Source organism: Pristiophorus japonicus, unplaced genomic scaffold (genome assembly GCF_044704955.1).
Source record: "Pristiophorus japonicus isolate sPriJap1 unplaced genomic scaffold, sPriJap1.hap1 HAP1_SCAFFOLD_56, whole genome shotgun sequence".
Lineage (NCBI taxonomy): Eukaryota > Metazoa > Chordata > Chondrichthyes > Pristiophoridae > Pristiophorus > Pristiophorus japonicus.
This window is the reverse complement of record NW_027254467.1, coordinates 2,566,622-2,638,710: the sequence shown is the minus strand read 5'-3', so window position 1 is coordinate 2,638,710 and position 72,089 is coordinate 2,566,622.

The window sequence follows — 72,089 nt, the reverse complement described above, 5'->3', positions numbered from 1 at the left end:
AGGCTCCCATTACACTGAGACACCAAATCCAGGGACCCCTTACACTGAGGCATCAAATGCAGGGACCACTTACACTGAGGCATCACATCCAGGGACCCCTTACATTGAGGCATCAAATCCACGGACCCCATACACTGAGACAGCAAATCGAGGGACCCCTTACACTGAGACACCAAATCCAGGGACCCCTGATACTGTGGCATCAAATCCAGGGACCCCTTACACTGAGACACTAAATCGAGTGACCCCCTACACTGAGACACCAAATCCAGGGACCTCTGACCCTGAGGCATCAAATCCAGGGACCACTTACACTGAGGCATCAAATCCAGGGACCACTAACAATGAGACATCAAATCCAGCGACCCCTTACACTGAGACATCAAATCCAGTGATCCCTTACACTGAGGCATCAAATCGAGCGACCCCTTACACTGAGACACCAAATCCAGGGATCCCTTACACTGAGACATCAAATCCAGGGACCCCTTACATTGAGACATCAAATCCAGGGACCCCTTACACTGAGACATCAAATCGAGGGACGACTCACACTGAGGCATCAAATCCATGGACCCCTTTCACTGAGGCATCAAATCCACGGACCCCTTACACTGAGTGATCAAATCCAGGCAGCCCTTGCACGGAGGCACCAAATCAAGCGATCTCTTACAATGAGGCATCAAATAGAGGGATGCCTTACAATGAGGCATCAAATCCAGGGACCCCTGACAGTGAGCCATCAAATCCAGGGACCACTTACACTGAGACATCAAATCCAGGGAGCCCTTACACTGAGGCATCAAGTCCAGGGACCCCTTACACTGAGACATTAAATCCAGGGACCCCTGACACTGAGGCATCAAATCCAGGGACCTCTTACACTGAGACATCAAATCCAGGGAGCACTTACACTGAGGCCTCACCTCCAGGGACCACTTACACTGAGGCATCAACTCCAGGGACCACTTACACTGAGGCATCAAGTCCAGGGACCACTGACACTGAGGCACCAAATCCAGGGACACCTTACACTGAGACATCAAATCCATGGACCCGTTACACTGAGGCATCAAATCCAGGGACCCCTTACACTAAAGCATCAAATGCAGGGACACCTAACACTGAGGCATACAATCCACGGATCCCTTACACTGAGGCATCAAATCCAGGGACCCCTTACACTGAGGCATACAATCCAGGGACCACTTACACTGAGGCACCAAATCCAGGGACCCCTTGCACTGAGACATCAAATCCAGGGAGCCCTTACACTGAGGCATCAAAGCCAGGGACCCCATACACTGAGACACCAAAACTCTGGGACCCCTTTCACTGAGGCTTCAAATCCAGGGACCCCTTACACTGAGACATCAAATCCAGGGACCCCTTACACTGAGACATCAAATCCAGGGACCCCTTACACTGAGACATCAAATCGAGGGACGACTCACACTGAGGCATCAAATCCATGGACCCCTTTCACTGAGGCATCAAATCCAGCGACCCCTTACACTGAGGCATCAAGTCCACGGACCCCTCACACTGAGTGATCAATCCAAGCAGCCCTTGCAATGAGGCACCAAATCAAGCGATCTCTTACAATGAGGCATCAAATAGAGGGATGCCTTACAATGAGGCATCAAATCCAGGGACCCCTGACAGTGAGCCATCAAATCCAGGGACCCCTTACAGTGCGCCATCAAATCCAGGGACCACTTACACTGAGACATCAAATGCAGGGACCCCTTACACTGAGGCATCAAGTCCAGGGACCCCTTACACTGAGACTTCAAATCCAGGGCCACTTACACTGATTCATCAAATCCAGGGACCACTTACACTGAGGCATCAACTCCAGGGACCACTTACACTGAGGCATCAACTCCAGGGACCACTTACACTGTGGCATCAAGTCCAGGGACCACTGACACTGAGGCACCAAATCCAGGGACCCCTTACACTGAGACATCAAATCCAGGGTCCACTTACACTGAGGCATCAAATCCAGGGACCCCATACATTGAGGCTTAAAATGCAGGGACCCCTTACACTGAGGCATCAAATCCAGGGACCCCTTACACTGAGACATCAAATCCAGGGACCTCTTGCACTGAGACATCAAATCCAGGGCCACTTACACTGAGACATCAAATCCAGGGACACCTAACACAGACATCAAATCGAGGGACCACTGACACTGAGGGATCAAATCCATGGACACCTTTCACTGAGGCATCAAATCCAGGGTCCACTTACACTGAGGCATCAAATCCAGGGACCCCATACACTGAGGCATCAACTCCAGGGACCACTTACGCTGAGGCACCAAATCCAGGGCCCCCTTACACTGAGACATCAAATCCATGGACCCCTTACACTGAGGCATCAAATCCAGGGACCCCTTACACTGAAGCATCAAATCCAGGAACCCCTTACACTGAGACATCAAATCCAGTGACCCCTGCACTGAGACTTCAAATCCAGGGACCCCTTACACTGAGACACCAAATCCAGAGACCCCTTAATCTGAGACATCAAATCCAGGGACCCCTTACACTGAGGCATCAAATTCAGGGACCACTTACACTGAGTCATCAAATCCAGGGACCCCTTGCATTGAGGCATCAAATCCAGGGACCCCATACTCTGAGACAGCAAATCGAGGGACCCCTCACACTGAGACACCAAATCCAGGGATCCCTTGCACTGTGGCATCAAATCCAAGGACCCCTTACACTGAGACACGAAATCGAGTGACCCCCTACACTGAGACATCAAATCCAGGGACCCCTTACACTGAGGCATCAAATCCAGGGACCACTTACACTGAGGCATCAAATCCAGGGACCACTTACACTGAGGCATCAAATCCAGGGACCCCTTACACTGAAGCATCAAATCCAGGGACACCTAACACTGAGACATCAAATCGAGGGACCACTTACGCTGAGGGTTCAAATCCATGGACATCTTTCACTGAAGCATCAAATCCAGGGTCACCTGACACTGAGGCATTAAATCCAGGGTCCCCATACACTGAGGCATAAAATCCAGGGACCCCTTACACTGAGGCATCAAATCCAAAGACCCCTTACACTGAGGCATCAAATCCACGGACCCCTTACACTGAGGCATCAAATCCAGGGTCCCCTTACACTGAGACACCAAATCCAGGGATCACTGACAAAGAGGCATCAAATACAGGGACCCATTACACTGAGGCATCAAATCCAGGGACCCCTTACACTGAGGCATAAAATCCAGGGACCCCTTAACTGAGGCATCAATTCCAGGGACCCGTTACAGAGAGGCATAAAATCGAGGGACCCCTGACACTGAGACATCAAATCCAGGGATCCCTTACACTGAGGCATCAAATCGAGGGATCACTTCCACTGAAGAAACAAATCCATGGACCCCTTTCACTGAGGAACCAAATCCAGGGACCCCTTCTACTGAGGCATCAAAACCATGGACTCCGGACACTGAGGCATCAAATCCAGGGACAACTTACACTGAGGCATCATATCCATGGATCCCTTACACTGAGGAATCAAATCCAGGGACCCCTTACACTGAGGCATACAATCCACGGACCCCTTACACTGAGGTATCAAATCCAGGGACCCCTTACACTGAGGCATACAATCCAGGGACCACTTACACTGAGGCACCAAATCCAGGGACCCCTTACACAGAGACATCAAATCGAGGGAGCGCTTACACTGAGACACCAAAGCCAGGGACCCCTTACACTGAGACACCAAATCCTGCGACCCCTTTCACTGAGGCTTCAAATCCAGGGACCCCTTTCACTGAGGCTTCAAATCCAGGGACCCCTTACACTGAGACATCAAATCCAGGGACCCCTTACACTGAGACATCAAATCCAGGGACCCCTTACACTGAGACATCAATTCCAGGGAGCCTTTATCAGAGGCATCAAATCGAGGGACCCCTTACACTGAGACATCAAATCCAGGGATCACTTACACTGAGCCATCAAATCCAGGGACCCCTTCTACTGAGACATCAAATCCAGGGACACCTTACACTGAAGCATCAAATCCAGGGACACCTAACACTGAGACATCACATCGAGGGACGACTTACACTATCGCATCAAATCCAGGGACCACTTAAACTGAGGCATCAAATCCAGGGTCCCCTGACAATGAGGCATCAAATCCAGGGACCCCATACACTGAGGCATCAAATCCAGGGACCTCTTATACTGAGGCATCAAATCCACGGACCCCTTTCACTGAGACATCAAATTCAGGGACCCCTTACACTGAGGCATCAAATCCGGGGACTTCTTACACTGAGACATCAAATCCAGGGTCCCCTTTCACTTAGGCAACAAATCCAGGGACCCCTTACACTGAGGCATCAAATCCAGGGACCCCTGCACTGAGACTTCAAATCCAGGGACCCCTTACACTGAGACACCAAATCCAGAGACCCCTTAATCTGAGACATCAAATCCAGGGACCCCTTACACTGTGACATCAAATCCAGGGACCCCTTACAATGAGGCACCAAATCCAGGGACGCCTTGCACTGAGGCACCAAATCCAGGGACCGTTTACACTGAGACATCAAATCCAGGGACCCCTTACACTGAGGCATCAAATCCAGGGAGTATTTTCACTGTGGCATCAAATCTAGGGACCCCTTACACTGAGACACCAAATCCAGGGTCCCCTTACACTGAGGCATCAAATCCAGTGATCCCTAACACTGAGACATCAAAATCAGGGACCCCGTACACTGAGGCATCAAATCCAGGGACCACTAACAATGAGACATCAAATCCAGGGACACCTTACACTGAGACATCAAATCCAGGGATCCCTTACACTGAGGCATCAAATCCAGGGACAACTTACACTGAGTCATCAACTCAAGGGAACCCGAGCAATGAGGCACAAAATCGAGGCTCCCATTACACTGAGACACCAAATCCAGGGACCCCTTACACTGAGGCATCAAATGCAGGGACCACTTACACTGAGGCATCACATCCAGGAACCCCTTACATTGAGGCATCAAATCCACGGACCCCATACACTGAGACAGCAAATCGAGGGACCCCTTACACTGAGACACCAAATCCAGGGACCCCTGATACTGTGGCATCAAATCCAGGGACCCCTTACACTGAGACACTAAATCGAGTGACCCCCCTACACTGAGACACCAAATCCAGGGACCTCTGACCCTGAGGCATAAAATCCAGGCACCACTTACACTGAAGCATCAAATCCATGGACACCTTTCACTGAGACATCAAAACCAGGGACCCCGTACACAGAGGCATCAAATCCAGGGACCACTAACAATGAGACATCAAATCCAGGGACCCCTTACACTGAGACATCAACTCAAGGGAACCCGAGCACTGAGGCACAAAATCGAGGCTCCCATTACATTGAGACACCAAATCCAGGGACCCCTTACACTGAGGCATCAAATGCAGGGACCACTTACACTGAGGCATCACATCCAGGGACCCCTTACATTGAGGCATCAAATCCAGGGACCCCATACACTGAGACAGCAAATCGAGGGACACCTTACACTGAGACACCAAATCCAGGGACCCCTGATACTGTGGCATCAAATATAGGGACCCCTTACACTGAGACACTAAATTGAGTGACCCCCTACACTGAGACACCAAATCCAGGGACCTCTTACACTGAGGCATCAAATCCAGGGACCACTTACACTGAGGCATCAAATCCAGGGACCACTTACACTGAAGCATCAAATCCATGGACACCTTTCAATGAGGCACCAAATCCCGGGATCCCTCACATTAAGCATTAAATCCAGGGACCACTTCCACTGAGGCATCAAATCCAGGGACCCCTTACACTGAGGCATCAAATCCAGGGACCACTTACACTGAGGCACCAAATCCAGGGACACCTCACACTGAGACATCAAATCCAGGGGGCCCTTACACTGAGACACCAAAGCCAGGGACCCCTTAGAATAAGACACCAAATCCTGGGACCCCTTTCACTGAGGCTTCAAATCCTGGCACCCCTTACACTGAGACATCAAATCCAGGGACCCCTTACACTGAGGCATCAACTCCAGGGACCACTGACACTGAGTCACCAAATCCAGGGACCCCTTACACTGAGACATCAAATCAAGGGAACCCTCACACTGAGGCATCAAGTCCAGGGTCCCCTTACACTGAGGCACGAAATCCAGGGACCCCTTACACTGACGCATCAAATCCAGGGACCCCTTACACTGAGGCATCAAATCCAGGGACCCCTTACACTGTGACATCAAATCCAGGGACCCCTTACAATGAGGCATCAAATCCAGGGACCCCTGACACTGAGGCATCAAATCCACGGACCCCTTACACTGAGGCATCAAATCCAGGGACCCCTTACACTGAGGCACCAAATCCAGGGATCACTGACAAAGAGGCATCAAATACAGGGACCCATTACACTGAGGCATCAAATCCAGAGACCCCTTACACTGAGGCATCAAATCCAGGAACCCCTTACACTGAGACATCAAATCCAGGGATCCCTTACACTGAGCCAACAAATCCATGGACCCCTTTCAATGAGGAACCAAATCCAGGGACCCCTTACACTGAGGCATCAAATCCAGGGACCACTTCCACTGAGGCAGCAAAGCCAGGGACCCGTTGCACTGAGCCATCAAATCCAGAGACCCCTTACACTGAGGCATCAAATCCAGGGACCCCTTACACTGAGACATCAAATCCAGACACCCCTTACACTGAGAAACCAAATCCAGGGACCACTAACACTGAGGCACCAAATCCATGGACCCCTTACACTGCGGCACCAAATCCAGGAACCCTTTACCCTGAGGCATCAACTCCAGGGACCACTTACACTGAGGCACCAAATCCAGGGACTCCTTACACTGAGACATCAAATCCATGGACCCCTTACACTGAGGCATCAAATCCAGGGACCCCTTACACTGAAGCATCAAATCCAGGGACACCAAACACTGAGACATCAAATCGAGGGACCACTTACACTGAGGGATCAAATCCATGGACATCTTTCACTGAGGCATCAAATCCAGGCTCCCCTGACACTGATGCACCAAATCCAGGGACCCCATAGAATGAGGCATAAAATCCAGGGACCCCTTGCACTGAGGCATCAAATCCAGGGACCTCTTACACTGAGGCATCAAATCCATGGACCCCTTACACTGAGGCATCAAATCCAGGGACCTTTACACTGAGGCACCAAATCCATGGATCACTTACAAAGAGGCATCAAATAATGGGACCCATTATACTGAGGCATCAAATCCAGGGACCCCTTACACTGAGGCATCAAATCCAGGAACCCCTTACACTGAGGCATAAAATCCAGGGACCCCTTAACTGAGGCATGAATTCCAGGGACCCGTTACACAGAGGCATCAAATCGAGGGACCCCTTACACTGAGGCATCAAATCCAGGGACCTCTTACACTCAGACATCAAATCCAGGGACCCCTTACACTGAGGCATCAAATACAGGGACCACTTACACTGAGATACCAAATCGAGGGACCCCTGACACTGAGACACCAAATCCAGGGACCCTTAAACTGTGGCATCAAATCTAAGGACCCCTTACACTGAGACATGAAATCGAGTGACCCTCTACACTGAGACACCAAATCCATGGACCCCTTTCACTGAGGAACCAAATCCAGGGACCCCTTACACTGAGACATCAAATCCAGAGTCCCCTTACACTGAGGCATCAAATCCAGGGACCCCTTACACTGAGACATCAAATCCAGGAACCCCTTACACTGAGGCATCAAATCCAGGGACCGTTTACACTGAGGGACCAAATCCACGGAGCCCTTACACTGAGAAACCAAATCCAGGGACCACGAACACTGAGGCACCAAATCCATGGACACCTTACACTGAGGCACCAAATCCAGGGACCGTTTACACTGAGGGACCAAATCCACGGAGCCCTTACACTGAGGGACCAAATCCAGGGACCCATTCAACTGAGGCATCAAATCAAGGGAACCCTTACTCTGAGATATAAAATTCAGGGACCCCTTAAACTGAGGCATCAAATCAAGGGACCACTTCCACTGAGGCAGCAAATCCAGGGACCCCTTACACTGAGGCATACAATCCAGGGACCACTTGCACTGAGGCACCAAATCCAGGGAGCCCTTACACTGAGACATCAAATCCAGGGACCCCTTACACTGAGGCATCAACTCCAGGGACCACTTACACTGAGGCACCAAATCCAGGGACCACTTACACTGAGGCATCAAATCCAGCGACCCCTTACACTGAGGCATCAAATCCAGGGACCCCTTACACTGAGGCATCAAATCCAGGGACACCTAACACGGAGGCATCAAATCTAGGGACACCTTACACTGAGCTATCAAATCCAGGGACCCCTTACAGTGAGCCATCAAATCCAGGGACCCCTTACACTGAGACATCAAATGCAGGGATCACTTGCACTGAGCCATCAAATCCAGGGACCCCTTCTACTGAGACATCAAATCCAGGGACCCCTTACACTGAGGGAGCAAATCCAGGGACCCATTCAACTGAGGCTTCAAATCAAGGGACCCCTTTCACTGAGACAACAAATCCAGGGACCCCTTACAATGAGACATCAAATCCAGGAACACCTATACACTGCGACACCAAATCCTGGGACCCCTTACACTGAGGCATCAATTCCAGGGAGCCCTTAACAGAGGCATCAAATCGATGGACCCCTTACACTGAGTCATCAAACCCAGGGACGACTTACACTGAGGCATCAAATCCAGGGACCCCTTACACTGAGGCATCAAAGACAGGGACCCCTTACACTGAGGGACCAAATCCAGGGATCACTGACAAAGAGGCATCAAATACAGGGACCCATTACACTGAGGCATCAAATCCAGAGACCCCTTACACTGAGGCATCAAATCCAGGAACCCCTTACACTGAGACATCAAATCCAGGGATCCCTTACACTGAGCCAACAAATCCATGGACCCCTTTCAATGAGGAACCAAATCCAGGGACCCCTTACACTGAGGCATCAAATCCAGGGACCACTTCCACTGAGGCAGCAAAGCCAGGGACCCGTTGCACTGAGCCATCAAATCCAGAGACCCCTTACACTGAGGCATCAAATCCAGGGACCCCTTACACTGAGACATCAAATCCAGACACCCCTTACACTGAGAAACCAAATCCAGGGACCACTAACACTGAGGCACCAAATCCATGGACCCCTTACACTGCGGCACCAAATCCAGGAACCCTTTACCCTGAGGCATCAACTCCAGGGACCACTTACACTGAGGCACCAAATCCAGGGACTCCTTACACTGAGACATCAAATCCATGGACCCCTTACACTGAGGCATCAAATCCAGGGACCCCTTACACTGAAGCATCAAATCCAGGGACACCAAACACTGAGACATCAAATCGAGGGACCACTTACACTGAGGGATCAAATCCATGGACATCTTTCACTGAGGCATCAAATCCAGGCTCCCCTGACACTGATGCACCAAATCCAGGGACCCCATAGAATGAGGCATAAAATCCAGGGACCCCTTGCACTGAGGCATCAAATCCAGGGACCTCTTACACTGAGGCATCAAATCCATGGACCCCTTACACTGAGGCATCAAATCCAGGGACCTTTACACTGAGGCACCAAATCCATGGATCACTTACAAAGAGGCATCAAATAATGGGACCCATTATACTGAGGCATCAAATCCAGGGACCCCTTACACTGAGGCATCAAATCCAGGAACCCCTTACACTGAGGCATAAAATCCAGGGACCCCTTAACTGAGGCATGAATTCCAGGGACCCGTTACACAGAGGCATCAAATCGAGGGACCCCTTACACTGAGGCATCAAATCCAGGGACCTCTTACACTCAGACATCAAATCCAGGGACCCCTTACACTGAGGCATCAAATACAGGGACCACTTACACTGAGATACCAAATCGAGGGACCCCTGACACTGAGACACCAAATCCAGGGACCCTTAAACTGTGGCATCAAATCTAAGGACCCCTTACACTGAGACATGAAATCGAGTGACCCTCTACACTGAGACACCAAATCCATGGACCCCTTTCACTGAGGAACCAAATCCAGGGACCCCTTACACTGAGACATCAAATCCAGAGTCCCCTTACACTGAGGCATCAAATCCAGGGACCCCTTACACTGAGACATCAAATCCAGGAACCCCTTACACTGAGGCATCAAATCCAGGGACCGTTTACACTGAGGGACCAAATCCACGGAGCCCTTACACTGAGAAACCAAATCCAGGGACCACGAACACTGAGGCACCAAATCCATGGACACCTTACACTGAGGCACCAAATCCAGGGACCGTTTACACTGAGGGACCAAATCCACGGAGCCCTTACACTGAGGGACCAAATCCAGGGACCCATTCAACTGAGGCATCAAATCAAGGGAACCCTTACTCTGAGATATAAAATTCAGGGACCCCTTAAACTGAGGCATCAAATCAAGGGACCACTTCCACTGAGGCAGCAAATCCAGGGACCCCTTACACTGAGGCATACAATCCAGGGACCACTTGCACTGAGGCACCAAATCCAGGGAGCCCTTACACTGAGACATCAAATCCAGGGACCCCTTACACTGAGGCATCAACTCCAGGGACCACTTACACTGAGGCACCAAATCCAGGGACCACTTACACTGAGGCATCAAATCCAGCGACCCCTTACACTGAGGCATCAAATCCAGGGACCCCTTACACTGAGGCATCAAATCCAGGGACACCTAACACGGAGGCATCAAATCTAGGGACACCTTACACTGAGCTATCAAATCCAGGGACCCCTTACAGTGAGCCATCAAATCCAGGGACCCCTTACACTGAGACATCAAATGCAGGGATCACTTGCACTGAGCCATCAAATCCAGGGACCCCTTCTACTGAGACATCAAATCCAGGGACCCCTTACACTGAGGGAGCAAATCCAGGGACCCATTCAACTGAGGCTTCAAATCAAGGGACCCCTTTCACTGAGACAACAAATCCAGGGACCCCTTACAATGAGACATCAAATCCAGGAACACCTATACACTGCGACACCAAATCCTGGGACCCCTTACACTGAGGCATCAATTCCAGGGAGCCCTTAACAGAGGCATCAAATCGATGGACCCCTTACACTGAGTCATCAAACCCAGGGACGACTTACACTGAGGCATCAAATCCAGGGACCCCTTACACTGAGGCATCAAAGACAGGGACCCCTTACACTGAGGGACCAAATGCAGGGACCCATTCAACTGAGGCATCAAATCAAGGGAACCCTTACTCTGAGACATCAAATCCATGGATCCCTTACGCTGAGGCATCAAATCCAGGGACCACTTCCACTGAGGCAGCAAATCCAGGGACTCCTTACACTGAGGCATACAATCCAGGGACCACTTACACTGAGGCACCAAATCCAGGGACCCCTTACACTGAGACATCAAATCCAGGGACCCCTTACACTGAAGCATCAAATCCAGGGACACCTAACACTGAGGCATCAAATCCAGGGACCCTTTGCACTGAGCCATCAAATCCAGGGACCCCTTACAATGAGACATCAAATCCAGGGACACATTTACACTGCGACACCAAATCCTGGGACCCCTTACACTGAGGCATCAATTCCAGGGAGCCCTTAACAGAGGCATCAAATCGATGGACCCCTTACACAGACCTCAAATCCAGGGATCACTTACACTGAGCCATCAAATCCAGGGACCACTTCTCCTGAGGCATCAAATCCAGGGACCCCTCACACTGAGACATCAAATCCAGGGACCCCTTACACTGAGACATCAAATCCAGGGACCACTTACACTGAGGCATCAACTCCAGGGACCACTAACACTGAGGCACCAAATCCAGGGACCCCTTACACTGAGACATCAAATCCATGCACCTTACACTGAGGCGTCAAATCCAGGGACACCTAACACTGAGACATCAAATCGAGGGACCCTTTACACTGAGTCATGAAAGCGAGTGACCCCCTACACTGAGACACCAAATCCAGGGACCCCTTACACTTCGGCATGAAATCCAGCGACCACTTAGACTGAGGCATCAAATCCAGGGACCACTTACACTGAGGCATCAAATCCAGGGATCACTTATACTGAAGCAACAAATCCATGGACCCATTTCACTGAGGAACCAAATCCAGGGACCCCTGACACTGAGGCATCAAATCCAGGGACCACTTCCACGGAGGCAGCAAAGCCAGGGACCCCTTACACTGAGACGTCAAATCCAGAGACCCCTTGCACTGAGGCATCAAATCCAGGGAGCCCTTACACTGAGACATCAAATCCAGACACCGCTGACACTGAGAAACCAAATCCAGGGACCACTGACACTGAGGCACCAAATCCAGGGACCACTTATACTGAGGCATCAAAGACTGGAAGCCCTTACACTGAGGGACCAAATCCAGGGACCCCTTACACAGAGGCACCAAATCCAGGGAGCCCTCAAACCGTGGCATCAAATCAAGGGACACCTGACACTGAGGCATCAAATCCAGGGACAACTTACACTGTGGCATCAAATCCAGGGACCACTTACACTGAAGCAACAAATCCATGGACCCCTTTCACTGAGGCACCAAATCCAGGGACCCCTTACTCTGAGGCATCAAATCCAGGGACCACTTCCTCTGAGGCAGCAAAGCCAGGGACCGCTTACACTGAGACCTCAAATCCAGAGACCCCTTACACAGAGATACCAAATTCAGGGACAACTGACACTAAGGCACCAAATCCAGGGACCCCTGACACTGAGGCACCAAATCCAGGGACCCCTTACACTGAGACATCAAATCCAGGGACCCCTTACACTGAGCCATCAAATCCAGGGACCCCTTACACTGAGACATCAAATCCAGGCACCCCTTACACTGAGAAACCAAATTCAGGGACCACTGACACTGAAGCACCAAATCCATGGACCCCTTACACTGAGGCACCAAATCCAGGAACCCCTTACACTGAGGCATCAAATCCAGGGACCGTTTACACTGAGGGACCAAATCCACGGAGCCCTTAAACTGAGGCATCAAATCAAGGGAACCCTTACTCTGAGACGTCAAATCCATGGATCCCTTACACTGAGGCATCAAATCCAGGGACCACTTCCACTGAGGCAGCAAATCCAGGGACCCCTTACACTGAGGCATACATTCCACGGACCTTTTACACTGAGGTATCAAATCCAGGGACCCCTTATAATGAGGCATACAATCCTGGGACCACTTACACTGAGGCACCAAATCCAGGGAACCCTGACACTGAGGCTTCAAATCCAGGGACCCCTTACACTGATACATCAAATCCAGGGCCACTTACACTGAGACATCAAATCCAGGGACCCCTTACACTGAGGCATCAACTCCAGGGACCCCTTACACAAAGGCACCAAATCCAGGGAGCCCTTAAACCGAGGCATCAAATCCAGGGACACCTGACACTGAGGCATCAAATCCAGGGACAACTTACACTGTGGCATCAAATCCAGGGACCCCTTACACTGAGGCACCAAATCCAGGGACCCATTCAACTGAGGCATCAAATCAAGGGAACCCTTACACTGAGGCAGCAAATCCAGGGACCCCTTAAACTGAGGCATACAATCCACGGAGCTCTTACACTGAGGTATCAAATCCAGGGACCCCTTACAATGAGGCATACAATCCTGGGACCACTTACACTGAGGCTTCAAATCCAGGGACCCCTTACACTGATACATCAAATCCAGGGCCACTTACACTGAGACATCAAATCCAGGGACCCCTTACACTGAGGCATCAACTCCAGGGACCACTTACACTGAGGCACCAAATCCAGGGACCACTTACACTGAGGCATCAAATCCTGGGACCCCTTACACTGAGGCATCAAATCCAGGGACACCTAACACTGAGGCATCAAATCTAGGGACCCCTTACACTGAGCCATCAAATCCAGGGACCGCTTACAGTGAGCCATCAAATCCAGGGTCCCCTTTCACTGAGAACAAATCCAGTGACCCCTTACAATGAGACATCAAATCCAGCGACACCTTTACACTGCGACAACAAATCCTGGGACCACTTACACTGAGGCACCAAATCCAGGGACCACTTACACTGAGGCATCAAATCCTGGGACCCCTTACACTGAGGCATCAAATCCAGGGACACCTAACACTGAGGCATCAAATCTAGGGACCCCTTACACTGAGCCATCAAATCCAGGGACCGCTTACAGTGAGCCAGCAAATCCAGGGTCCCCTTTCACTGAGAACAAATCCAGTGACCCCTTACAATGAGACATCAAATCCAGGGACACCTTTACACTGCGACAACAAATCCTGGGACCCCTTACACTGAGGCATCAATTCCAGGGAGCCCTTAACAGAGGCATCAAATCGATGGACCCCTTACACAGACATCAAATCCAGGGATCACTTACACTGAGCCATCAAATCCAGGGACCCCTTCTACTGAGACATCAAATCCAGGGACCCCTGACACTGAGGGACCAAATCCAGGGACCCATTCAATTGAGGCATCAAATCAAGGGAACCCTTACACTGAGACATCAAATCCAGGGTCCCCTTTCACTGAGACAACAAATCCAGGGACCCCTTACAATGAGACATCAAATCCAGGGACACCTTTACACTGCGACACCAAATCCTGGGACCCCTGACACTGAGGCATCAATTCCAGGGAGCCCTTAAAAGAGGCATCAAATCGATGGACCCCTTACACTGAGTCATCAAATCCAGGGACGACTTACACTGAGGCATCAAAACCATGGTCTCCTTACACTGAGGCATCAAATCCAGGGAACCCTTACACTGAGGCATCAAAGACAGGGACTCCTTACACTGAGGGACCAAATCCAGGGACCCATTCAACTGAGGCATCAAATCAAGGGAACCCTTACTCTGAGACATAAAATCCAGCTACCCCTTAAACTGAGGCATCAAATCAAGGTAACCCTTACTCTGAGACATCAAATCCATGGGTCCCTTACACTGAGGCATCAAATCCAGGTACCACTTCCACTGAGGCAGCAAATCCAACGACTCCTTACACTGAGGCATACAATCCAGGGACCACTAACACTGAGACACCAAATCCTGGGACCCCTTTCACTGATGCTTCAAATCCAGGGCCACTTACACTGAGACATCAAATCCAGGGACCCCTTGCACTGAGGCATCAACTCCAGGGACCACTTGCACTGAGGCACCAAATCCAGGGACCCCTTACACTGAGACATCAAATCCAGTGACCCCTTACACTGAGACATCAAATCCAGGGACACCTTTACACTGCGACACCAAATCCTGGGACCCCTTACACTGAGGCCTCAATTCCAGGGAGCCCTTAACAGAGCCATCAAATCGATGGACCCCTGACACTGAGACATCATATCCAGGGAGCCTTTACACTGAGACACCAAAGCCAGGGACGCCTTCCATTGAGACACCAAATCCTGGGACCCCTTACACTGAGGCATCAAATACAGGGACCATTTACACTGAGGCATCAAATCCAGGGACCCCTGACATTGAGGCATCAAATCCAGGGACCCCTTACACTGAGACACCAAATCGAGGGACCCCTGACACTGAGACACCAAATCCAGGGACCCCTTAAACTGTGGCATCAAATCTAAGGACCCTTTACACTGAGACATGAAATCGAGTGACCCCCTACACTGAGACACCAAATCCAGGGACCCCTTACACTGAGGCATCAAATCCAGGGACCACTTCGACTGTGGCATTAAATCCAGGGACCACTTACACTGAGGCATCAAATCCAGGGATCACTTACACTGAAGCAACAAATCCATGGACCCCTTTCACTGAGGAACCAAATCCAGGGACCCCTTACACTGAGGCATTAAATCCAGGGACCACTTACACTGAGGCATCAAATCCAGGGATCACTTACACTGAAGCAACAAATCCATGGACCCCTTTCACTGAGGAACCAAATCCATGGACCCCTTACACTGAGGAACCAAATGCAGGAACCCCTTACACGGAGGCATCAAATCCAGGGACCGTTTACACTGAGGGACCAAATCCACGGAGCCCTTAAACTGAGACACCAAATCCAGGGACCCCTTACACTGAGACATCAAATCCAGTGACCCCTTACAGTGAGGCATCAAATCCAGGGACGACTTACAATGAGGCATCAAAACCATGGACTCCTTACAACGAGGCATCAAATCCAGGGACCCCTTACACTGAGGCATCAAAGACAGGGACCCCTTACACTGAGGCACCAAATCCAGGGACCCATTCAACTGAGGCATCAAATCAAGGGAACCCTTACACTGAGACATAAAATCCAGGGACCCTTAAACTGAGGCATCAAATCAAGGGAACCCTTACTCTGAGACATCAAATCCATGGATCCCTTACACTGAGGCATCAAATCCAGGGACCACTTCCACTGAGGCAGCAAATCCAGCGACCCCTTACACTGAGGCATACAATCCACGGACCTCTTACACTGAGGTATCAAATCCAGGGACCCCTTACAATGAGGCATACAATCCTGGGACCACTTACACTGAGGCACCAAATCCAGGGAGCCCTGACACTGAGGCTTCAAATCCAGGGACCCCTTACACTGATACATCAAATCCAGGGCCACTTACACTGAGACATCAAATCCAGGGACCCCTTACACTGAGGCATCAACTCCAGGGACCACTTACACTGAGGCACCAAATCCAGGGACCACTTACACTGAGGCATCAAATCCTGGGACCCTTTACACTGAGGCATCAAATCCAGGGATACCTAACACTGAGGCATCAAATCTAGGGACCCCTTACACTGAGGCATCAAATCCAGGGACCACTTCGACTGTGGCATTAAATCCAGGGACCACTTACACTGAGGCATCAAATCCAGGGATCACTTACACTGAAGCAACAAATCCATGGACCCCTTTCACTGAGGAACCAAATCCAGGGACCCCTTACACTGAGGCATCAAATCCAGGGACCACTTCCACTGAGGCAGCAAAGCCAGGGACCCCTTACACTGAGACATCAAATCCAGACACCCCTTACACTGAGCCATCAAATCCAGGGACCCCTTACACTGAGACATCAAATCCAGACACTCCTTACACTGAGAAACCAAATCCAGGGACCACTGACACTGAAGCACCAAATCCATGGACCCCTTACACTGAGGCATCAAATCCAGGGAACGTTTACACTGAGGGAGCAAATCCACGGAGCCCTTAAACTGAGACACCAAATCCAGGGACCCCTTGCACTGAGACATCAAATCCAGTGACCCCTTACACTGAGGCATCAAATCCAGGGACGACTTACAATGAGGCATCAAAACCATGGACTCCTTACACCGAGGCATCAAATCCAGGGACCCCTTACACTGAGGCATCAAAGACAGGGACCCCTTACACTGAGAACAAATCCAGTGACCCCTTACAATGAGACATCAAATCCAGGGACACCTTTACACTGCGACAACAAATCCTGGGACCCCTTACACTGAGGCATCAATTCCAGGGAGCCGTTACCAGAGGCATCAAATCGATGGATCCCTTACACAGACATCAAATCCAGGGATCACTTACAATGAGCCATCATATTCAGGGACCCCTTCTACTGAGACATCAAATCCAGGGACCCCTTTCATTGAGACACCAAATCCAGGGACCCCTTACACTGAGACACTAAATCGAGGGACCCCTGACACTGAGACACCAAATCCAGGGACCCCTTGAACTGTGGCATCAAATCTAAGGACCCTTTACACTGAGACATGAAATCGAGTGACCCCCTACACTGAGAGATCAAATCCAGACACCGCTGACACTGAGAAACCGAATCCAGGGACCACTGACACTGAGGGACCCAATCCAGGGACCACTTACACTGAGGCATCAAAGACAGGGACCCCTTTCACTGAGGAAACAAATCCAGGGACCCCTTACACTGAGGCATCAAATCCAGGGACCACTTCGACTGTGGCATTAAATCCAGGGACCACTTACACTGAGGCATCAAATCCAGGGATCACTTACACTGAAGCAACAAATCCATGGACCCCTTTCACTGAGGAACCAAATCCAGGGACCCCTTACACTGAGGCATCAAATCCAGGGACCACTTCCACTGAGGCAGCAAAGCCAGGGACCCCTTACACTGAGACATCAAATCCAGACACCCCTTACACTGAGCCATCAAATCCAGGGACCCCTTACACTGAGACATCAAATCCAGACACCCCTTACACTGAGAAACCAAATCCAGGGACCACTGACACTGAAGCACCAAATCCATGGACCCCTTACACTGAGGCATCAAATCCAGGGACCGTTTACACTGAGGGACCAAATCCACGGAGCCCTTAAACTGAGACACCAAATCCAGGGACCCCTTGCACTGAGACATCAAATCCAGTGACCCCTTACACTGAGGCATCAAATCCAGGGACGACTTACAATGAGGCATCAAAACCATGGACTCCTTACACCGAGGCATCAAATCCAGGGACCCCTTACACTGAGGCATCAAAGACAGGGAACCGTTACACTGAGGCACCAAATCCAGGGACCCATTCAACTGAGGCAACAAATCAAGGGAACCCTTACTCTGAGACATAAATTCCAGGGACCCCTTAAACTGAGGCATCAAATCAAGGGAACCCTTACTCTGAGACATCAAATCCATGGATCCCTTACACTGATGCATTAAATCCAGGGACCACTTCCACTGAGGCAGCAAATCCAGGGACCCCTTACACTGAGGCATACAATCCACGGACCTCTTACACTGAGGTATCAAATCCAGGGACCCCTTACAATGAGGCATACAATCCTGGGACCACTTACACTGAGGCACCAAATCCAGGGAGCCCTGACACTGAGGCTTCAAATCCAGGGACCCCTTACACTGATACATCAAATCCAGGTCCAATTACACTGAGATATCAAATCCAGGGACCCCTTACACTGAGGCATCAACTCCAGGGACCCCTTACACTGAGGCATCAACTCCAGGGACCCCTTACACAGAGGCACAAAATCCAGGGAGCCCTTAAACCGAGGCTTCAAATCCAGGGACACCTGACACTGAGGCATCAAATCCAGGGACAACTTACACTGTGGCATCAAATCCAGGGACCCCTTACACTGAGGCACCAAATCCAGGGACCCATTCAACTGAGGCATCAAATCAAGGGAACCCTTACTCTGAGACATAAAATCCAGGGACCCCTTAAACTGAGGCATCAAATCCAGGGAACCCTTACACGGAGGCAGCAAATCCAGGGAACCCTTACACTGAGGCATACAATCAACGGACCTCTTACACTGAGGTATCAAATCCAGGGACCCCTTACAATGAGGCATACAATCCTGGGACCACTTACACTGAGGCACCAAATCCAGGGAGCCCTGACACTGAGGCTTCAAATCCAGGGACCCCTTACACTGATACATCAAATCCGGGCCCACTTATACTGAGACATCAAATCCAGGGACCCCTTACACTGAGACATCAACTCCAGGGTCCACTTACACTGAGGCACCAAATCCAGGGACCACTTACACTGAGGCATCAAATCCTGGGACCCCTTACACTGAGGCATCAAATCCAGGGATACCTAACACTGAGGCATCAAATCTAGGGACCCCTTACACTGAGCCATCAAATCCAGGGACCGCTTACAGTGAGCCATCAAATCCAGGGTCCCCTTTCACTGAGAACAAATCCAGTGACCCCTTACAATGAGACATCAAATCCAGGGACACCTTTACACTGCGACAACAAATCCTGGGACCCCTTACACTGAGCCATCAAATCCAGGGACCCCTTCTAATGAGACATCAAATCCAGGGACCCCTTACACTGAGGGACCAAATCCAGGGACCCATTCAACTGAGGCATCAAATCAAGGGAACCCTTACACTGAGACATCAAATCCAGGGTCCCCTTTCACTGAGACAACAAATCCAGGGACCCCTTACAATGAGACATCAAATCCAGGGACACCTTTACACTGCGACACCAAATCCTGGGACCCCTGACACTGAGGCATCAATTCCAGGGAGCCCTTAAAAGAGGCATCAAATCGATGGACCCCTTACACTGAGTCATCAAATCCAGGGACGACTTACACTGAGGCATCAAAACCATGGTCTCCTTACACTGAGGCATCAAATCCAGGGAACCCTTACACTGAGGCATCAAAGACAGGGACCCCTTACACTGAGGGACCAAATCCAGGGACCCATTCAACTGAGGCATCAAATCAAGGGAACCCTTACTCTGAGACATAAAATCCAGCTACCCCTTAAACTGAGGCATCAAATCAAGGTAACCCTTACTCTGAGACATCAAATCCATGGGTCCCTTACACTGAGGCATCAAATCCAGGTACCACTTCCACTGAGGCAGCAAATCCAACGACTCCTTACACTGAGGCATGCAATCCAGCGACCACTAACACTGAGACACCAAATCCTGGGACCCCTTTCACTGATGCTTCAAATCCAGGGCCACTTACACTGAGACATCAAATCCAGGGACACCTTTACACTGCGACACCAAATCCTGGGACCCCTTACACTGAGGCCTCAATTCCAGGGAGCCCTTAACAGAGCCATCAAATCGATGGACCCCTGACACTGAGACATCAAATCCAGGGATCACTTACACTGAGCCATCAAATCCAGGGACCCCTTCTCCTGAGACATAAAATCCAGGTACCCCTTACACTGAGACATTAAATCCAGGGAGCCTTTACACTGAGACACCAAAGCCAGGGACGCCTTCCATTGGGACACCAAATCCTGGGACCCCTTACACTGAGGCTTCAAATCCAGGGACCCCTTACACTGAGACATCAAATGCAGGGCCACTTACACTGAGGCATCAAATCCAGGAACCCCTTATATTGAGGCATCAATTCCAGGGACCCCTTACACTGAGGCATCAAATCGAGGGACCCCTTACACTGAGACATCAAATCCAGGGATCCCTTACACTGAGCCATCAAATCCAGGGACCCCTTCTACTGAGACATCAAATCCAGGGAGCCCTTACACTGTGGCATCAAATCCAGTGTCCCCTTTCATTGAGACACCAAATCCAGGGACCCATTACACTGAGACACCAAATCCAGGGACCCCTTAAACTGTGGCATCAAATCTAAGGACCCTTTACACTGAGACACCAAATCGAGGGACCCCTTACACTGAGACACCAAATCCAGGGACCCCTTACACTGAGGCATCAAATCCAGGGACCACTTCGACTGTGGCATTAAATCCAGGGACCACTTACACTGAGGCATCAAATCCAGGGATCACTTACACTGAAGCAACAAATCCATGGACCCCTTTCACTGAGGAACCAAATCCAGGGACCCCTTACACGGAGGCATTAAATCCAGGGACCACTTACACTGAGGCATCAAATCCAGGGATCACTTACACTTAAGCAACAAATCCATGGACCCCTTTCACTGAGGAACCAAATCCATGGACCCCTTACACTGAGGCACCAAATCCAGGAACCCCTTACACTGAGGCATCAAATCCAGGGACCGTTTACACTGAGGGACCAAATCCACGGAGCCCTTAAACTGAGACACCAAATCCAGGGACCCCTTACACTGAGACATCAAATCCAGTGACCCCTTACACTGAGGCATCAAATCCAGGGACCACTTCCACTGAGGCAGCAAATCCAGGGACCCCTTACACTGAGGCATACAATCCACGGACCTCTTACACTGAGGTATCAAATCCAGGGACCCCTTACAATGAGGCATACAATCCTGGGACCACTGACACTGAGGCACCAAATCCAGGGCGCCCTGACACTGAGGCTTCAAATCCAGGGACCCCTTACACTGATACATCAAAGCCAGGGCCACTTACACTGAGACATCAAATCCAGGGACCCCTTACACTGAGGCATCAACTCCAGGGACCACTTACACTGAGGCACCAAATCCAGGGACCACTTACACTGAGGCATCAAATCCTGGGACCCCTTACACTGAGGCATCAAATCCAGGGGTACCGAACACTGAGGCATCAAATCTAGGGACCCCTTACACTGAGCCATCAAATCCACGGACCGCTTACAGTGAGCCATCAAATCCAGGGTCCCCTTTCACTGAGAACAAATCCAGTGACCCCTTACAATGAGACATCAAATCCAGGGACACCTTTACACTGCGACAACAAATCCTGGGACCCCTTACACTGAGGCATCAATTCCAGGGAGCCCTTACCAGAGGCATCAAATCGATGGACCCCTTACACAGACATCAAATCCAGGGATCACTTACAATGAGCCATCATATTCAGGGACCCCTTCTACTGAGACATCAAATCGAGGGACCCCTTTCATTGAGACACCAAATCCAGGGACCCATTCAACTGAGGCATCAAATACAGGGACCATTTACACTGAGGCATCAAATCCAGGGACCCCTGACATTGAGGCATCAAATCCAGGGACCCCTGACACTGAGACACCAAATCGAGGGACCCCTGACACTGAGACACCAAATCCAGGGACCCCTTGAACTGTGGCATCAAATCTAAGGACCCTTTACACTGAGACATGAAATCGAGTGACCGCCTACACTGAGAGATCAAATCCAGACACCGCTGACACTGAGAAACCGAATCCAGGGACCACTGACACTGAGGGACCCAATCCAGGGACCACTTACACTGAGGCATCAAAGACAGGGACCCCTTTCACTGAGGAACCAAATCCAGGGACCCCTTACACTGAGGCATCAAATCCAGGGACCACTTCGACTGTGGCATTAAATCCAGGGATCACTTACACTGAGGCATCAAATCCAGGGATCACTTACACTGAAGCAACAAATCCATGGACCCCTTTCACTGAGGAACCAAATCCAGGGACCCCTTACACGGAGGCATCAAATCCAGGGACCACTTCCACTGAGGCAGCAAAGCCAGGGACCCCTTACACTGAGACATCAAATCCAGACACCCCTTACACTGAGGCATCAATTCCAGGGACCCCTTACACTGAGACATCAAATTCAGACACCGCTGACACTGAGAAACCAAATCCAGGGACCACTGACACTGAGGCACCAAATCCAGGGACCACTTACACTGAGGCATCAAAGACAGGGACCCCTTACACTGAGGGACCAAATCCAGGGACCCCTTACACAGAGGAACCAAATCCAGGGAGCCCTTAAACCGAGGCATCAAATCGAGGGACCCCTGACACTGATGCATCAAATCCAGGGACCACTTACACTGTGACATCAAATCCAGGGACCACTTACACTGAAGCACCAAATCCAGGAACCACTTACACTGAGACATCAAATCTATGGACCCCTAACACTGAGGCGTCAAATCCAGGTACCCCTTACACTGAAGCATCAAATCCATGCACCCTATACACTGAGGCATGAAATCCAGGGACCCCTTACACTGAGGCATCAAATCCACGGAACCCTTACACTGAGGCATCAAATCCAGGGACCCATTACACTGAGGCACCAAATCCACGGATCACTAACAAAGAGGCATCAAATACAGGGAACCATTACACTGAGGCATCAAATCCAGGGACCCCTTACACTGAGGCATCAAATCCAGGAACCCCTTACATTGAGGCATCAATTCTAGGGACCCCTTACACTGAGGCATCAAATCCAGGGACCCCTTGCACTGAGACATCAAATCCAGGGATCCCTTACACTGAGCCATCAAATCCAGGGACCCCTTCTACTGAGGCATGAAATCCAGTGACCCCTGACATTGAGGCATCAAACCAGGCAACCCTTACACTGACACACCAAATCGAGGGACCCCTGACACTGAGACACCAAATCCAGGGACCCCTTAAACTGTGGCATCAAATCTAAGGACCCTTTACACTGAGACATGAAATCGAGTGACCCCCTACACTGAGACACCAAATCCAGGGACCCCTTACACTGAGGCATCAAATCCAGGGACCACTTACACTGAAGCAACAAATCCATGGACCCTTTTCACTGAGGCACCAAATCCAGGGACCCCTTACACTGACACCTCAAATCCAGAGACCCCTTACACAGAGAAACCAAATCCAGGGACCCCTTACACTGTGGCATCAAATCCAGTGTCCCGTTTCATTGAGACACCAAATCCAGGGACCCATTTCACTGAGGCATCAAATACAGAGACCATTTACACTGAGGCACCAAATCAATGGAGCCCTTAAACTGAGACACCAAATCCAGGGACCCCTTACACTGAGACATCAAATCCAGTGACCCCTTACACTGAGGCATCAAATCCAGGGACCACTTACACTGAGGCATCAAAACCATGGACTCCTTACACTGAGGCATCAAATCCATGGATCCCTTACACTGAGGCACCAAATCCAGGGACCCCTTACAATGAGGCTTCAAATCCATGGACCCCTTACACAGAGGCACCAAATCCAGGGACCCCTTACACTGAGGCACCAAATCCAGGGAGCCCTTACACTGAGGCATCAAATCCAGGGACCACTTGCACTGAGGCATCAAATCCAGGGACCCATTACATTGAGGCACCAAATCCAGGGACCCCTTACACTGAGGCACCAAATACAGGGAGGCCTTACACTGAGGCAATAAATCCTGGGATCACTTACACTGAGGCATCAAATCCAGGGACCCATTACATTGAGGCATCAAATCCATGAAACCCTTTAACTGAGACATCAAATCCAGGGACCCCTTACACTGAGGCATCAAATCCAGGGACCAGTTACACTGAGACACCAAATCCAGGAACCCCTTCCACTGAGACATCAAATCCAGTGACCCCTTACACTGAGGCATCAAATCCAGGGACCACTTACACTGAGGCATCAAAACCATGGACTCCTTACACTGAGGCATCAAATCCATGGATCCCTTACACTGAGGCACCAAATCCAGGGACCCCTTACAATGAGGCTTCAAATCCATGGACCCCTTACACAGAGGCACCAAATCCAGGGACCCCTTACACTGAGGCACCAAATCCAGGGAGCCCTTACACTGAGGCATCAAATCCAGGGACCACTTGCACTGAGGCATCAAATCCAGGGACCCATTACATTGAGGCACCAAATCCAGGGACCCCTTACACTGAGGCACCAAATACAGGGAGGCCTTACACTGAGGCATTAAATCCTGGGATCACTTACACTGAGGCATCAAATCCAGGAAACCCTTTAACTGAGACATCAAATCCAGGGACCCCTTACACTGAGGCATCAAATCCAGGGACCAGTTACACTGAGACACCAAATCCAGGAACCCCTTCCACTGAGACATCAAATCCAGGGTGCCCGAACACTGAGACACCCTATTGAGCGACACCATACAATGAGACACCAAATCCAGGGACACCTTACACTGAGGCATCAAATCCAGGGACACCTTACAAAGAGGCATCAAATCCAGGGACCCCTTTCACCGAGACACCAAATCGAGGGACCCTTACACTGAGGCATCAAATCCAGGGAACCCTTACACTGAGGCATCTAATCCACCGACCCCTTACACTAAGGCATCAAATCCAGGGACCCCTTACACTGAGGCATCTAATACAGGGACCACTTACACTGAGTCATCAAATCCAGGGACCGCTTACACTGAGGCATTAAATCCAGGGACCACTTACACTGAAGCCGAAATCCATGGACCCCTTTCATTGAGGCACCAAATCCAGGGACCCCTTACACTGAGGCATCAAATCCAGAGACCACTTCAACTGAGGCAAAAAAGCCAGGGACCCCTTACACTGAGACATCAAATCCAGAGACCCCTTACACTGAGGCATCAAATCCAGGGAACCCTTACACTGAGACATCAAATCCAGTGACCCCTTACACTGAGAAACCAAATCCAGGGACCACTGACACTGAGGCACCAAATCCATGGACCCCTTACACTGAGACACCAAATCCATGGATCCCTTACACTGAGACATCAAATCCAGTGATCCCTTACACTGAGGCATCAACTCCAGGGACCACTTACACTGAGGCACCAAATCCAGGGACCCATTCAACTGAGACATCAAATCAAGGGAACCCTGACACTGAGACATCAAATCCAGTGTCCTCTTTCACTGAGACAACAAATCCAGGGACCCCTTACAATGAGACATCAAATCCAGGGACACCTTTACACTGCGACACCAAATCCTGGGACCCCTTACACTGAGGCATCAATTCCAGGGAGCCCTTAACAGAGGCATCAAATCGATGGTCCCCTTACACTGAGTCATCAAATCCAGGGACGACTTACACAGAGGCATCAAAACCATGGTCTCCTTACACTGAGGCATCAAATCCAGGGACCCCTTATACTGAGGCATCAAAGACAGGGACCCCTTACACTGAGGGACCAAATCCAGGGACCCATTCAACTGAGGCATCAAATCAAGGAATCCTTACTCTGAGACATAAAATCCAGGGACCCCTTAAACTGAGGCATCAAATCAAGGGAATTCTTACTCTGAGACATCAAATCCATGGGTCCCTTACACTGTGGCATCAAATCCAGGGACCACTTCCACTGAGGCAGCAAATCCAGGGACTCCTTACACTGAGGCATACAATCCAGGGACCATTACACTGAGGCACCAAATCCAGAGACCCCTTACACTGAGACATCAAATCCAGGGAGTCCATACACTGTGACACCAAAGCCAGGGACCCCTTACACTGAGACACCAAATCCTGGGACCCCTTACACTGAGACATCAAATCCAGGGCCACTTACACTGAGACATCAAAACCAGGGACCCCTTACACTGAGGCATCAACTCCAGGGACCACTTGCACTGAGGCACCAAATCCAGGGACCCCTTACACTGAGACATCAAATCCAGGGACCTCTTACAATGAGGCATCAAATCCAGGGACCCCTGACACTGAAGCATCAAATCCAGGGACACCTGACACTGAGGCATCAAATCCAGGGAACCCTTACACTGAGCCATCAAATCCAGGGACCCCTTAGACTGAGACATCAAATCCAGGGACCCCTTACACTGACGCATCAAATCCAGGGACACCTTTACACTGCGACACCAAACCCTGGGACCCCTTATGCTGAGGCATCAATTCCAGGGAGCCCTTAACAGAGGCATCAAATCGATGGACCCCTTACACTGAGACATCAAATCCAGGACTCACTTACACTGAGCCATCAAATCCAGGGACCCCTTCTCCTGAGACATCAATTCCAGGGACCCCTTACACTGAGACATCAAATCCAGGGACCCCTTACACTGAGGCACCAAATCCAGGGACCCCTTACACTGAGACATTAAATCCAGGGAGCCCTTACACTGAGACACCAAAGCCAGGGACGCCTTACATTGAAACACCAAATCCTGGGACCACTGAAACTGAGGCTTCAAATCCACGGACGCCTTACGTTGAGACATCAAATCCAGGGCCACTTACACTGAGACATCAAATCCAGGCACCCCTTACACAGAGGCATTAAATCGAGGGACCCCTTACACTGAGACATCAAATCCAGGGATCCCTTACACTGAGCCATCAAATCCAGGGACCCCTTCTACTGAGACATAAAATCCAGGGACACCTTACACTGAGGCATCAAATCCAGGGACCTCTTACACTGAGACATCAAATCCAGGGTCCCCTTTCAAAGCGACATAAAATCCAGGGACCCATTACACTGAGGCATCAAATACAGGGACCATTTACAATGATGTATCAAATCCAGGGACGCCTTACATTGAGACACCAAATCGTGGGAACCCTGACACTGAGGGTTCAAATCCAGGGACCCCTGACACTGAGACATCAAATCCAGGGACCACTTACACTGAGGCATCAACTCCAGGGACCACTTACACTGAGATATCAAATCGAGGGACCACTTACACTGAGGGATCAAATCCATGTACACCTTTCACTGAGGCATCAAATCCAGGGACCCCTGACACTGAGGCATCAAATCCATGGACCCCATACACTGAGGCATAAAATCCAGGGACCCCTTACACTGAGGCATCGAATCCAGGGACCCCTTACACTGAGGCATCGAATCCAGGGACCCCTTACACTGAGGCATCAAATCCAGGGTTCTCTTACACTGAGAAATCAAATCCAGGGTCCCCTTTCAATGAGACACCAAATCCAGGGACCCATTACACTGAGGCATCAAATACAGGGAGCATTTACACTGAGGCATCAAATCCAGGGACCCCTGACATTGAGGCATCAAATCCAGGGACCCCTAACACTGAGACACCAAATCAAGGGACCCCTGACACTGAGACACCAAATCCAGGGATCCCTAAAGCTGTGGCATCAAATCTAAGGACCCTTGACACTGAGACATGAAATCGAGTGACCCCCGACACTGAGAGATCAAATCCAGACACTGCTGACACTGAGAAACCGAATCCAGGGACCACTGGCACTGAGGCACCAAATCCAGGGACCACTTACACTGAGGCATCAAAGACAGGGACCCCTTACACTGAGGGACCAAATCCAGGGACCCTTTACACAGAAGCACCAAATCCAGGGAGCCCTTAAACCGAGGCTTCAAATCCAGGGACCCCTGACACTGAGGCATCAAATCCAGGGACCACTTACACTGTGGCATCAAATCCAGGGACCACTTACACTGAAGCAACAAATCCATGGACCCTTTTCACTGAGGCACCAAATCCAGGGACCCCTTACACTGAGACCTCAAATCCAGTGACCCCTTACACAGAGAAACCAAATCCAGGGACCACTGACACTGAGGCATCAAATCCATGGACCCCTTACACTGAGGCACCAAATCCAGGGACCCCTTACACTGAGGCTTCAAATCCATGGACCCCTTACACAGAGGCAACAAATCAACGGACCCATTCCACGGATGCATCAAATCATGGGACCCCTTACACTGCGGCATCAAATCCAGGGACCAGTTACACTGAGACACCAAATCCAGGAACCCCTTCCACTGAGACATCAAATCCAGGGACCCCTTACACTGAGGTATCAAATCCAGGGAGCCCTAACACTGAGACACCCTATTGAGCGACCCCATATAATCAGACACTAAATCCAAGGACACCATAACACTGAGGCATCAAATCCAGGGACACCTAACACTGAGGCATCAAATCCAGGGACCCCTTTCACCGAGACAACAAATCGAGGGACCCTTACACTGAGGCACCAAATCCAGGGAACCATTACACTGAGGCATCTAATCCCCCGACCCCTTACACTAAGGCATCAAATCCAGGGACCCCTAACACTGAGGCATCAAATACAGGCACCACTTACACTAAGTCATCAAATCCAGGGACCACTTCCACTGAGGCAGCAAAGCCAGGGACCCCTTATACTGAGACATGAAATCCAGAGACCCCTTACACTGAGGCATCAAATCCAGGGAACCCTGACACTGAGGCACCAAAACCAGGGACCCATTACACTGAGGCATCAAATCCAGGGACCCCTTACACTGAGGCATCAAATCCAGGGATCCATTACACTGAGGCATCAAATCCAAGGAGCCCTTACACTGATGCATCAAATCCAGGGACCAGTTACACTGAAACACCAAATCCAGGAACCCCTTCCACTGAGGCATCAAATCCAAGGAGCCCTTACACTGAGACACCAAATCCAGGGTCCCATTACAATGCGGCATCAAATCCACGGACCCCTTGCACTGAGGCATTAAATCCAGGGACCCATTACACTGAGGAATCAAATCGAGGGACCCCTTACACTGAGACACCAAATTCAGGGACAACTTACACTGAGTCATCAAATCCAGGGACCCCTTCCACTGAGGCACGAAATTGAGTGTCCCCTCACAATGATACACCAAATCCAGGGACCCCTTACACTGAGGCATCAAATACAGGGACCACTTACACTGAGGCCTCAAATCCAGGGACCCCTGACACTGAATCTTCAAATCCAGGGACCCCTTGCACTGAGACACCAAATCGAGGGACACCTGACACTGAGACACCAAATCCAGGGAACCCTTAAACTGTGGCATCAAATCTAAGGACCCCTTACACTGGGGCAGCAAATCTAGGGACCACTTACACTGAGGCATCAAATCCATGGATCACTTGCACTGATGCATCAAATCCAGGGACCACTTCCACTGAGGCAGCAAAGCCAGGGACCCCTTACACTGAGACGTCAAAACCAGAGATCCCTTAAACTGAGAAACCAAATCCATGGACCCCTTACACTGAGGCACCAAATCCAGTGACCCCTTACACTGAGGCATCAAATCCAGGGACCGTTTACACTGAGGCACCAAATCCATGGAGCCCTTAAACTGAAACACCAAATCCAGGGACCCCTTACACTGAGACATCAAATCCAGTGACCCCTTACACTGAGGCATCAAATCCAGGGACCACTGACACTGAGGCATCAAAACCATTGACCATTTACACTGAGGCATCAAATCCAGGGACCCCTTACACTGAGGCATCAAATCCAGTGACCCCTTACACTGAGGCATCAAATGTAGGGACCACTTACACTGAGGCATCAAAACCATGGACTCCTGACACTGAGGCATCAAATCCATGGATCCCTTACACTGAGGCACCATATCCAGGGACCCCTTACACTGAGGCTTCAAATCCATGGACCCCTTACACAGAGGCATCAAATCCAGGGACCCCTTACACTGAGGCACCAAATCCAGGGAGTCCTTACACTGAGGCATCAAATCCAGGGACCACTTACACTGAGGCATCAAATCCAGGGACCCATTACATTGAGGCTTCAAATCCATGGACCCCTTACACAGAGGCAGCAAATCCAGGGACCCCTTACTCTGAGGCATCAAATCCAGGGATCACTTACACTGAGGCATCAAATCCAGGGACCCATTATATTGAGGCATCAAATCCAGGGACCCCTTACACTTAGGCATCAAATCCAGGGACCAGTTACACTGAGACACCAAATCCAGAAACCCCTTCCACTGAGACATCAAATCCAGGGACCCCTTACACTGAGGTATCAAATCCAGGGAGCCCTGACACTGAGACACCCTATTGAGCGACCCTTAAACTGTGGCATCAAATCTAAGGAGCCCTTACACTGAGGCAGCAAATCTAGGGACCACTTAGACTGAGGCATCAAATCCAGGGATCACTTACACTGATGCATCAAATCCAAGGACCCCTTTCACTCAGGCACCAAATCCAGGGACCCCTTACACTGAGGCATCAAAGCCAGTGACCACTTCCACTGAGGCAGCAAAGCCAGGGACCCCTTACACTGAGACATCAAATCCAGAGACCCCTTACATTGAGAAACCAAATCCAGGGACCACTGACACTGAGGCATCAAAACCATTGACCATTTGCACTGAGGCATCAAATCCAGGGACCCCTTACACTGAGGCATCAAATCCAGGGACCCCTTACACTGAGGCATCAAATCCAGGGACCCCTTACAAAGCGACACCAAATCCAGGGACCTCTTACACTGAGGCATCAAATCCAGGAACCCCTTACACTGAGACATTAAATCCAGGGAGCCATTCCACTGAGGCATCAAATCGAGGGACCCCTTACACTGAGACACCAAATTCAGGGACCACTTACACTGAGCCATCAATCCAGGGACCCCTTCTACTGAGACATCAAATCCAGGGACCCCTTACACTGAGGCATCAAAACCAGGGACCTCTTACACTGAGACATCAAATCCAGGGTCCCCTTTCAATGAGGCACCAAATCCAGGGACCCATTACACTGAGGCATCAAATACAGGGACCATTTACACTGAGGCATCAAATCCAGGGACCCCTGACATTGAGGCATCAAATCCAGGGACACCTTACACTGAGACACCAAATCGAGGGACCCCTGACACTGAGACACCAAATCCAGGGTCCCCTTAAGCTGTGGCATCAAATCTAAGGACCCTTGACACTGAGACATGAAATCGAGTGACCCCCTACACTGAGAGATCAAATCCAGACACCGCTGACACTGAGAAACCGAATCCAGGGACCACTGACACTGAGGCATCAAAACCATTGACCATTTACACTGAGGCATCAAATCCAGGGACACATTAAACTGAGGCATCAAATCAAGGGACCCCTTACTCTGAGACATCAAATCAATGGATCCCTTACACTGAGGCATCAAATCCAGGGACCCCTTACACTGATACATCAAATCCAGGGAGCCATTCCACTGAGGCATCAAATCGAGGGACCCCTAACACTGAGACACCAAATTCAGGGACCACTTACACTGAGCCATCAATCCAGGGACCCCTTCTACTGAGACATCAAATCCAGGGACCCCTTACACTGAGGCATCAAATCCAGGGACCTCTTACACTGAGACATCAAATCCAGGGTCCCCTTTCAATGAGGCACCAAATCCAGGGACCCATTACACTGAGGCATCAAATACAGGGACCATTTATACTGAGGCATCAAATCCAGGGACCCCTGACATTGAAGCATCAAATCCAGGGACCCCTTACACTGAGACACCAAATCCAGGGACCCCTTAAGCTGTGGCATCAAATCTAAGGACCCTTGACACTGAGACATGAAATCGAGTGACCCCCTACACTGAGAGATCAAATCCAGACACCGCTGACACTGAGAAACCGAATCCAGGGACCACTGACACTGAGGGACCCAATCCAGGGACCACTTGCACTGAGGCATCAAAGACAGGGACCCCTTACACTGAGGGACCAAATCCAGGGACCCTTTACACAGAAGCACCAAAATCAGGGAGCCCTTAAACCCAGGCATCAAATCCAGGGACCCCTGCCACTGAGGCATCAAATCCAGGGACCACTTACACTGTGGCATCAAATCCAGGGACCACTTACACTGAAGCAACAAATCCATTGACCCTTTTCACTGAGGCACCAAATCCAGGGACCCCTTACACTGAGACCTCAAATCCAGAGACCCCTTACACAGAGAAACCAAATCCAGGGACCACTGACACTGAGGCAACAAATCAATGGACACCTTACACTGAGGCACCAAAACCAGGGAACCCTTACACTGAGGCATCAAATCCAGGGACAGTTTACACTGAGGCACCAAATCAATGGAGCCCTTAAACTGAGACACCAAATCCAGGGACCCCTTACACTGAGACACCAAATCCAAGGACCCCTTACACTGAGGCACCAAATCCAGGGACCCCTTACACTGAGGCATCAAATCCAGGGAGCCCTTACACTGAGGCATCAAATCCAGGGAACACTTGCACTGAGGCATCAAATCCAGGGACCCATTACATTGAGGTTTCAAATCCATGGACCCCTTACACAGATGCACCAAATCCAGGGATCCCTTGCACAGAGGCACCAAATACAGGGAGCCCTTACACTGAGGCATTAAATCCAGGGATCACTTGCACTGAGGCATCAAATCGAGGGACCCCTTTCACTGCGGCATCAAATCCAGGGACCAGTTACACTGAGACACCAAATCCAGGAATCCCTTCCACTGAGACATCAAATCCAGGGACCCCTTACACTGAGGTATCAAATCCAGGGAGCCTTAACACTGAGACACCCTATTGAGCGACCCCATACAATGAGACAGCAAATCCAGGGACCACTTCCACTGAGGCAGCAAAGCCAGGGACCCCTTACACTGAGACATCAAATCCAGAGACCCCTTACACTGAGGCATCAAATCCAGGGAACCCTTACACTGAGGCACCAAATCCATGGACCCCTTACACAGACACCAAATCCAGGGACCCCTTACACTGAGACATCAAATCCAGTGATCCCTTACACTGAGGCATCAAATCCAGGGACCACTTACACTGAGGCATCAAAACCACTGACCATTTACACTGAGATATCAAATTCAGAGACCCCTTACAGTGAGAAGCCAAATCCAGCGACCACTGACACTGAGGCACTAAATCCATGGACCCCTTACACTGAAACACCAAATCCAGGGTCCCTTAAACTTAGGCATCAAATCAAGGGACCCCTGACTCTGAGACATCAAATACATGGATCCCTTACACTGAGGAACCAAATCCAGGACCTCTTACACTGAGGCTTCAAATCCAGGGACCCCTTACACTGAGGCATCAAATCCAGGGACCCCTTGCACTGAGTCACCAAATCGAGGGACCCCTTACACTGAGGCATCAAATCCAGGGACCCCTTACACTGAGGCATCAAATACAGGGACCACTTACACTGAGGCATCAAATCCAGGGACCCCTGACACTGAATCATCAAATCCAGGGACCCCTTACACTGAGACACCAAATCCAGGGAACCATTAAACTGAGGCATCTAATCCCCCGACCCCTTACACTAAGGCATCAAATCCAGGGACCGCTAACACTGAGGCATCAAATACAGCGACCACTTACACTGAGTCATCAAATCCAGGGACCACTTCCACTGAGGCAGCAAAGCCAGGGACCCCTTACACTGAGACATCAAATCCAGAGACCCCTTACACTGAGGCATCAAATCCAGGGAGCCCTTACACTGAGGCACCAAAACCAGGGACCCCTTACACTGAGGCATCAAATCCAGGGACCCATTACACTGAGGCATCAAATCCAAGGAGCCCTTACACTGATGTATCAAATCCAGGGATCACTTACACTGATGCATCAAATCCAGGGAGCACTTGCACTGAAGCAACAAATCCATGGACCCCTTTCATTCAGGCACCAAATCCAGGGACCCCTTACACTGAGGCATCAAATCCAGGGACCACTTCCACTGAGGCAGCAAAGCCAGGGACCCCTTACACTGAGACATCAAATCCAGGGATCACTTACACTGATGCATCAAATCCAGGGAGCACTTACACTGAAACAACAAATCCATGGACCCCTTTCACTCAGGCACCAAATCCAGGGACCCCTTACACTGAGGCATCAAATCCAGGGACCACTTCCACTGAGGCAGCAAAGCCAGGGACCCCTTACACTGAGACATCAAATCCAGAGACCCCTTACATTGAGAAACCAAATTCAGGGACCACTGACACTGAGGCATCAAAACCATTGACCATTTACATTGAGGCATCAAATCCAGGGACCCATTAAACTGAGGCATCAAATCAAGGGACCCCTTACTCTGAGACATCAAATCAATGGATCCCTTACACTGAGGCATCAAATCCAGGGACCCCTTACACTGAGGCATCAAATCCAGGGACCCCTTACACTGAGGCATCAAATCCAGGGAACCCTTACACTGAGGCATCAAATCCAGGGAGGCATTACACTGAGGCATCAAATCGAGGGACCCCTTACACTGAGAAACCAAATTCAGGGACCACTTACACTGAGTCATCAAATCCAGGGACCCCTTGCACTGAGTCACCAAATCGAGGCTCCCCTTACACTGATACACCACATCCAGGGACCCCTTACACTGAGGCATCAAATACAGGGACCACTTACACTGAGGCATCAAATCCAGGGACCCCTGACACTGAATCATCAAATCCAGGGACCACTTACACTGAGACACCAAATCCAGGGAACCATTAAACTGAGGCATCTAATCCCCCGACCCCTTACACTAAGGCATCAAATCCAGGGACCCCTAACACTGAGGCATCAAATCCAGGGACCACTTCCACTGAGGCAGCAAAGCCAGGGACCCCTTACACTGAGACATCAAATCCAGTGACCCCTTACACTGAGGCATCAAATCCAGGGAGCCCTTACACTGAGGCACCAAAACCAGGGACCCCTTACACTGAGGCATCAAATCCAGGGACCCATTACACTGAGGCATCAAATTCAAGGAGCCCTTACACTGATGTATCAAATCCAGGGATCACTTACACTGATGCATCAAATCCAGGGAGCACTTGCACTGAAGCAACAAATCCATGGACCCCTTTCATTCAGGCACCAAATCCAGGGACCCCTTACACTGAGGCATCAAATCCAGGGACCACTTCCACTGAGGCAGCAAAGCCAGGGACCCCTTACACTGAGACATCAAATCCAGAGACCCCTTACATTGAGAAACCAAATTCAGGGACCACTGACACTGAGGCATCAAAACCATTGACCATTTACACTGAGGCATCAAATCCAGGGACCCCTTAAACTGAGGCATCAAATCCAGGGACCCCTTACAAAGAGACACCAAATACAGGGACCTCTTACACTGAGGCATAAAATCCAGGGACCCCTTACACTGAGGGATCAAATCCAGGGAGGCATTACACTGAGGCATCAAATCGAGGGACCCCTTACACTGAGGCATCAAATCCAGGGACCCCTGACACTGAATCATCAAATCCAGGGACCCCTTACACTGAGACACTAAATCCAGGGAACCCTTAAACTGTGGCATCAAATCTAAGGACCCCTTACATTGAGACACTAAATCAAGTGACCCCCTACACTAGACACCAAATCCAGGGACCCCTTACACTGAGGCATCAAATCCAGGGACCACTTAGACTGAGGCATCAAATCCAGGGACCACTTAGACTGAGGCATCAAATCCAGGGAGAACTTCCACTGAGGCAGCAAAGCCAGGGACACCTTCTAATGAGACATCAAATCCTGAGGCATCAAATCCAGGGACCCCTTACACTGAGACATCAAATCCAGAGACCCCTTACACTGAGAAGCCAAATCCAGGGCCCACTGACACTGAGGCTCCAAATCCACGGACCCCTTACACTGAAACACGAAATCCAGGGACCCCTTACACTGAGGGACCAAATCGAGGGACCCCTTAAACATAGGCATCAAATTAAGGGACCCCTGACTCTAAGACATCAAATTCAGGGACCACTTACACTGAGTCATCAAATCCAGGGACCCCTTGCACTGAGTCACCAAATCGAGGGTCCCCTTACACTGATACACCAAATCCAGGGACCCCTTACATTGAGAAACTAAATCGAGTGACCCCCTACACTGAGACACCAAATCCAGGGACCCCTTACACTGAGGCATCAAATCCAGGGACCACTTAGACTGAGGCATCAAATCAAGGGACCACGTAGACTGAGGCATCAAATCCAGGGAGAACTTCCACTGAGGCAGCAAAGCCAGGGACACCTTATAATGAGACATCAAATCCTGAGGCATCAAATCCAGGGACCCCTTACACTGAGACATCAAATCCATGGATCCCTGACACTGAGGAACCAAATCCAGGGACCCCTGACACTGAGGCTTCAAATCCAGGGACCCCTGACACAGAGGCACCAAATCCAGGGACCCGTTACACTGAGGCATCAAATCCAGGGACCCCTTACACTGAGGCATCAAATCCATGGACACATTACACTGAGGCATCAAATCCAAGGGGCCCTTACACTGATGCATCAAATCCAGGGACCAGTTACACTGAGACACCAAATCCAGGAACCCCTTCCACTGAGGCATCAAATCCGGGGAGCCCTAACAATGAGACACCATATTGAGGGACCCCATACAATGAGACATCAAATCCACGGACCACTTCCACTGAGGCAGCAAAGCCAAGGACCCCTTACACTGAGACATCAAATCCAGAGACCCCTTACACTGAGAAACCAAATCCAGGGACCCCTTACACTGAGGCATCGAATCCAGGGACCCGTTACACTGAGGCACCAAATTCAGGGATCACTTACACTGAGGCACCAAATTAAGGGACACCTTACACTGAGTCATCAAATCCAGGGACCACTTGCACTGAAGCACCAAAGCGAGGGTCCCCTCACAATGATACACCAAATCCAGGGACCCCTTACACTGTGGCATCAAATCTAAGGACACCTTCCACTGAGACACTAAATCGAGTGACCCCTTACACTGAGGCAACAAATCCAGGGACCACTTACACTGTGGCATCAAATCCAGGTACCACTTACACTGATGCATCAAATCCAGGGAGCACTTCTACTGAAGCAACAAATCCATGGACCCCTTTCACTCAGGCACCAAATCCAGGGACCCCTGTCACTGAGGCATCAAATCCAGGGACCACTTCCACTGAGGCAGCAAAGCCAGGGACCCCTTACACTGAGACATCAAATTCAGAGACCCCTTACACTGAGAAACCAAATCCAGGGACCACTGACACTGAGGCACCAAATCCATGGACCCCTGACTTTGAGGCATCAAATCCAGGGACCGTTTACACTGAGGCACCAAATCCATGGAGCCCTTAAACTGAAACACTAAATCCAGGGACCCCTTGCACTGAAACATCAAATCCAGTGACCCCTTACACTGAGGGATCAAATCCAGGGACCACTGACACTGAGGCATCAAAACCATTGACCATTTACACGGAGGCATCAAATTCAGGGACCCCTTGCACTGAGGCATCAAATACAGGGACCCCTTACACTGAGGGACCAAATCCAGGGACCCATTAAATGAGGCATCAAATCAAGGGACCCCTTACTCTGAGACACCAAATCCAGGGACCCCTTACACGGAGGCATCAAATCCAGGGACCCCTTACACTGAGGCACCAAATCCAGGGAGCCATTTCACTGAGAGACCAAATTCACGGACCACTTACACTGAGTCATCAAATCCAGGGACACCTTGCACTGAGGCACCACATCGAGTGTCCCCTTACACTAATACACCAAATCCAGGGACCCCTGACACTGAATCATCAAATCGAGGGACCCCTTACACTGAGACACCAAATCGAGGGACCCCTTGCACTGAGACACCAAATCCAGGGACCCCTTAAACTGTGGCATCAAATCTAAGGACCCCTTATACTGAGACACTAAATCTAGTGTCCCCTTACACTGAGGTAGCAAATCCAGGGACCACGTACACTGAGGTATCAAATCCAGGTACCACTTACACTGATGCATCAAATCCAGGGAGAACTTCCACTGAGGCAGCAAAGCCAGGGACACCTTATAATGAGACATCAAATCCTGAGGCATCAAATCCAGGAACCCCTTACACTGAGACATCAAATCCATGGATCCCTGACACTGAGGAACCAAATCCAGGGACCCCTGACACTGAGGCTTCAAATCAAGGGACCCCTTACACTGAGGCATCAAATCCATGGACCCATTACACTGAGGCATCAAATCCAAGGAGCCCTTACACTGATGCATCAAATCCAGGGACCAGTTACACTGAGGCATCAAATCCAGGGACCCCTTACACTGAGGCATCAAATCCATGGACCCATTACACTGAGGCATCAAATCCAAGGAGCCCTTACACTGATGCATCAAATCCAGGGACCAGTTACACTGAGACACCAAATCCAGGAACCCCTTCCACTGAGGCATCAAATCCAGGGAGCCCTAACAATGAGACACCATATTGAGGGACCCCATAAAATGAGACATCAAATCCACGGACCACTTCCACTGAGGCAGCAAAGCCAGGGACCCCTTACACTGAGACATCAAATCCAGAGACCCCTTACACTGAGAAACCAAATGCAGGGACCCCTTACACTGAGGCATCGAATCCAGGGACCCGTTACACTGAGGCACCAAATTCAGGGATCACTTACACTGAGGCACCAAATCCAGGGACAACTTACACTGAGTCATCAAATCCAGGGACCACTTGCACTGAAGCACCAAAGCGAGTGTCCCCTCACAATGATACACCAAATCCAGGGACCCCTTACACTGTGGCATCAAATCTAAGGACCCCTTCCACTGAGACACTAAATCGAGTGACCCCTTACACTGAGGCAACAAATCCAGGGACCACTTACACTGAGGCATCAAATCCAGGTACCACTTACACTGATGCATCAAATCCAGGGAGCACTTACACTGAAGCAACAAATCCATGGACCCCTTACACTGAGAAACCAAATCCAGGGACCACTGACACTGAGGCACCAAATCCATGGAGCCCTTACACTGAGGCATCAAATCCAGGGACCGTTTACACTGAGGCACCAAATCCATGGAGCCCTTAAACTGAAACACTAAATCCAGGGACCCCTTGCACTGAAACATCAAATCCAGTGACCCCTTACACTGAGGCATCAAATCCAGGGACCACTGACACTGAGGCATCAAAACCATTGACCATTTACACTGAGGCATCAAATTCAGGGACCCCTTACACTGAGGCATCAAATACAGGGACCCCTTACACTGAGGGACCAAATCCAGGGACCCATTAAATGAGGCATCAAATCAAGGGACCCCTTACTCTGAGACACCAAATCCAGGGACCCCTTACACGGAGGCATCAAATCCAGGGACACCTTGCACTGAGGCACCAAATCGAGTGTCCCCTTACACTAATACACCAAATCCAGGGACCCCTGACACTGAATCATCAAATCCAGGGACCCCTTACACTGAGACACCAAATCGAGGGACCCCTGACACTGAGACGCCAAATCCAGGGACCCCTTAAACTGTGGCATCAAATCTAAGGACCCCTTAGACTGAGACACTAAATCTAGTGACCCCTTACACTGAGGTAGCAAATACAGGGACCACGTACACTGAGGTATCAAATCCAGGTACCACTTACACTGATGCATCAAATCCAGGGAGCACTTACACTGAAGCAACAAATCCATGGATCCCTTTCACTCAGGCACCAAAGCCAGGGACCCCTTACATTGAGGCATCAAATCCAGGGACCACTTCCACTGAGGCAGCAAAGCCAGGGACCCCTTACACTGAGACATCAAATCCAGAGACCCCTTACACTGAGAAACCAAATCGAGGGACCCATACACTGAGGCATCAAATCCACGGACCCCATACACTGACGCATCAAATCCAGGGACCCCTTACACGGAGGCATCAAATCCAGGGACCCCTTACACCGAGGCACCAAATCCAGGGAGCCATTACACTGAGACACCAAATTCAGGGACCACTTACACTGAGTCATCAAATCCAGGGACACCTTGCACTGAGGCACCAAATCGAGTGTCCCCTTACACTAATACACCAAATCCAGGGACCCCTGACACTGAATCATCAAATCCAGGGACCCCTTAGACTGAGACACCAAATCGAGGGACCCCTCACACTGAGACACCAAATCCAGGGACCCATTAAACTGTGGCATCAAATATAAGGACCCTTTACACTGAGACATGAAATCGAGTGACCCCCTACACTGAGACACCAAATCCAGGGACCCCTTAAACTGTGGCATCAAATCTAAGGACCCCTTAGACTGAGACACTAAATCTAGTGACCCCTTACACTGAGGCAGCAAATCCAGGGACCACTTACACTGAGGTATCAAATCCAGGTACCACTTACACTGATGCATCAAATCCAGGGAGCACTTACACTGAAGCAACAAATCCATGGACCACTTTCACTCAGGCACCAAAGCCAGGGACCCCTTACATTGAGGCATCAAATCCAGGGACCACTTCCACTGAGGCAGCAAAGCCAGGGACCCCTTACACTGAGACATCAAATCCAGAGACCCCTTACACTGAGAAACCAAATCCAGGGACCACTGACACGGAGGCACCAAATCCATGGACACCTTACACTGAGGCAACAAATCCAGTGACCGCCAACACTGAGGCATCAAATCCAGGGACCGTTTACACTGAGGCACCAAATCCATGGAGCCCTTAAACTGAAAATCCAAATCCAGGGACCCCTTACACTGAGACATCAAATCCAGTGACCCCTAACACTGAGGCATCAAATCCAGGGACCACTGACACTGAGGCATCAAAACCATTGACTATTTACATTGAGGCATCAAATCCAGGGATCCCTTACACTGAGGCAGCAAATACAGCGACCCCTTACACTGAGGTATCAAATCCAGGTACCACTTACACTGATGCATCAAATCCAGGGAGCACTTACACTGAAGCAACAAATCCATGGACCACTTTCACTCAGGCACCAAAGCCAGGGACCCCTTACATTGAGGCATCAAATCCAGGGACCACTTCCACTGAGGCAGCAAAGCCAGGGACCCCTTACACTGAGACATCAAATCCAGAGACCCCTTACACTGAGAAACCAAATCAAGGGACCACTGACACGGAGGCACCAAATCCATGGACCCCTTACACTGAGGCAACAAATCCAGTGACCCCCAACACTGAGGCATCAAATCCAGGGACCGTTTACACTGAGGCACCAAATCCATGGAGCCCTTAAACTGAAAATCCAAATCCAGGGACCCCTTACACTGAGACATCAAATCCAGTGACCCCTAACACTGAGGCATCAAATTCAGGGACCACTGACACTGAGGCATCAAAACCATTGACTATTTACACTGAGGCATCAAATCCAGGGATCCCTTACACTGAGGCAGCAAATACAGCGACCCCTTACACTGAGGGACCAAATCCAGGGACCCATTAAACTGAGGCATCAAATCAAGGGACCCCTTTCTCTGAGACACCAAATCCAGGGACCCCTTACACTGAGGCATCAAATCCAGGGACCCCTTACACTGAGGCATCAAATCCAGGGACCCCTTACACTGAGGCACCAAATCCAGGACCTCTTACTCTGAGGCATCAAATCCAGTGACCCCTTGCACTGAGACATCAAATCCAGGGTGCCATTACACTGAGACACCAAATTCAGGGACCACTTACACTGAATCATCAAATCCAGGGAACCCTTGCACTGAGGCACCAAATCGAGGGTCCCCTTACACTAATACACCAAATCCAGGGACCCCTTACACTGAGGCATCAAATACAGGGACCACTTACACTGAGGCATCAAATCGAGGGTCCCCTGACACTGAGATACCAAATCCAGGGACCCCTTAAACTGTGGCATCAAATGTAAGGACCCCTTACATTGAGACACTGAATCGAGTGAACCCCTACACTGAGACACCAAATCCAGGGACCCCTTACACTGAGGCATCTAATCCAGGGAGCACTTCCACTGAGGCAGCAAAGCCAGGGACACCTTACACTGAGACATCAAATCCTGAGGCATCAAATCCAGGGACCCCTGACACTGAGACATCAAATTCAGAGACCCCTTACACTCAGAAACCAAATCCAGGGACCTCTTCCACTGAGGTTTGAAATCCAGGGACCCCTTACACAGAGGCACCAAATCCAGGGACCCCTTACACTGAGATACCAAATCCAGGAACCCCTTCCACTGATGCATCAAATCGAGGGACCACTTCCACTGAGGGATCAAATCCATAGACACCTTTCAATGAGGCATAAAATCCAGGGACCCCTTACACAGAGGCACCAAATCCAGGGACCCCTTACACTGAGATACCAAATCCAGGAACCCCTTCCACTGAGGCATCAAATCGAGGGACCACTTCCACTGAGGGATCAAATCCATAGACACCTTTCAATGAGGCATCAAATCCAGGGTCCCCTGACACTGAGGCATCAAATCCATAGACCCCATACACTGAGGCATAAAATTCAGGGACCCCTTACACTGAGGCATCAAATCCAGGGACTCCTTACACAGAGGCATTAAATCCAGGGACCCCTTACACTGAGGCACCAAATCCACGGATCACTTACAAAGAGGCATCAAATACAGGGACCCATTACACTGAGGCATCAAATCCAGGGAACCCTTAAACTGAGGCATCAATTCCAGGAACCCCTTACACTGAGGCATAAAATCCAGGGACCCCTTACACTGAGGCAACAATTCCAGGGACCCTTTACACAGAGGCATCAAATCGAGGGACCCCTTACACTGAGACATCAAATCCAGGGATCCCTTACACTGAGCCATCAAATCCAGGGACCCCTGCTACTGAGACATCAAATCCAGGGACCCCTTACACTGAGGCATCAAATCAAGGGACCTCTGACACTGAGACATCAAATCCAGGGTCCCCTTTCATTGAGACACCAAATCCACGGACCCATTACACTGAGGTATCAAATACAGGGACCATTTACACTGAGGCATCAAATCCAGGGACCCCTGACATTGAGGCATCAAATCCAGGGACCCCTTACACTGAGACACCAAATCGAGGGACCCCTCACACTGAGACACCAAATCCAGGGACCCATTAAACTGTGGCATCAAATATAAGGACCCTTTACACTGAGACATGAAATCGAGTGACCCCCTACACTGAGACACCAAATCCAGGGACCCCTTAAACTGTGGCATCAAATCTAAGGACCCCTTAGACTGAGACACTAAATCTAGTGACCCCTTACACTGAGGCAGCTAATCCAGGGACCACTTACACTGAGGTATCAAATCCAGGTACCACTTACACTGATGCATCAAATCCAGGGAGCACTTACACTGAAGCAACAAATCCATGGACCACTTTCACTCAGGCACCAAAGCCAGGGACCCCTTACATTGAGGCATCAAATCCAGGGACCACTTCCACTGAGGCAGCAAAGCCAGGGACCCCTTACACTGAGACATCAAATCCAGAGACCCCTTACACTGAGAAACCAAATCCAGGGACCACTGACACGGAGGCACCAAATCCATGGACCCCTTACACTGAGGCAACAAATCCAGTGACCGCCAACACTGAGGCATCAAATCCAGGGACCGTTTACACTGAGGCACCAAATCCATGGAGCCCTTAAACTGAAAATCCAAATCCAGGGACCCCTTACACTGAGACATCAAATCCAGTGACCCCTAACACTGAGGCATCAAATCCAGGGACCACTGACACTGAGGCATCAAAACCATTGACTATTTACACTGAGGCATAAAATCCAGGGATCCCTTACACTGAGGCAGCAAATACAGCGACCCCTTACACTGAGGGACCAAATCCAGGGACCCATTAAACTGAGGCATCAAATCAAGGGACCCCTTTCTCTGAGACACCAAATCCAGGGACCCCTTACACTGAGGCATCAAATCCAGGGACCCCTTACACTGAGGCATCAAATCCAGGGACCCCTTACACTGAGGCACCAAATCCAGGACCTCTTACTCTGAGGCATCAAATCCACTGACCCCTTGCACTGAGACATCAAATCCAGGGTGCCATTACACTGAGACACCAAATTCAGGGACCACTTACACTGAATCATCAAATCCAGGGAACCCTTGCACTGAGGCACCAAATCGAGGGTCCCCTTACACTAATACACCAAATCCAGGGACCCCTTACACTGAGGCATCAAATACAGGGACCACTTACACTGAGGCATCAAATCGAGGGTCCCCTGACACTGAGACACCAAATCCAGGGACCCCTTAAACTGTGGCATCAAATGTAAGGACCCCTTACATTGAGACACTAAATCGAGTGAACCCCTACACTGAGACACCAAATCCAGGGACCCCTTACACTGAGGCATCTAATCCAGGGAGCACTTCCACTGAGGCAGCAAAGCCAGGGACACCTTACACTGAGACATCAAATCCTGAGGCATCAAATCCAGGGACCCCTGACACTGAGACATCAAATTCAGAGACCCCTTACACTCAGAAACCAAATCCAGGGACCTCTTCCACTGAGGTTTGAAATCCAGGGACCCCTTACACAGAGGCACCAAATCCAGGGACCCCTTACACTGAGATACCAAATCCAGGAACCCCTTCCACTGAGGCATCAAATCGAGGGACCACTTCCACTGAGGGATCAAATCCATAGACACCTTTCAATGAGGCATCAAATCCAGGGACCCCTTACACAGAGGCACCAAATCCAGGGACCCCTTACACTGAGATACCAAATCCAGGAACCCCTTCCACTGAGGCATCAAATCGAGGGACCACTTCCACTGAGGGATCAAATCCATAGACACCTTTCAATGAGGCATCAAATCCAGGGTCCCCTGACACTGAGGCATCAAATCCATGGACCCCATACATTGAGGCATAAAATTCAGTGACCCCTTACACTGAGGCATCAAATCCAGGGACTCTTTACACAGAGGCATTAAATCCAGGGACCCCTTACACTGAGGCACCAAATCCACGGATCACTTACAAAGAGGCATCAAATACAGGGACCCATTACACTGAGGCATCAAATCCAGGGAACCCTTAAACTGAGGCATCAATTCCAGGAACCCCTTACACTGAGGCATAAAATCCAGGGACCCCTTACACTGAGGCAACAATTCCAGGGACCCTTTACACAGAGGCATCAAATCGAGGGACCCCTTACACTGAGACATCAAATCCAGGGATCCCTTACACTGAGCCATCAAATCCAGGGACCCCTGCTACTGAGACATCAAATCCAGGGACCCCTTACACTGAGGCATCAAATCAAGGGACCTCTGATACTGAGACATCAAATCCAGGGTCCCCTTTCATTGAGACACCAAATCCACGGACCCATTACACTGAGGTATCAAATACAGGGACCATTTACACTGAGGCATCAAATCCAGGGACCCCTGACATTGAGGCATCAAATCCAGGGACCCCTTACACTGAGACACCAAATCGAGGGACCCCTCACACTGAGACACCAAATCCAGGGACCCATTAAACTGTGGCATCAAATATAAGGACCCTTTACACTGAGACATGAAATCGAGTAACCCCCTACACTGAGACACCAAATCCAGCGACCCCTTACACTGAGGCATCAAATTCAGGGACCACTTAGACTGTGGCATCAAATCCAGGGACCACTTAGCCTGAGGCATCAAATCAAGGGATCACTTACACTGAAGCAACAAATCCATGGACCCCTTTCACTGAGACACCAAATCTAGGGACCCATTACACTGAGGCATCTAATCCACCGACCCCTTACACTAAGGCATGAAATCCAGTGACCGCTTGCACTGAGGCATCAAAGACAGGGACAACTTACACTGAGTCATCAAATCCAGGGACCAGTGACACTGAGGCACCAAATCCAGGGACCACTTACACTGAGGCATCAAAGAAAGGGACCCCTTACACTGAGGGACCAAATCCAGGGAGCCCTTAAACCGAGGCATCAAATCCAGGGACCCCTGACACTGAGGCATCAAATCCAGGGACCACTTACACTGAAGCAACAAACCCTGGACCCTTTTAACTGAGGCATTAAATCCAGGGATCACTTACACTGAGGCATCAAATCCAGGGACCCAATACATTGAGGCATCAAATCCAGGGACCCCTTACACTGAGGTATTAAATCCAGGGAGCCCGAACACTGAGACACCCTATTGAGCGACCCCACACATTGAGACACCAAATCCAGGGACACCTTACACTGAGGCATCAAATCCAGCGACACCGTACACTGATTCATCAAATCCAGGGACCCCTTTCACCGAGACATCAAATCGAGGGACACTTACACTGAGGCATCAAATCCAGGGACCCCTTACACTGAGACACCAAATCTAGGGACCCATTACACTGAGGCATCTAATCCACCGACCCATTACACTGAGGCATCAAATCCAGGGATCCCTTGCACTGAGGCATCAAATACAGGGACCACTTACACTGAGTCATCAAATCCAGGGACCACTTACACTGAGGCATCAAATCCAGGGACCACTTACACTGAAGCCGAAATCCATGGACCCCTTTCACTGAGGCACCAAATCCAGGGACCCCTTAAACTTAGGCTTCAAATCCAGGGACCCCTGACACAGAGGCACCAAATCCAGGGACCCCTTACACTGAGGCACCAAAACCAGGGACGCGTTACACTGAGGCATCAAATCCAGGGACCCCTTACACGGAGGCATCAAATCCAGGGACCCATTACACTGAGGCATCAAATCCAGGGACCAGATACACTGAGACAGCAAATCCAGGAACCCCTTCCACTGAGGCACCAAATCCAGGGACCCATTACAATGCGGCATCAAATCCACGGACCCCTTGCACTGAGGCATCAAATCCAGGGACCCCTTCCACTGAGGCACGAAATCGAGTGTCCGCTTACACTGGGGCAGCAAATCTAGGGACCACTTACACTGAGGCATTAAATCCAGGGATCACTTGCACTGATGCATCAAATCCAGGGAGCACTGACACTGAAGCAACAAATCCGTGGACCCCTTTCACTCAGGCACCAAATGCAGGGACCCCTTACACTGTGGCATCAAATCTAAGGACCCCTTCCACTGAGACACTAAATCGAGTGACCCCTTACACTGAGGCAACAAATCCAGGGACCACTTACACTGAGGCATCAAATCCAGGTACCACTTACACTGATGCATCAAATCCAGGGAGCACTTACACTGAAGCAACAAATCCATGGACCCCTTTCACTCAGGCACCAAATCCAGGGACCGCTTACACTGAGGCATCAAATCCAGGGACCACTTCCACTGAGGCAGCAAAGCCAGGGACCCCTTACACTGAGACATCAAAACCAGAGACCCCTTAAACTGAGAAACCAAATCCAGGGACCATTGACACTGAGGCACCAAATCCATGAACCCCTTACACTGAGATACCAAATCCAGGAACCCCTTCCACTGAGGCATCAAATCGAGAGACCACTTCCACTGAGGGATCAAATCCATGGACACCTTTCAATGAGGCATCAAATCCAGGGTCCCCTGACACTGAGGCATCAAATCCATAGACCCCATACACTGAGGCATAAAATTCAGGGACCCCTTACACTGAGGCATCAAATCCAGGGACCCCTGACACTGAGGCATCAAATCCACGGACCCCTTACACTGAGGCATCAAATCCAGGGACCCCTTACACTGAGGCACCAAATCCAGGGATCACTTACAAAGAGGCATCAAATACAGGGACCCATTAAACTGAGGCATCAAATCCAGGGAGCCCTTAGACTGAGGCATCAATTCCAGGAACCCCTTACACTGAGGCATAAAATCCAGGGACCCCTTACACTGAGGCATCAATTCCAGGGACCCCTTACACAGAGGCATCAAATCGAGGGACCCCTTACACTGTGACATCAAATCCAGGGACCCCTTCTAATGAGACATCCATCAAATCCAGGGACCCCTTACACTGAGGCATCAAATCCAGGGTCCCCTTTCATTGAGAAACCAAATCCAGGGACCCTTTACACTGAGGCATCAAATCCAGGGACCCCTTTCACTGAGACACCAATTCGAGGGACCCCTGACACTGAGACACCAAATCCAGGGACCCCTTAAACTGTGGCATCAAATCTCAGGACCCTTTACACTGAGACATGAAATCGAGTGACACCCTACACTGAGACACCAAATCCAGGGACCCCTTACACTGAGGCATCAAAGCCAGGGACCACTTAGACTGTGGCATCAAATTCAGTGACCACTTACACTGAGTCATCAAATCCAGGGAACCCTTGCACTGAGGCACCAAATAGAGGGTCCCCTTCCCCTAATACACCAAATCCAGGGACCCCTTACACTGAGGCATCAAATACAGGGACCACTTACACAGAGGCATCAAATCGAGGGACCCCTGACACTGAGACACATCCAGGGACCCCTTAAACTGTGGCATCAAATCTAAGGACCCCTTACATTGAGACACTAAATCGAGTGAACCCCTACACTGAGACACCAAATCCAGGGACCCCTTACACTGAGGCATCAAATCCAGGGACCACTAAGACTGAGGCATCAAATCCAGGGAGCACTTCCACTGAGGCATCAAAGCCAGGGACACCTTACACTGAGACATCAAATCCAGGGACCCCTGACACTGAGAAACCAAATCCAGCGACCTCTTCCACTGAGGTTTGTAATCCAGGGACCCCTTACACAGAGGCACCAAATCCAGGGACCCCTGACACTGAGATACCAAATCCAGGAACCCCTTCCACTGAGGCATCAAATCGAGGGACCACTTCCACTGAGGGATCAAATCCATAGACACCTTTCAATGAGGCATCAAATCCAGGGTCCCCTGACACTGAGGCATCAAATCCATGGACCCCATACACTGAGGCATAAAATTCAGGGACCCCTTACACTGAGGCATCAAATCCAGGGACCCCTTACACTGAGGCATCAAATCCACGGACACCTTACACTGAGGCATCAAATCCAGCGACCCCTTACACTGAGGCACCAAATCCAGGGATCACTTACAAAGAGGCATCAAATACAGGGACCCATTACACTGAGGCATCAAATCCAGGGAACCCTTACACTGAGGCATCAATTCCAGGAACCCCTAACACTGAGGCATAAAATCCAGGGACCCCTCACACTGAGGCATCATTTCCAGGGACCCCTTACACTGAGGCATCAAATCCAGGGACCTCTTACACTGAGACATCAAATCCAGGGTCCCCTTTCATTGAGACACCAAATCCAGGGACGCATTACACTGAGGCATCAAATACAGGGACCATTTACACTGAGGCATCAAATCCAGGGACCCCTGACATTGAGGCATCAAATCCAGGGACCCCTTACACTGAGACACCAAATCGAGGGACCCCTGACACTGAGACACCAAATCCAGGGACCCCTTAAATTGTGGCATCAAATCTAAGGACCCTTTACACTGAGACATGAAATCGAGTGACCCCCTACACTGAGACACCAAATCCAGGGACCCCTTACACTGAGGCATCAAATCCAGGAACCACTTAGACTGTGGCATCAAATCCAGGGACCACTGAGGCACCAAATCCAGGGACCACTTACACTGCGGCAAAAGACAGGGACCCCTTACACTGAGGGACCAAATCCAGGGACCCCTTACACAGAGGCACCAAATCCAGGGAGCCCTTAAACCGAGGCATCAAATCCAGGGACCCCTGACACTGAGGCATCAAATCCAGGGACCACTTACACTGTGGCATCAAATCCAGGGACCACTTACACTGAAGCAACAAATCCATGGACCCTTTTCACTGAGGCATTAAATCCAGGGATCACTTACACTGAGGCATCAAATCCAGGGACCCATTACATTGAGGCATCAAATCCAGGGACCCCTTACACTGAGGTATCAAATCCAGGGAGCCCTAACACAGAGACACCCTATTGAGCGACACCATACAATGAGACACCAAATCCAGGGACACCTTACACTGAGGCATCAAATCCAGCGACCCCTTACACTGAGGCACCAAATCCAGGGATCACTTACAAAGAGGCATCAAATACAGGGACCCATTACACTGAGGCATCAAATCCAGGGAACCCTTACACTGAGGCATCAATTCCAGGAACCCCTAACACTGAGGCATAAAATCCAGGGACCCCTCACACTGAGGCATCAATTCCAGGGACCCCTTACACTGAGGCATCAAATCCAGGGACCTCTTACACTGAGACATCAAATCCAGGGTCCCCTTTCATTGAGACACCAAATCCAGGGACGCATTACACTGAGGCATCAAATACAGGGACCATTTACACTGAGGCATCAAATCCAGGGACCCCTGACATTGAGGCATCAAATCCAGGGACCCCTGACACTGAGACACCAAATCCAGGGACCCCTTAAATTGTGGCATCAAATCTAAGGACCCTTTACACTGAGACATGAAATCGAGTGACCCCCTACACTGAGACACCAAATCCAGGGACCCCTTACACTGAGGCATCAAATCCAGGAACGACTTAGACTGTGGCATCAAATCCAGGGACCACTGAGGCACCAAATCCAGGGACCACTTACACTGAGGCAAAAGACAGGGACCCCTTACACTGAGGGACCAAATCCAGGGACCCCTTACACAGAGGCACCAAATCCAGGGAGCCCTTAAACCGAGGCATCAAATCCAGGGACCCCTGACACTGAGGCATCAAATCCAGGGACCACTTACACTGTGGCATCAAATCCAGGGACCACTGACACTGAAGCAACAAATCCATGGACCCTTTTCACTGAGGCATTAAATCCAGGGATCACTTACACTGAGGCATCAAATCCAGGGACCCATTACATTGAGGCATCAAATCCAGGGACCCCTTACACTGAGGTATCAAATCCAGGGATCCCTAACACAGAGACACCCTATTGAGCGACACCATACAATGAGACACCAAATCCAGGGACACCTTACACTGAGGCATCAAATCCAGGGACACCTTACACTGAGGCATCAAATCGAGGGACCCCTTTCACCGAGACATCAAATCGAGGGACCCTTACACTGAGGCATCAAATCCAGGGACCCCTTACACCGAGACACCAAATCTAGGATCCCATTACACTGAGGCATCTAATCCACCGACCCGTTACACTAAGGCATCATATCCAGGGACCCCTTACACTGAGGCATCAAATACAGGGACCACTTACACTGAGTCATATAATCCAGGGACCACTTACACTGAGGCATCAAATCCAGGGACCACTTACAATGAAGCCGAAATCCATGGACCCCTTTCACTGAGGCACCAAATCCAGGGACCCCTTAAACTGAGGCATCAAATCCAGAGACCCCTAACACTGAGACATCAAATCCAGGGAACCCTTACTCTGAGACATCAAATCCAGTGACCCCTTAAACTTAGGCTTCAAATTCAGGGACCCCTGACACAGAGGCACCAAATCCAGGGACGCCTTACACTGAGGCACCAAATCCAGCGACCCGTTTCACTGAGGCATCAAATCCAGGGACCCCTTACACTGAGACATCAAATCCAGGGAACCCTTACACTGAGACATCAAATCCAGTGACCCCTTAAAATTAGGCTTCAAATTCAGGGACCCCTGACACAGAGGCACCAAATCCAGGGACCCCTTACACTGAGGCACCAAATCCAGCGACCCGTTTCACTGAGGCATCAAATCCAGGGACCCCTTACACGGAGGCATCAAATCCAGGGACCCATTACACTGAGGCATCAAATCCAGGGACCAGTTACACTGAGACACCAAATCCAGGAACCCCTTCCACTGAGGCATCAAATCCAGGGACCCCTTTCACTGAGACACCAAATCGAGGGACCCTTACACTGAGGCACCAAATCCAGGTACCCATTACAATGCGGCATCAAATCCACGGACCCCTTGCACTGAGGCATCAAATCCAGGGACCCCTTCCACTGAGGCACGAAATCGAGTGTCCGCTTACACTGCGACAGCAAATCTAGGGACCACTTACACTGAGGCATCAAATCCAGGGATCACTTGCACTGATGCATCAAATCCAGGGAGCACTGACACTGAAGCAACAAATCCATGGACCCCTTTCACTCAGGCACCAAATCCAGGGACACCTTACACTGAGGCATCAAATCCAGGGACCACTTCCACTGAGGCAGCAAAGCCAGGGACCCCTTACACTGAGACATCAAAACCAGAGACCCCTTAAACTGAGAAACCAAATCCAGGGACCACTGACACTGAGGCACCAAATCCATGGAACCCTTACACTGAGATACCAAATCCAGGAACCCCTTCCACTGAGACATCAAATCGAGGGACCACTTCCACTGAGGGATCAAATCCATGGACACCTTTCAATGAGGCATCAAATCCAGGGTCCGCTGATACTGAGGCATCAAATCCAGGGTCCCCTTTCATTGAGAAACCAAATCCAGGGACCCTTTACACTGAGGCATCAAATCCAGGGACCCCTTTCATTGAGAAACCAAATCCAGGGACCCTTTACACTGAGGCATCAAATCCAGGGACCCCTTTCACTGAGACACCAATTCGAGGGACCCCTGACACTGAGACACCAAATCCAGGGACCCCTTAAACTGTGGCATCAAATCTCAGGACCCTTTACACTGAGACATGAAATCGAGTGACACCCTACACTGAGACACCAAATCCAGGGACCCCTTACACTGAGGCATCAAAGCCAGGGACCACTTACACTGAGTCATCAAATCCAGGGAACCCTTGCACTGAGGCACCAAATAGAGGGTCCCCTTCCCCTAATACACCAAATCCAGGGACCCCTTACACTGAGGCATCAAATACAGGGACCACTTACACAGAGGCATCAAATCGAGGGACCCCTGACACTGAGACACATCCAGGGACCCCTTAAACTGTGGCATCAAATCTAAGGACCCCTTACATTGAGACACTAAATCGAGTGAACCCCTACACTGAGACACCAAATCCAGGGACCCCTTACACTGAGGCATCAAATCCAGGGACCACTAAGACTGAGGCATCAAATCCAGGGAGCACTTCCACTGAGGCATCAAAGCCAGGGACACCTTACACTGAGACATCAAATCCAGGGACCCCTGACACTGAGAAACCAAATCCAGCGACCTCTTCCACTGAGGTTTGTAATCCAGGGACCCCTTACACAGAGGCACCAAATCCAGGGACCCCTGACACTGAGATACCAAATCCAGGAACCCCTTCCACTGAGGCATCAAATCGAGGGACCACTTCCACTGAGGGATCAAATCCATAGACACCTTTCAATGAGGCATCAAATCCAGGGTCCCCTGACACTGAGGCATCAAATCCATGGACCCCATACACTGAGGCATAAAATTCAGGGACCCCTTACACTGAGGCATCAAATCCAGGGACCCCTTACACTGAGGCATCAAATCCACGGACACCTTACACTGAGGCATCAAATCCAGCGACCCCTTACACTGAGGCACCAAATCCAGGGATCACTTACAAAGAGGCATCAAATACAGGGACCCATTACACTGAGGCATCAAATCCAGGGAACCCTTACACTGAGGCATCAATTCCAGGAACCCCTAACACTGAGGCATAAAATCCAGGGACCCCTCACACTGAGGCATCATTTCCAGGGACCCCTTACACTGAGGCATCAAATCCAGGGACCTCTTACACTGAGACATCAAATCCAGGGTCCCCTTTCATTGAGACACCAAATCCAGGGACGCATTACACTGAGGCATCAAATACAGGGACCATTTACACTGAGGCATCAAATCCAGGGACCCCTGACATTGAGGCATCAAATCCAGGGACCCCTTACACTGAGACACCAAATCGAGGGACCCCTGACACTGAGACACCAAATCCAGGGACCCCTTAAATTGTGGCATCAAATCTAAGGACCCTTTACACTGAGACATGAAATCGAGTGACCCCCTACACTGAGACACCAAATCCAGGGACCCCTTACACTGAGGCATCAAATCCAGGAACCACTTAGACTGTGGCATCAAATCCAGGGACCACTGAGGCACCAAATCCAGGGACCACTTACACTGCGGCAAAAGACAGGGACCCCTTACACTGAGGGACCAAATCCAGGGACCCCTTACACAGAGGCACCAAATCCAGGGAGCCCTTAAACCGAGGCATCAAATCCAGGGACCCCTGACACTGAGGCATCAAATCCAGGGACCACTTACACTGTGGCATCAAATCCAGGGACCACTTACACTGAAGCAACAAATCCATGGACCCTTTTCACTGAGGCATTAAATCCAGGGATCACTTACACTGAGGCATCAAATCCAGGGACCCATTACATTGAGGCATCAAATCCAGGGACCCCTTACACTGAGGTATCAAATCCAGGGAGCCCTAACACAGAGACACCCTATTGAGCGACACCATACAATGAGACACCAAATCCAGGGACACCTTACACTGAGGCATCAAATCCAGCGACCCCTTACACTGAGGCACCAAATCCAGGGATCACTTACAAAGAGGCATCAAATACAAGGACCCATTACACTGAGGCATCAAATCCAGGGAACCCTTACACTGAGGCATCAATTCCAGGAACCCCTAACACTGAGGCATAAAATCCAGGGACCCCTCACACTGAGGCATCAATTCCAGGGACCCCTTACACTGAGGCATCAAATCCAGGGACCTCTTACACTGAGACATCAAATCCAGGGTCCCCTTTCATTGAGACACCAAATCCAGGGACGCATTACACTGAGGCATCAAATACAGGGACCATTTACACTGAGGCATCAAATCCAGGGACCCCTGACATTGAGGCATCAAATCCAGGGACCCCTGACACTGAGACACCAAATCCAGGGACCCCTTAAATTGTGGCATCAAATCTAAGGACCCTTTACACTGAGACATGAAATCGAGTGACCCCCTACACTGAGACACCAAATCCAGGGACCCCTTACACTGAGGCATCAAATCCAGGAACGACTTAGACTGTGGCATCAAATCCAGGGACCACTGAGGCACCAAATCCAGGGACCACTTACACTGAGGCAAAAGACAGGGACCCCTTACACTGAGGGACCAAATCCAGGGACCCCTTACACAGAGGCACCAAATCCAGGGAGCCCTTAAACCGAGGCATCAAATCCAGGGACCCCTGACACTGAGGCATCAAATCCAGGGACCACTTACACTGTGGCATCAAATCCAGGGACCACTGACACTGAAGCAACAAATCCATGGACCCTTTTCACTGAGGCATTAAATCCAGGGATCACTTACACTGAGGCATCAAATCCAGGGACCCATTACATTGAGGCATCAAATCCAGGGACCCCTTACACTGAGGTATCAAATCCAGGGATCCCTAACACAGAGACACCCTATTGAGCGACACCATACAATGAGACACCAAATCCAGGGACACCTTACACTGAGGCATCAAATCCAGGGACACCTTACACTGAGGCATCAAATCGAGGGACCCCTTTCACCGAGACATCAAATCGAGGGACCCTTACACTGAGGCATCAAATCCAGGGACCCCTTACACCGAGACACCAAATCTAGGATCCCATTACACTGAGGCATCTAATCCACCGACCCGTTACACTAAGGCATCATATCCAGGGACCCCTTACACTGAGGCATCAAATACAGGGACCACTTACACTGAGTCATATAATCCAGGGACCACTTACACTGAGGCATCAAATCCAGGGACCACTTACAATGAAGCCGAAATCCATGGACCCCTTTCACTGAGGCACCAAATCCAGGGACCCCTTAAACTGAGGCATCAAATCCAGAGACCCCTAACACTGAGACATCAAATCCAGGGAACCCTTACACTGAGACATCAAATCCAGTGACCCCTTAAACTTAGGCTTCAAATTCAGGGACCCCTGACACAGAGGCACCAAATCCAGGGACGCCTTACACTGAGGCACCAAATCCAGCGACCCGTTTCACTGAGGCATCAAATCCAGGGACCCCTTACACTGAGACATCAAATCCAGGGAACCCTTACACTGAGACATCAAATCCAGTGACCCCTTAAAATTAGGCTTCAAATTCAGGGACCCCTGACACAGAGGCACCAAATCCAGGGACCCCTTACACTGAGGCACCAAATCCAGCGACCCGTTTCACTGAGGCATCAAATCCAGGGACCCCTTACACGGAGGCATCAAATCCAGGGACCCATTACACTGAGGCATCAAATCCAGGGACCAGTTACACTGAGACACCAAATCCAGGAACCCCTTCCACTGAGGCATCAAATCCAGGGACCCCTTTCACTGAGACACCAAATCGAGGGACCCTTACACTGAGGCACCAAATCCAGGTACCCATTACAATGCGGCATCAAATCCACGGACCCCTTGCACTGAGGCATCAAATCCAGGGACCCCTTCCACTGAGGCACGAAATCGAGTGTCCGCTTACACTGCGACAGCAAATCTAGGGACCACTTACACTGAGGCATCAAATCCAGGGATCACTTGCACTGATGCATCAAATCCAGGGAGCACTGACACTGAAGCAACAAATCCATGGACCCCTTTCACTCAGGCACCAAATCCAGGGACACCTTACACTGAGGCATCAAATCCAGGGACCACTTCCACTGAGGCAGCAAAGCCAGGGACCCCTTACACTGAGACATCAAAACCAGAGACCCCTTAAACTGAGAAACCAAATCCAGGGACCACTGACACTGAGGCACCAAATCCATGGAACCCTTACACTGAGATACCAAATCCAGGAACCCCTTCCACTGAGACATCAAATCGAGGGACCACTTCCACTGAGGGATCAAATCCATGGACACCTTTCAATGAGGCATCAAATCCAGGGTCCGCTGATACTGAGGCATCAAATCCATAGACCCCATACACTGAGGCATAAAATTCAGGGACCCCTTACACTGAGGCATCAAATCCAGTGACCCGTTACACTGAGGCATCAAATCCACGGACCCCTTACACTGGAGGCATCAAATCCAGGGTCCCCTTTCATTGAGACACCAAATCCAGGGACGCATTACACTGAGGCATCAAATACAGGGACCATTTACTCTGAGGCATCAAATCCAGGGACCCCTGACATTGAGGCATCAAATCTAGGGACCCCTTACACTGAGACACCAAATCGAGGGACCCCTGACACTGAGACACCAAATCCAGGGACCCCTTAAACTGTGGCATCAAATCTAAGGACCCTTTACACTGAGACATGAAATCGAGTGACCCCCTACACTGAGACACCAAATCCAGGGACCCCTTACACTGAGGCATCAAATCCAGGGACAACTTAAATTGAGGCATCAAATCCAGGGACCACTTACACTGAGGCATCAAATCAAGGGATCACTTACACTGAAGCAACAAATCCATGGACCCCTTTCACTGAGGAACCAAATCCAGGGACCCCTTACATTGAGGCATCAAATCCAGGGACCACTTCCTCTGAGGCAGCAAAGCCAGAGACCCCTTACACTGAGACATCAAATCCAGAGACCCCTTACTCTGAGGCATCAAATCCAGGGACCCCTTACACTGAGACATCAAATCCAGACACCGCTGACACTGAGAAACCAAATCCAGGGACCACTGACACTGAGGCACCAAATCAGGGACCACTTACACTGAGGCATCAAAGACAGGGACCCCTTACACTGAGGGACCAAATCCAGGGACCCCTGACACAGAGGCACCTAATCCCGGGAGCCCTTAAACCGAGGCATCAAATCCAGGGAACCCTGACACTGAGGCATCAAATCCAGGGACCACTTACACTGTGGCATCATATCCAGGGACCATTTACACTGAAGCAACAAATCCATGGACCCTTTTCACTGAGGCATTAAATCCAGGGATCACTTACACTGAGGTATCAAATCCAGGGAGCCCTAACACTGAGAAACCCGATTGAGCGACCCCATACAATGAGACACCAAATCCAGGGACACCTGACACTGAGGCTTCAAATCCAGGGACCACTTACACTGAGGCATCAAATCCAGGGACCACTTGCACTGAAGCCGAAATCCATGGACCCCTTTCACTGAGGCACCAAATCCAGGGACCCCTTAAACTGAGGCATCAAATCCAGAGACCACTTCCACTGAGGCAGCAAAGCCTGGGATCCCTTACACTGAGACATCAAATCCAGGGAACCCTTACACTGAGACATCAAATCCAGTGACCCCTTAAACTTAGGCTTCAAATCCAGGGACCCCTGACACAGAGGCACCAAATCCAGCGACCCGTTTCACTGAGGCATCAAATCCAGGGACCCATTACACTGAGGCTTCAAATCCAGGGACCAGTTACACTGAGACACCAAATCCAGGAACCCCTTCCACTGAGGCATCAAATCCAGGGACCCCTTTCACTGAGACACCAAATCGAGGGACCCTTACACTGAGGCACCAAATCCAGGGACCCATTACAATGCGGCATCCAATCCACGGACCACTTGCACTGAGGCATCAAATCCAGTGACCCCTTCCACTGAGGCACGAAATCGAGTGTCCGCTTACACTGGGACAGCAAATCTAGGGACCACTTACACTGAGGCATCAAATCCAGGGATCACTTGCACTGATGCATCAAATCCAGGGAGCACTGACACTGAAGCAACAAATCCATGGACCCCTTTCACTCAGGCACCAAATCCAGGGACCCCTTACACTGAGGCATCAAATCCAGGGACCACTTCCACTGAGGCAGCAAAGCCAGGGACCCCTTACACTGAGACATCAAAACCAGAGACCCCTTAAACTGAGAAACCAAATCCAGGGACCACTGACACTGAGGCATCAAATCGAGGGACCACTTCCACTGAGGGATCAAATCCATGGACACCTTTCAATGAGGCATCAAATCTAGGGTCCGCTGACACTGAGGCATCAAATCCATAGACCCCATACACTGAGGCATAAAATTCAGGGACCCCTTACACTGAGGCATCAAATCCAGTGACCCGTTACACTGAGGCATCAAATCCACGGACCCCTTACACTGGAGGCATCAAATCCAGGGTCCCCTTTCATTGAGACACCAAATCCAGGGACCCATTACACTGAGGCATCAAATACAGGGACCATTTACACTGAGGCATAAGATCCAGGGACCCCTGACATTGAGGCATCAAATCCAGGGACCCCTTACACTGAGACACCAAATCGAGGGACCCCTGACACTGAGACACCAAATCCAGGGACCCCTTAAACTGTGGCATCAAATCTAAGGACCCTTTACACTGAGACATGAAATCGAGTGACCCCCTACACTGAGACACCAATCCAGGGACCCCTTACACTGAGGCATCAAATCCAGGGACCACTTAAATTGAGGCATCAAATCCAGGGACCACTTACACTGAGGCATCAAATCAAGGGATCACTTACACTGAAGCAACAAATCCATGGACCCCTTTCACTGAGGAACCAAATCCAGGGACCCCTTACATTGAGGCATCAAATCCAGGGACCACTTCCTCTGAGGCAGCAAAGCCATGGACCCCTTACACTGAGACATCAAATCCAGAGACCACTTACACTGAGGCATCAAATCCAGGGACCCCTGACACTGAGGCATCAATCCAGGGACCACTTACACTCTGGCATCAAATCCAGGGACCACTTACACTGAAGCAACAAATCCATGGACCCTTTTCACTGAGGCATTAAATCCAGGGATCACTTACACAGAGGTATCAAATCCAGGGAGCCCCAACACTGAGAAACCCTATTGAGCGACCCCATACAATGAGACACCAAATCCAGGGACACCTTACACTGAGGCATCAAATCCAGGGACACCTTACACTGAGGCATCAAATCCAGGGACCCCTTTCACCGAGACACCAAATCGAGGGACCCTTACACTGAGGCATCAAATCCAGGGACCCCTTACACTGAGACACCAAATCTAGGGACCCATTGCACTGAGGCATCTAATCCACCGACCCCTTACACTAAGGCATCAAATCCAGGGACCCCATACAATGAGGCATCAAATACAGGGACCACTTACACTGAGGCATCAAATCCAGGGACCACTTACATTGAAGCCGAAATCCATGGACCCCTTTCACTGAAGCACCAAATCCAGGGACCCCTTACACTGAGGCATCAAATCCAGAGACCACTTCCACTGAGGCAGCAAAGCCAGGGACCCCTTACACTGAGACATCAAATCCAGAGACCCCTTACACTGAGGCATCAAATCCAGGGAACCCTTGCACTGAGACATCAAATCCAGTGACCCCTTAAACTTAGGCTTCAAATCCAGGGACCCCTGACACAGAGGCACTAAATCCAGGGACCCCTTACACTGAGGCACCAAAACCAGGGACCCGTTACACTGAGGCATCAAATCCAGGGACCCCTTACACTGAGGCATCAAATCTAGGAACCCATTACACTGAGGCATCAAATCCAGGGACCAGTTACACTGAGACACCAAATCCAGGAACCCCTTCCACTGAGGCATCAAATCCACGGACCCCTTTCACTGAGACACCAAATCGAGGGACCCTTACAGTGAGGCACCAAATCCAGGGACCCATTACTTTGCGGCATCAAATCCACGGACCCTTTGCACTGAGGCAGCAAAGCCATGGACCCCTTACACTGAGACATCAAACCCAGAGACCCCGTACACTGAGAAACCAAATCCAGGGATCACTGACACTGAGGCACCAAATCCAGTGACCCCTGACACTGAGGCATCAAATCCAGGGACCGTTTACACTGAGGCATCAAATCCAGGGACCACTTACACTGAGGCATCAAAACCATTGACCATTTACACTGAGGCATCAAATCCAGGGACCCCTTACACTGAGGCATCAAATCCAGTGACCCCTCACACTGAGGCATCAAATCCAGGCACCACTGACACTGAGGCATCAAAACCATGGACTCCTTACACTGAGGCACCAAATCCTGGGAGCCCTTACACTGAGGCATCAAATCCAGGGACCACTTACACTGAGGCACCAAATCCTGGGAGCCCTTACACTGAGGCATCAAATCCAGGGACCACTTACACTGAGGCATCAAATCCAGGGACCCATTACATTGAGGCTTCAAATCCATGGACCCCTTACACAGGGGCACCAAATCCAGGGACCCCTTACACTGAGGCACCAAATCCAGGGATCACTTACACTGAGGCATCAAATGCAGGGACCCATTACATTGAGGGATCAAATCCAGGGACCCCTTACACTTAGGCATCAAATCCAGGGACCAGTTACACTGAGACACCAAATCCAGGAACCCCTTCCACTGAGACATCAAATCCAGGGTCCCCTTACACTTAGGCATCAAATCCAGGGAACAGTTACACTGAGACACCAAATCCAGGAACCCCTTCCACTGAGACATCAAATCCAGAGACCCCTTACACTGAGGCATCAATTCTAGGGAAACCTTACACTGAGGAATCAAATACAGCGACCACTTACACTGAGTCATCAAATCCAGAGACCACTTCCACTGAAGCCGAAATCCAAGGACCCCTTTCACTGAGGCACCAAATCCAGGGACCTCTTACACTGAGGCATCAAATCCAGAGACCACTTCCACTGAGGCAGCAAAGCCAAGGACCCCTTACACTGAGACATCAAATCCAGAGACCCCTTACACTGAGGCATCAAATCGAGGGACCCCTTTCACTGAGTCACCAAATTCAGGGACCACTTACACTGAGGCACCAAATCCAGGGACAACTTACACTGATTCATCAAATCCAGGGACCCCTTCCACTGAGGCACGAAATCGAGGGTACCCTCGCAATGATACACCAAATCCAGGGACCCCTTACACTGAGGCATCAAATACAGGGACCACTTACACTGAGGCATCAAATGCAGTGACCCCTGACACTGAATCATCAAATCCAGGGAACCCTTAAACTGTGCATTAAAACTAAGGACCCCTTACACTGAGACACTAAATCGAGTGACCCCTTACACTGACAGCAAATCTAGGGACCACTTACACTGAGGCATCAAATCCAGGGATCACTTACACTGATGCATCAAATCCAGGGAGCACTTACACTGAAGCAACAAATCCATGGACCCCTTTCACTCAGGCACCAAATCCAGGGACCCCTTACACTGAGGCATCAAATCCAGGGACCACTGACACTGAGGCACCAAATCCATGGACCCCTTACACTGAGGCACCAAATCCAGGAACCGTTTACACTGAGGCACCAAATCCATGGAGCCCTTAAACTGAAACACCAAATCCAGGGACCCCTTACACTGATTGATCAAATCCATGGACCCCTTACACTGAGGCATCAAATTCAGGGACCCCTTACACTGAGGCATCAAAACCATGGACTCCTGACACTGAGGCATCAAATCATGGATCCCTTACTCTGAGGCATCAAATCCAGGGACCACTTGCACTGAGGCATCAAATCCAGGGACCCATTACATTGAGGCATCAAATCCAGGGACCCCCTTGCACTGAGGCATAAAATCCAGGGACCAGTTACACTGAGACACCAAATCCTGGAACTCCTTACACTGAGGCATCAAATCCAGGGAGCCCAAACACTGAGACACCATATTGATCGACCCCTTACAATGAGACACCAAATCCAGGGACCCCTTACACTGAAGCATCAAATCCAGGGATACCTTACACTGAGGCATCAAATCCATGGACCCCTTTCACTGAGACACCAAATCGAGGGACCCTTACACTGGTGCATTAAATCCAGGGACCCCTTTCACCGAGACGCCAAATCGAGGGACCCTTACACTGAGGCATCAAATCCAGGAACCACTTACACTGAGACACCAAATCCAGGGACCCATTACACTGAGGCATCAAATACACCGACCCCTTACACTGAGGCATCAAATCCTGGGATCCCTTACACTGAGGCATCAAATACAGGGACCAGTTACACTGAGTCATCAAATCCAGGGACCACTTACACTGAGGCATCAAATCCAGGGACCACTTACACTGAAGCAGAAATCCATGGACCCCTTTCACTGAGACATCAAATCCAGAGACCCCTTACACTGAGAAACCAAATCCAGGGACCACTGACACTGAGGCACCAAATCCATGGACCCCTGACACTGAGGCATCAAATCCTGAGGCATCAAATCCAGGGACCCCTTCCACTGAGACATCAAATCCAGGGACCCCTTACACTGAGATACCAAATCCAGGAACCCCTTCCACAGAGGCACCAAATCCAGGGACCCCTTACACTGAGATACCAAATCCAGGAACCCCTTCCACTGAGGCATCAAATCGAGGGACGACTTACACTGATGGATCAAATCCATGGACACCTTTCACTGAGGCATCAATTCTAGGGAAACCTTACACTGAGGCATCAAATCCAGGGACACCATACACTGATGCATCAAATCAAGGGACCCCTTTCACCGAGACACCAAATCGAGGGACCCATTACACTGAGGCATCTAATCCACCGACCCCTTACACTGAGGCATCAAATCCAGGGACCCCTTACACTGAGGAATCAAATACAGCGACCACTTACACTGAGTCATCAAATCCAGGGACCACTTACACTGAGGCATCAAATCCAGAGACCACTTCCACTGAAGCCGAAATCCAAGGACCCCTTTCACTGAGGCACCAAATCCAGGGACCTCTTACACTGAGGCATCAAATCCAGAGACCACTTCCACTGAGGCAGCAAAGCCAAGGACCCCTTACACTGAGACACCAAATCCAGAGACCCCTTACACTGAGGCATCAAATCGAGGGACCCCTTTCACTGAGTCACCAAATTCAGGGACCACTTACACTGAGGCACCAAATCCAGGGACAACTTACACTGATTCATCAAATCCAGGGACCCCTTCCACTGAGGCACGAAATCGAGGGTACCCTCGCAATGATACACCAAATCCAGGGACCCCTTACACTGAGGCATCAAATACAGGGACCACTTACACTGAGGCATCAAATGCAGTGACACCTGACACTGAATCATCAAATCCAGGGAACCCTTAAACTGTGCATTAAAACTAAGGACCCCTTACACTGAGACACTAAATCGAGTGACCCCTTACACTGACAGCAAATCTAGGGACCACTTACACTGAGGCATCAAATCCAGGGATCACTTACACTGATGCATCAAATCCAGGGAGCACTTACACTGAAGCAACAAATCCATGGACCCCTTTCACTCAGGCACCAAATCCAGGGACCCCTTACACTGAGGCATCAAATCCAGGGACCACTGACACTGAGGCACCAAATCCATGGACCCCTTACACTGAGGCACCAAATCCAGGAACCGTTTACACTGAGGCACCAAATCCATGGAGCCCTTAAACTGAAACACCAAATCCAGGGACCCCTTACACTGATTGATCAAATCCAGGGACCCCTTACACTGAGGCATCAAATACAGGGACCCCTTACACTGAGGCATCAAAACCATGGACTCCTGACACTGAGGCATCAAATCATGGATCCCTTACTCTGAGGCATCAAATCCAGGGATCACTTGCACTGAGGAATCAAATCCAGGGACCCATTACATTGAGGCATCAAATCCAGGGACCCCCTTGCACTGAGGCATAAAATCCAGGGACCAGTTACACTGAGACACCAAATCCTGGAACTCCTTACACTGAGGCATCAAATCCAGGGAGCCCAAACACTGAGACACCATATTGATCGACCCCTTACAATGAGACACCAAATCCAGGGACCCCTTACACTGAAGCTTCAAATCCAGGGATACCTTACACTGAGGCATCAAATCCATGGACCCCTTTCACTGAGACACCAAATCGAGGGACCCTTACACTGGTGCATTAAATCCAGGGACCCCTTTCACCGAGACGCCAAATCGAGGGACCCTTACACTGAGGCATCAAATCCAGGAACCACTTACACTGAGACACCAAATCCAGGGACCCATTACACTGAGGCATCAAATACACCGACCCCTTACACTGAGGCATCAAATCCTGGGATCCCTTACACTGAGGCATCAAATACAGGGACCAGTTACACTGAGTCATCAAATCCAGGGACCACTTACACTGAAGCAGAAATCCATGGGCCCCTTTCACTGAGGCACCAAATCCAGGCAACCTTTACATGGAGACATCAAATCCAGAGACCCCTTACACTGAGAAACCAAATCCAGGGACCACTGACACTGAGGCACCAAATCCATGGACCCCTGACACTGAGGCATCAAATCCTGAGGCATCAAATCCAGGGACCCCGTCCACTGAGACATCAAATCCAGGGACCCCTTACACTGAGATACCAAATCCAGGAACCCCTTCCACAGAGGCACCAAATCCAGGGACCCCTTACACTGAGATACCAAATCCAGGAACCCCTTACACTGAGGCATAAAATCCAGTGACGCCTTACACTGAGGCATCAATTCCAGGGACCACTTACACAGAGGCATAAAATCGAGGGACCCCTTACACTGAGATATCAAATCCAGGGTGCCCTTTCACTGAGACACCAAATCCAGGGACCCCTTACACTGAGGCATCAAATACAGGGACCACTTACACGGAGGCATCAAATACAGGGACCCCTGACATTGAGGCATCAAATCCAGGGACCCCTTAAACTGACACACCAAATCGAGGGACCCCTTAAAAAGTGGCATCAAATCTAAGGACCCTTTACACTGAGACATGAAATCGAGTGACCCCCTACACTGAGACACCAAATCCAGGGACCCCTTACACTGAGGCATCAAATCCAGGGACCCCTTACACTGAGACATCAAATCCAGACACCGCTTACACTGAGAAACCAAATCCAGGGACCACTGACACTGAGGCACCAAATCCAGGGACCACTTACACTGAGGCATCAAAGACAGGGACCCCTTACACTGAGGGACCAAATCCAGGGACCACTTACACAGAGGCACCAACTCCAGGGAGCCCTTAAACCGAGGTACCAAATCCAGGGACCCCCTACACTGAGGCATCAAATCCAGAGACCACTTACACTGTGGCATCAAATCCAGGGACCAATTACACTGAAGCAACAAATCCATGGACCCCTTTCACTGAGGCACCAAATCCAGGGACCCCTTACATTGAGGCATCAAATCCAGGGACCACTTCCACTGAGGCAGCAAAGCCAGGGACCGCTTACATTGAGACAACAAATCCAGAGACCCCTTACACAGAGAACCAAATACAGGGACCACTGACACTGAGGCACCAAATCCATGGACCCCTTACACTGAGGCACCAAATCCAGGGACCCCTTACACTGAGGCTTCAAATCCATGGACCCCTTACACTGATGCATCAAATCCAGGGACCCATTACATTGAGGCATCAAATCCGGGGATCCCTTGCACTGAGGCATCAAATCCAGGGACCAGTTACTCTGAGACACCAAATCCAGGAACCCCTTCCACTGAGGCATCAAATCCATGGGGCCCTAACACTGAGACACCATATTGAGCGACCCCATACAATGAGACACCATATTGAGGGACCCCATACAATGAGACACCAAATCCAGGGACCCCTTACACTGAGGCATCAAATACAGGGACCACTTACACGGAGGCATCAAATCCAGGAACCCCTTAAACTGACACACCAAATCGAGGGACCCCTGACACTGAGACACCAAATCCAGGGAACCCTTAAACTGTGGCATCAAATCTAAAACCCTTTACACTGAGACATGAAATCGAGTGACCCCCTACACTGAGACACCAAATCCAGGGACCCCTTACACTGAGGCATCAAATCCAGGGACCCCTTACACTGAGACATCAAATCCAGGGACCACTGACACTGAGGCACCAAATCCAGGGACCACTTACACTGAGGCATCAAAGACAGGGACCCCTTACACTGAGGGACCAAATCCAGGGACCCCTTACACAGAGGCACCAACTCCAGGGAGCACTTAAACCGAGGTACCAAATCCAGGGACCCCCTACACTGAGGCATCAAATCCAGAGACCACTTACACTGTGGCATCAAATCCAGGGACCAATTACACTGAAGCAACAAATCCATGGACCCATTTCACTGAGGCACCAAATCCAGGGACCCCTTACATTGAGGCATCAAATCCAGGGACCACTTCCACTGAGGCAGCAAAGCCAGGGACCGCTTACACTGAGACAACAAATCCAGAGACCCCTTACACAGAGAACCAAATCCAGGGACCACTGACACTGAGGCACCAAATCCATGGACCCCTTACACTGAGGCACAAAATCCAGGGACCCCTTACACTGAGGCATCAAATCCAGGGACCGTTTACACTGAGGCACCAAATCCATGGAGCCCTTAAACTGAGACACCAAATCCAGGGACCCCTTACACTGAGACATCAAATCCAGTGACACCTTACACTGAGGCATCAAATCCAGGGACCACTTACACTGAGGCATCAAAACCATAGACTCCTTACACTGAGGCATCAAATCCATGGCTCCCTTACTCTGAGGCACCAAATCCAGGGACCCCTTACACTGAGGCTTCAAATCCATGGACCCCTTACACATAGGCATCAAATCCAGGGACCCATTACATTGAGGCATCAAATCCGGGGACCACTTACACGGAGGCATCAAATACAGGGACCCCTGACATTGAGGCATCAAATCCAGGGACCCCTTAAACTGACACACCAAATCGAGGGACCCCTGACACTGAGACACCAAATCCAGGGAACCCTTAAAAAGTGGCATCAAATCTAAGGACCCTTTACAATGAGACACCATATTGAGGGACCCCATACAATGAGACACCAAATCCAGGGACCCCTTACACTGAGGCATCAAATCCAGGGACCCCTTACACTGAGACATCAAATCCAGACACCGCTTACACTGAGAAACCAAATCCAGGGACCACTGACACTGAGGCACCAAATCCAGGGACCACTTACACTGAGGCATCAAAGACAGGGACCCCTTACACTGAGGGACCAAATCCAGGGACCACTTACACAGAGGCACCAACTCCAGGGAGCCCTTAAACCGAGGTACCAAATCCAGGGACCCCCTACACTGAGGCATCAAATCCAGAGACCACTTACACTGTGGCATCAAATCCAGGGACCAATTACACTGAAGCAACAAATCCATGGACCCCTTTCACTGAGGCACCAAATCCAGGGACCCCTTACATTGAGGCATCAAATCCAGAGACCACTTCCACTGAGGCAGCAAAGCCAGGGACCGCTTACATTGAGACAACAAATCCTGAGACCCCTTACACAGAGAACCAAATACAGGGACCACTGACACTGAGGCACCAAATCCATGGACCCCTTACACTGAGGCACCAAATCCAGGGACCCCTTACACTGAGGCTTCAAATCCATGGACCCCTTACACTGATGCATCAAATCCAGGGACCCATTACATTGAGGCATCAAATCCGGGGATCCCTTGCACTGAGGGATCAAATCCAGGGACCAGTTACTCTGAGACACCAAATCCAGGAACCCCTTCCACTGAGGCATCAAATCCATGGAGCCCTAACACTGAGACACCATATTGAGCGACCCCATACAATGAGACACCATATTGAGGGACCCCATACAATGAGACACCAAATCCAGGGACCCCTTACACTGAGGCATCAAATACAGGGACCACTTACACGGAGGCATCAAATCCAGGAACCCCTTAAACTGACACACCAAATCGAGGGACCCCTGACACTGAGACACCAAATCCAGGGAACCCTTAAACTGTGGCATCAAATCTAAAACCCTTTACACTGAGACATGAAATCGAGTGACCCCCTACACTGAGACACCAAATCCAGGGACCCCTTACACTGAGGCATCAAATCCAGGGACCCCTTACACTGAGACATCAAATCCAGGGACCACTGACACTGAGGCACCAAATCCAGGGACCACTTACACTGAGGCATCAAAGACAGGGACCCCTTACACTGAGGGACCAAATCCAGGGACCCCTTACACAGAGGCACCAACTCCAGGGAGCACTTAAACCGAGGTACCAAATCCAGGGACCCCCTACACTGAGGCATCAAATCCAGAGACCACTTACACTGTGGCATCAAATCCAGGGACCAATTACACTGAAGCAACAAATCCATGGACCCCTTTCACTGACACCAAATCCAGGGACCCCTTACATTGAGGCATCAAATCCAGGGACCACTTCCACTGAGGCAGCAAAGCCAGGGACCGCTTACACTGAGACAACAAATCCAGAGACCCCTTACACAGAGAACCAAATCCAGGGACCACTGACACTGAGGCACCAAATCCATGGACCCCTTACACTGAGGCACAAAATCCAGGGACCCCTTACACTGAGGCATCAAATCCAGGGACCGTTTACACTGAGGCACCAAATCCATGGAGCCCTTAAACTGAGACACCAAATCCAGGGACCCCTTACACTGAGACATCAAATCCAGTGACACCTTACACTGAGGCATCAAATCCAGGGACCACTTACACTGAGGCATCAAAACCATAGACTCCTTACACTGAGGCATCAAATCCATGGCTCCCTTACTCTGAGGCACCAAATCCAGGGACCCCTTACACTGAGGCTTCAAATCCATGGACCCCTTACACTGAGGCATCAAATCCAGGGACCCATTACATTGAGGCATCAAATCCGGGGACCCCTTGCACTGAGGCATCAAATCCAGGGACCAGTTACTCTGAGACACCAAATCCAGGAACCCCTTCCATGAGGCATCAAATCCATGGAGCCCTAACACTGAGACACCATATTGAGCGACCCCATACAATGAGACACCATATTGAGGGACCCCATACAATGAGACACCAAATCCAGGGACACCTTACACTGAGGCATCAAATCCAGGGACACCTTACACTGAGGCATCAAATCCAGGTACCCCTTTCACTGAGACACCAAATCGAGGGACCCATACATTTCGACACCAAATCCAGGGACCCATTACACTGAGGCACCAAATCGAGGGTCCCCTGATATTGAAACACCAAATCCAGGAACCCCTTACACTGAGGCATCAAATACTGGAACCCCTTACACTGAGACGTCAAATCAAGGGACCCGTTACACTGAGATATCAAATCCAGGGACCTCTTACACTGAGACATCAAATCTAGGGACCCCTTACACTGAGGCATCAACTCCATGGACCACTTACAGTGAGGCATCAAATTAAGGGACCCCTGACACTGAGGCATCAAATCCAGGGACCCCTTAAACTGAGGCATCAAATCCAGGAAACCCTTACACTGAGGCATCAAATCATGGACCCCTTACACTGAGGCTTCAATTCCAGGGACCACTTACACTGAGGCTTGAAATCCACGGACCCCTTACACTGAGACATCAAATCCTGGGACACCTTACACTGAAGCATCAAATCCAGGAATCTCTCGTACAGAGACATCAAATCCAGGGACCCCTGACACTGATGCATCAAATCCAGGGACCAGTTACACTGAGGCATCAAATCCAGGGACCCCTTACACTGAGGCATAACATCCAGGGAGCCCTTAAACAGAGGCATCAATTACAGGGACCCCTTACACAGAGGCATCAAATCGAGGGATCCCTTACACTGAGACATCAAATCCAGGGATCCCTCACACTGTGCTATCAAATCCATGGACCCCTTCTACTGAGACATCAAATCCAGGGACCCCTTACACTGACGCATCAAATCCAGGGACCCCTTACACTGAGGCATCAATCCAGGGACCCCTTACACTGAGGCATCAAATCCAGGGACCCCTTACACTGAAGCATCAAATCCAGGGACACCTAACACTGAGACATCAAATCCAGGGACCCCTTACACTGACGCATCAAATCCAGGGACCCCTTACACTGAGGCATCAATCCAGGGACCCCTTACACTGAGGCATCAAATCCAGGGACCCCTTACACTGAAGCATCAAATCCAGGGACACCTAACACTGAGACATCAAATCGAG